The 72,089-nt window shown below is 27.2% G+C and overlaps 3 protein-coding genes and 1 long non-coding RNA gene across 5 annotated transcripts; 1 reads left to right on the top strand and 3 right to left on the bottom strand.

The window, feature by feature from the left end:
* Positions 1 to 1,050: 1,050 nt before the first annotated feature.
* LOC136081514 (uncharacterized) lies at positions 1,051 to 1,713 on the bottom strand. Its single transcript, XM_065798836.1, has one exon. The coding sequence runs from the start codon at positions 1,711 to 1,713 to the stop codon at positions 1,051 to 1,053; it is 663 nt and encodes a 220-aa protein (XP_065654908.1).
* Positions 1,714 to 32,253: 30,540 nt separating this feature from the next.
* On the bottom strand, positions 32,254 to 35,723 carry LOC124814346 (uncharacterized). The gene is made up of 5 exons (XM_065800498.1): positions 35,076 to 35,723; positions 34,704 to 34,925; positions 34,150 to 34,238; positions 33,832 to 33,945; positions 32,254 to 33,704 (listed from the first exon to the last, which is right to left on the bottom strand). Exons 1-5 carry the CDS (start codon positions 35,616 to 35,618, stop codon positions 33,329 to 33,331), a joined length of 1,344 nt encoding a protein of 447 aa, XP_065656570.1. The 5' UTR covers positions 35,619 to 35,723; the 3' UTR covers positions 32,254 to 33,328.
* A 2,575-nt stretch (positions 35,724 to 38,298) lies between these two features.
* Positions 38,299 to 46,717, bottom strand: LOC100199170 (ski oncogene). 2 transcript variants are annotated; one of them, XM_065800497.1, is made up of 5 exons: positions 46,363 to 46,569; positions 44,602 to 46,105; positions 40,553 to 40,863; positions 40,358 to 40,475; positions 38,299 to 38,827 (listed from the first exon to the last, which is right to left on the bottom strand). In XM_065800497.1, exons 2-4 carry the CDS (start codon positions 46,093 to 46,095, stop codon positions 40,361 to 40,363), a joined length of 1,920 nt encoding a protein of 639 aa, XP_065656569.1. In that variant the 5' UTR covers positions 46,096 to 46,105; positions 46,363 to 46,569; the 3' UTR covers positions 38,299 to 38,827; positions 40,358 to 40,360. The 2 variants fall into 2 exon arrangements, with proteins under 2 accessions (XP_065656569.1, XP_065656568.1); XM_065800496.1 differs by having other exon boundaries at positions 44,602 to 46,717.
* A 16,405-nt stretch (positions 46,718 to 63,122) lies between these two features.
* Positions 63,123 to 65,965, top strand: LOC136081986 (uncharacterized). The gene is made up of 2 exons (XR_010639318.1): positions 63,123 to 63,296; positions 63,501 to 65,965. It is a non-coding gene; the product is annotated as an uncharacterized LOC136081986 (long non-coding RNA).
* The last annotated feature ends 6,124 nt before the right edge of the window (positions 65,966 to 72,089 follow it).

Here is a 72,089-nt window from a genome sequence, read left to right as displayed (position 1 = left end):
GAATTCAAGGCGCTTTCAACAATATATAGCATTTCTTATGGTATTATATATATATATATATATATATATATATATATATATATATATATATATATATATATATATATATATATATATATATAAATATATATATATATATATATATATAAAATACCATAAGAAATGCTATATATTGTTGAAAGCGCCTTGAATTCTATAGTCTATAGTAATACTTTCTACGCTAATACTTTCTGGAAGCACTGTATATATATATATATATATATATATATATATATATATATATATATATATATATATATATATATATATATATATATATATATATATATATATATATATATATATATATATATATATATATATATATATATATATATATATATATATATATATATATATATATATATATATATATATATATATATATATATATATATATATATACAGTGCTTCCAGAAAGTATTAGCGCACTCATATTTTATTTACCTAAGGGAACTTCAAATGAGTGTAATTCGAAAGCAATAAAAGGCTTATTGATAATTTTTTTTTAACTTATTCATAAAATAAAGCAGAAATACTAATTGTCAAATATATAAAGGATATTTCTTTATTATTATCTTGAACTTAATTAGAACACAACAAGAGTGATAAAAACAATATTAAAAAAGTGTGCAAAAGTATTAGCGCACTTACAGTTTTTCAAAGATGGTAAGAAAGTTTAATATTTTATGTGACCACCTTTGTTTTTAAGGATGCTAAGACTCTGCGCGGCATAGAATCTATAAGTTTTCTGATTAGTTCTTGTGGCAGGGTATTCCACAACTCTTGCATCTGCGTTTTGAACTGCACCAAGTTAGTGGGCTTGCTTTTTTGTTATTTGCAGTCCATCCAACTCCAAAGATTTTCAATAGGATTTATTTTCAATAGGAAACCATTTTTTTTCCATGTATTGCTTTATTGAGCGTGCTGTGTGGCAAGGAGCGTTATCTTGTTGAAATTGCCAGGTGGAGTTTGCCTTGAAAACGTCCATTGATGGCTTTAAATAACCTTCTAATATCTCTCTATATCAATGTATATTATCAGTGTAAAGATGCGCCAGTCCATTGCTAGATCCAGCAATGCAGCCCCAAATGCTAATTGAACCTCCTCCTCTTTGAACTCTTGACATAAAAAAACGAGGATTATATTTTTCGTTTTGTATCTCCTCACGACAACCCTTTTCTTGCGATTAAAAAGTTCAAATTTTGACTTGTCCGAGAAAATTACCTTTCTCCATTGCTCTACAGTCCATGCAGCTCTTTCTTTGCACCATTTTCTTTGCTTGTGACGGTCTTTGATACTTAATAGTGGCTTCTTTGTTGCAAGGTATGATTTGAGAAGTTTTTTCTTCAAAAGCTTGCTAATTGTTGATCGGCTTACTTGATGTGCACCCAACGCTGTATTCAGGTCTGAGGCAATTTCGGCTATGTTTATGTTTGGGTTGCGTCTAGCAAGCATAATTGCTTTATTTTCGTCCCTTTCTGACATTTTTTTGGGACGACCAGAGCGACTTTTGTCTTCGACTGTTCCAAACTCATTATAGTTTTTGAGCGTTGTTCTAACGCTGCATTCACTGATTTCAAGTTGACGTCCGATTTCTTGATTGCTTAGACCACTTTTGTTCAGGCCAACAACTTGCCACATTGTTTCAATTGTTATGCTCCTTAAACCCATTTTTTTTTTTTGCAGTTTTGAAGTATTAACTAACTGTATTTCAAATGATATTTCCGCCACTTCAATTTATTGTTCTTACATTTTTTATTGACTATTATTAATCAGCAGAGAGTTTTTAACAAAAATTAACCAAAAAAGTTTTTCTCAAATGAATTAAACGAGTGTGCTAATACATTTTAAATGAGTGCGCTAATACTTTTGCACACTTTATTTCAGACATTTTTCCGAGTAATCATTAAACTTCTAATTAACTCATAAAATAAACAAGCAGGTTGACAATATTTGACATTATAATTAAATTTAATTGGCTTTACCTTTCATTTAAAAAAAAAACTAGTTCAAAATTAAAATTACTTTACAATTTATACTGATTTAAAGTTGTCTATAATAAAATAATTACGAGTGTGCTAATACTTTCTTGAAGCACTGTATATATATATATATATATATATATATATATATATATATATATATATATATATATATATATATATATATATATATATATATATATATATATATATATATATATATATATATATATATATATATATATATATATATATATATATATATATATATATATATATATATATATATATATATTATATATATATATATATATATATATATATATAGATATATCGCAATTCATGTGACTTTTTTTTAAACATAAAATAAACCTTTTATTATCTAAATAATGGCATTTTAAATAAAACTTTGTTGTTGTTTGAAAGGTTTTGGTTCAAAGCTTCAGCATTTATCAATCATTTTAGTCGGTTGCTTGGTTTTTTTACTATTTTTGTTCCTAAAAATTATGCTTTAATGTTTTAATTTTTAAACATTAAAATTTATTTTTATTGTTTTGAACACAGACGCGCCTAGTTATATTTGCAGTATTTTATATTTTATAAAGTTTCCAAATAAATATTTACATAATAACTTTTTTATCATATTAGGATTAATCAACTTGATTACATCTCAACATGTTGTCTAAAAATATGTTGTCTAAAAGATTATTTGTCTGTCTGCCATGTTACTTGCTCTAAAATGTCGCAAGATTAATCAGGAATTTTGATTATGTACAACTTATACAAAATAAACCAGATAAGTTGAAATGCTTTAAATTCCTCAGAATAAGATAATTAAAAAAATTGAACTCAAATAGGGAAAAAAGTGAACGCAACTAAAGAGCGTACAATTACAATTAACGAACGAACAAAAGCGATCAACGAACGATTAGGTGCTAATAAGTGACAGTTAACATAATTGTGCTTTTATGACTCTCTTGCAGCGTTACCACTCAAGTTTTTGAGAAGATTTCCCCTCCCAAAACCACCAGAAATACCCAGATTATGTAAGCAGCATTAAGTTATCGTGAAAATGATTTTTTTTCTCTGGTCTTTGACTGTGATGACGTGGATAAAGGCGGCACTGTTAGCTCTAAGCCAAAAATATTATTAACTAAAAGTATACTACTAAATTAACTGCTACTTTACAACTAAATTAATTCACTAAACAACTAAAGAAACTTTATTACAACTACTTACCATTTGATTTAACTTTTATACTCAGAAATTTTAAAAAGTTTTAAATTGTATTATAACTGTCACTTATAAGCGACTCCGCATCCATATTGACAACATCAACTTCTGCTTTGAAGTTGCACAAAATATCAAATTTCTTCCGGTTATTTGATATCCCAGCCAGAATGCAGGAGAATACTCGTCGTAGACGAATGTGTGACCAAAACAGTTTTTATAAGCTGCCAGATCTCGCCATTGATCAGAAAGTTAATCCAAGTAGTCTTCTGCAACAATATTTGGGAAATTTACTGCTAATGTGATGATGGAAGGTTTATTGCTCAAAAGAGACTGCTTCGGATCCAACAGAGGCATCTGTGCCAGAACACTAGTTTGTTTTAATGGAATCCTGCATTTTATTTGAACGCAAAGTTCAATAAGGAATGACAATGTCTTTGCGAAACTGGACTTCTTTTTCTTCTAATGGTTGTTGGCGGATAAACTAGACTTCACTTCGTCTACCTAACTCAATGGTATTAAGTTTTTTGTGGCTGGTTACTTTTTTTTTTTTTTTTTTTTTGTAGTTATTTTAGGTGCTCCCAGAAGTCCTTACGGTCTTATCACAGAGCACCGCGGGAGAACATTTAACAAGAAGTTCACGCCTCCTTCCGTACCAATGTCGCTTGTTTGGCTAGACCTGGCATCGAACCTTGGACCTCTGGGTGCTGAGCCAGAATACTAACCACTGCGCCACGGCTGCTCTACTTCTGAAGGATCAATGTTGGAAAGAGTAAGATGCTGCAATACTTCTTGTTTAAGAAAACGAAAGTTTTACGAAACGAAACAAAACGAAAATGATTAAGAAAGAAACGGTACTCACTAATTACACTGCTGTACAACATGTGAAAACAGAAATTCTGAGATTGGAATTCAATGTTCATGGCATTTTCCTAGTATGTAGCCAACAAAGAGAAACGTGTGCTTTGTGCCAACACTGTTCATTGTCTGTAAGATTTGACCGGCACCATCAACTTTATCTACTGAAGTTTGGGATTGAAAATACAACTGATCCCATTGTACAGTATTCTCTCAATGACCACTTCTCAGGACAGCCAACGTGCTTCAAATATTATTAAACTATTGATTAAAGATGATTGCGCAAACTGACAATCAATATAAATGTTAATTTTATCAACAAAAACTTTAAAAACGAAATATACCTGGACTTGGCAATATTTTGCAAAAAAAAAAAAAAAAACGTAGACAGCAATAAAAAGACCAAGATCTTGTGAAAAAAACCCAGATATGGCAATACTGCTCCCTTGTTGTCTTATACTTAAATGGCTGCAATCAGGTAATGGTTCAAGCAAAGGTTTGGCAATAAGATTAACAATCAGAATAAGCTCCTCTCATTAACAATCTTCAAATTTCATCTCTACAAATTTCTTTTTTTCATTTATATTAATGTTCCTTATTATGCCACAAATTTAATGAAAATGTTTCCTAATGACCTAAACTTTTTTTCAGCCTAGTATTAACATCATAACACTATTTCATTACATGAACACGGATCTAATTAAAATTTCAAAACGGTTCAAGAAAAAACTAAATTTCATCATTTTATCCAAAATTAAAAAAAAAAATCTTTTGCAAAATGATATGCTTCTAATATATATTATATATTCAAATAAAACAATCAAAAGTTATACTTTTCCTTGGTGTTCTTATTGATGAAAATCTCACATAAAAAATCAAGTTGAACCCTTGCGCAAAGATTTAAATAATATTAAAGTATTATATACATCGAAAAATTTTGTTAATTAAAATTTATCACTAACTTATGCAATGCTATTAAAAACATGAAAATATAACATGGGTTATTGCTTAGAAAAGTCCATTAGGTTCTCTTTATTGAAAGAAAACCATTTAGCAGGTCTAATAAACTTTGAAGATCGTTATACTCATGTCAAACCTTTTGTATTCATCTTAAATATTCTTAATTTATATCAACATGTTTTTGATGTACTTTTGTTTTATGTTCAAATGTAAGACTAACTTAAACTCTTTCTTTTCAAAATTTATGTTAATTTTTATTAATTTATATTAATAATTTATATGTAATAAACATGAAAAACAAATATAACCTCAGAATATTATTTATCAACATGTTGGAAGATTTTTGAAATAAAACAATTTCAACTTTAAAAGATCATAATTTTCTAAAACTATTTTCAAAGAAAAAGCTCAATATAATATAAAATTATTATTTCGAGCTTTTTCTTTGAAAATAGTTTTTAGAAATTTTTTTTTTTCTAAATTTGGAATTTTTCTATTTCAAAAATAAACTGAAAAATATTGTTTTCCTAATAAATGATATATTCGAGTTCTTTTGATTTCTATCCTGTCTTATGAGTGTATGAGAGATACCTAATTATAGTTTTTTTGTATTTTTAAACGGTATTTCTTTATTTATTTTGAAATACTTGATTGTTATTATTATCAATAATAAATTTTACAATGATAGCTATAAGCATAAAATTATTCATTTTAATAATTTAATGGTTTATATATAATGTAATTTATTAGGATGGTGTCACTCACACAGAAGTCTGATCAACGGAGTGACACCAATTTTTAAATGTAATATAAGTAATATTAAGCACAAAGACATAAATTCAAACATAGAACGTAAATATCTAGATTAAAGCGCTAGAACATACAATAAACATGTAGGAATCATAATTTTCAGATTATAATAATAAAAAAAGAAAAAAAATATACAAACAAAAAAGTACTAATGATAATTGTAGTAATAACGAAAAGAAAATTAAAAGAATATTTTAATAGTAAAGATAATAATGTCTAAAAGTTAGAATAAAACGTTTTTCAGAACTTTTTTAAATTGATTTTGTTTAAGATGAAGAAAAAATAAATATCTTATGAATAAATTAAAAATTAGTTAGTACTTAGCTGTGCTTTATGTTTGTATATATTAAATATATAGTTTATTTAGCAGGAAAATATTTACATAAAAACTCATTTTGTTTCGCTGGAAAGTTAAAACCGTTACATATCATTTAATATTATCTTCATTTATAAAATTTGACTCCCGCAAACCTACTTACTTTGAACGTTTTTGAGATATTTTTACTTGCTTTTCCTTCCCTATTGAAATTATTTGAAATCAAACAAAATGAATATAGGGGCTAAGGTTGACTCTTGCATAATTCAAGTTCAAAATAATATTTAAACAAAAGGACTTTGTTTAATATTAATTAAATTGTCATTCAAAGTTACCCCACAAATGAGGTAACTTTGAATACGCTTTTTGTAAAAGCAAAACCTATTCAAAAACCCATTATTTTTTTTTAAAATTTAATAAAAACGACAGTCTAGTTTCACATGAGTTTATTATTGCTAAAATAATATAATTTTATTTCAAAACAAACACCAATTTGGTTTTTTATTTTGTTTTAATAGGTGTGTTTTAAGAGGACTAGAATAACAAGAGTCTCATTTACATCAGTTTCACTTACATCACTTTCATTTACATCAATTTCATTTACATCAGTTTCATTTACAGACAATGTAAATGAAACATCTTTACATCTCGCCAAAAAATCCTTAAAAGAAATGACTCAAAAAGAAAAAAGATTTTTTTTGACTTTTTCTGAGTCAAAAGACATCAATACGACACAATTCTTTGACATCAACACAACACAATTCTTTGACATCAACACGATACAGTTGTTAATGTACAATAACTACTGCTTGGCGACTACTGTTATAATGTTTTTATTAGAATTAAAATGGTGCATGAATGGTGCGTATTATGATATCATGGTGCACCATCTGGCAAACTATTGAGGATAATAGTTACATCTAATGGGTAAATCTTAAAATCCCAAATTTTACCCAATAAATGGTTAAAATTTTTTTCAAAACCACTAAGCTACTAAGTTTCTGATTACCTTTTGATCTGACAAATATAACTATTATAAGTAAATATAGTTAGAACAAAGGAAATTTATTTTTTGTAATTGTCTGCGCTTTTTTTAGAACAAAAGGTTTTCAATTGATCAAGTATTTTCCTTCAATTTCTTTTATGAGGTCCATAAAATTCAACATCAAGAGTTTGCAATAAATGGATAGCACTCTTTTCTTTAGTTAGTTTAAGTACCTTTTCAATAAAATGGTTCCTAGAATTAACAAAAGTAAATAGTTAATAACTTTCCTACTAATCGGAACTTTAGTTCCTGTAATTTGACATACAAACAAAAACAAACCATTCAAAAAAGCAAATAGAATCCCTTTGCCCTGACTTTGATTGTATTGTACATTAGGTGGTCCACTTTCGGTTCTTGTTGTCCATAAATGATCAGCTTTATTCATAACATAATCAGAGACAATATGACCAGACATTTTGTACTATTGCTAATTTTTGCTTATTTGTAAAAACTATAGATTTTCCATGTTTTTTCAGATTAAGTTTTTAAACCTTATTTGCAAAGTGGCAACTTGCACCCAGTGAACATCTAATAATTTGTTGTATATGTATAAATAGTAAACCACTATTGACATCATAAAATTTAAAAATTGGAACTCAGTATAATTTATGTATCTACTTTTTTTGTATTAATACCATGTATCAATTTTTTTTTCGTATAAATGTGGGATTGTACTGCTATGAAATACTAAACAAAAACAAATTTAAAGATGAATAATAGTACTTTCAACAAATTTAATTCAACACAATATTGAATGTACACACACATACTTTATGACATATTTTTATATAAGATTTAAAATTTATTAGCGTTCTTTAAAAAAAAAAGTATATACACACAAACACACACAAACATGTGCGCGCGGGTGTGTGTATGAATTACTGTTTATAGACATGATATATTAATTTTTAATTATAATAATATTATATGTAATACATGTATGATAAATTTATGTTGTGGGGTTACTTTGAACGTTGTTCAAAGTTCAAAGTCCGTATGCGAAAAAATGTATGCAACAAAATATGTCATGCTATAGCCATGGAACATAATTATAGTAGACTAATAAACTTCTTTAGATTTTACTTGTTTATTAAAGGTATAAGCAAAAATTTTGTAACTTAGACAAAAAGACAGCGCTAGCTAAAGCAGTGTACAACCTGATTAACTTTTTTGTGAAAAATTTCCGAAATATTTAATTCATTTTTTAAGGAACAACAACCAATAAACAATGTAAAACTTTAAATAATTAAAATATAAACTATTTTTAATACTTTGATGTTTATGGTTTGAACAGTTTCATATAAATTCTTGTCATAATTTCAACTTGAAAAAAAAGGTGTTCAAAAGTTGTCCATTTATAACAGAAGTACTGTGGAAAAGTATCAATGCTCTAGGAAATAATCTTAAGGTGCCAAAAAACCTTGGAAAATTGAGTGGGTTCCTAATGTTATAAAAAAAATTTTTTCAAAATTATTGGGTCATGTTGGGTCTCAAATGAAGAGAATTTCTATGAAAGTTTCAAAAATAATAATAATTTTATAAAAAAAAAAAATAAAAAAAAAGTTTTTAGGCAAAAATGTAAATTTTTTAATTTTAGTTAAAAGATCTCATTTTTTATGCAGAAAAATTAAAAGTAATTTTTTTTGTAAAACAATTATTATTTTCGAAATTATTATATAGTTTCGCTTTATTTAAGACCCAACATGACATACTTTTGAAAAAAATTTTGTTCATAAAGTTAGGGACCCATTAAATTTTCGAAGAAGTTTACAATTGATCAAGTATTTTCCTCCAATATTTTTTAGGAGGTCTACAAAATGCAACATAAGGAGGTTGCAATAATTGAGTTGATTTACCAGTTTTTTACTGAAAAGATTGCTTAGATTAAAACTAATACGAACTTAAGTTCCTGCAATTTGACAAAAAAAACAATAACAAACCAGTCAAAAAAGAAAATAGAATTAAATAGTTCCAAATTTGATTGTATAGTTTATTAAGTGGGCCTCATTTGGTTCTTGTTGCCCATAAATGGTCAGCTTGATAAACATAACCAGTGACAATTTGACCAGAGGCACTAAACATGATTGACAAAACATAAGATGGTGTATAATTGCTAATTTTTGTATATATGTAAAAACTATGAATTTTTCATGTGTTTTCAGATAAGGTTTTTAAACCTTATTATACAAAGTGACAATTTGTATCCAGTGAACATTTAATAATCTTTTGTATAGTTTACCACTATTGTTAACATAAGATTTGAAAACTGGCACTCGGTATAATTTATATAGTGCTTTGTATCATTTTATTTGAGGATAGTACTGATATGAAATACTAAACAAAAATAAATTTAAATATGAATTCAATACTTTAAACAAATTTAATTCAACACAATATTGAATGTACGCACAAATATTATATGATATATTTTTTATATAAGATTTTAATGTATATATACATAAAATATATGTATATATACAAGGGCGCCCAAAACATTTTTTAGTCTTTGATACAGATAACTTCCAGACATGGAGCAAACTCCAAACATTTATATGTTTATATTTATGTCAAATAAGGATGCTTTACAAAAAATTGCAATGATTGGAGCTTGGGAACTAAAAAGCCCAATGAAATTTAGCCCCCCCCTGCCCCAAACGTGAGAGCAACAAGTTGATGAAATATTTTTTGTATTATTTTCAACTAGACTTATATTCATCGATAAATTTTAAGTTTCATAGTATTTCTCTCAGAGTTCAAAAATTATGACAATATAAAATTTGCAACCTCCTCAAATTGAGGGGGTTTAGACTTTATATGATCATAATTTTTGAACGCTAAAATATTTTACTGTGAAATTTAAAAGCCAAAAAATGCTTTAGGCATCCCTGTATGTATATATATATATATATATATATATATATATATATATATATATATATATATATATATATATATATATATATATATATATATATATATATATATGTATATATATATATATATATATATATATATGTATATATATATATATATATATATATACATTTTATATATATATAAATATATACATGTATATATATATATACATATATATATGTTTATATATATATATATATATATGTTTATATATATATATATATATATATACATTTTATATATATTCATTATTATACATATGCATTACTATATATATATACATTATTATATATAACACATGTATGATAAAGGAAATTTTTAAATTGCTTTATGTTTCTGACAACTTATGAAGTGGGGTTACTTTGAACTTCATTCAAAGTTACCCCGTATGGTAAAAAATGTATATATGAAAGTATGTTGTGCTATAGCAATGGAACATAACTATAGCAGGATAACATACATCTATAGGTTTTACATGCTTATCAAATTGATAAACAAAAGTTATGTAACTTAGACAATATGCTACACTAGCTGAGGCAGTGTATAAAGTATTCTTGCTAATTTTTTTGAGAAAAATATCCGAAATATTTATTCATTTTTTAAGAAGCAATAGCAACTAATAAGCAATGTAAAAATTTAAATAATCAAGATATAAACTATTTTTATTATTTTGATATTTAAGCTTTGAACAGTTTCATATAATCCAGCCGGCACCAACACGTCTTTTAGACGTCTTTTAGCATCTAAAATGTTAACACCTTTCAGACGTCTAAATTCAGATAACTATTAGACATCTTACAATAGCCATCTTTGAGACGAACTCAAATTTCTTGTTTCAAAGGTGTTTCAGTATTTGTCATCTCAAAGATGACTACTATTAGATGTCTTATAGTTATCTGAATTTAGACGTCTTAAACGTGTTAACATTTTAGATTATAAAAAGACATGTTTGTGCTGGCTTAGAAGTTTTAGTTACAACTTAAAAAAAAAAGCTTTTTATTCAAAGTTACCCTGCTATTTATAGTAACCCCGGTTTACGGTACTCAAAACTTTTGAGAATTCAAGAACGTGTTATTAAGTGTTAACATATACTTAATAAAGTACTTTGTTAACATATCAGCACGAATAAAATTGTAATTCTGAGAAAAAATAACGTCAGTGTATTTTTCTTAGAATTACGTTATTGCAACGTTGTAACTGCGATGAAAAATAACGTTAGTGTAAACAACGTTCATCCATCGTTAGATATAGTTAGTCGCCGTCGCCCAACCTAACCTAACATAAATCCAACCTTAAATCAATGGGCGTGTATGTGTAAAATGGCTACTGCTAATACTATTTATTTAGCTCACAAATGAAAAACTTGTAAAAACTTGTACAAACAAGAGAATGCCTCTCTTTTACAAGCTGTGTATTGTCAAGTCCAGTATTGTGGAGCTGTTGGCTCCACAATACTGGACTTTGTTAAGAGTAAAAAAAAGTATGAGTATAAATATGTTAAGTTAAGAAAAAAACTCGCAAAAGAAAAATTCATAAAAAAGTTTATTATTTATATTTTTGAAGATGCCCTTGAATTTTTTAAGGGCATCTTCAAAGTGCCCTTTTTATTTAAGGGCATTTTCACCGTCGCACCGCTGTCAGACATACACAAACATTTTTCAAAAACTCTTCTATAGCATAGATACAATTATATTGTTAATTTATAGTGTAAAAAAAAAATAGTCCTAAATAAAAACAAGTATTTTTAATTTCAAATTCTTCCAGTTTCACCACTCTGAGTAAAAATCAAATGAATAGGGTGTAAAGGGCTCTACAAATTTCTTCAGCCGTTGGTTTGTCATCATTTTATCAGTGTTTTCTTCTACTTCTTTTTCTTCATCCTCAATTAACTAACAATAATATATTGAACAATTTTCTCATCTGCCATGTTACTCTTCCTATAACTAAAGTATCATTGTCAAATGATATAATACGAGCAAAAATACATTTTGGGAGATTTTAATCTAGATCTTTAAAAAATAAAACTTAATAATAATACCAAACGCTTTTTTAAATAACCTCTTTGAGTACAACTTAATACCTTTAATAAATAAGCCGACATAATACCTGTGTAACTCGATAAACCGCAACCCTTATCAATAACATCTTTACAAACAACCCTATAAAGTACAACATTCAAGGTGGAATTCTGACATAGGGTAGATTAGGGTATTATGAGCACCTTAAGCAAAAATTGAATTATTTTCAAAAATAATTATGGATTCAAAATTTTTGCGAATAAACAATTTTTAAGGATCACTACTCATGATCCACACAGATATTTGGGCATCTGAAATTGTTTCTTAAAAACACAGAGGTTTTAAAAAAGTAGCGAAAGTTCTAATTTTACCCAAGACCACTTGGTAATATGAGCACTTTAAATAAACTTAAAAAATTAACATTAATTAAGTAAAAAAATATCATCCTGACAATTAGAACAAATTTGTGGAATATAATGATGATTCGTTATTAAAAAAACTTTTTTTATTCATAAAAAACATTTTTATTAATCATTAAAAGATTAAATTTTATACCGCTTCTCATTGAAACAGTACTACATTGTTTTACGCAACAACAAAAAAAATTGTTATTTTTTCAATTTTATTTGCTCAATCCTTTAAACGTTAAATTTAAAAATTTTTTGAATATAAATTACAGAAAGATATTTAGTATTGTTAAAACTTTAAAAATTTCTGCTATGTTTTGTTTTTATTTAAAAAACAATTAAAACCACTGCAATGTCTCTAACTAAGTAATTTTAATCGAAAAAACTAGGTAATGAGCATGCTCATTAGGGTGGGACATAAAATACTAAAATCAATTAAAAAAATACTATAATGATTTTTCTGGTTCCTTTTGATACATGTATTAAAATGATATAATTTTTTTTAAGGAAACTCCTATGGTTGGTCCTAGCAGTCCAAAATCACGAATAGTTTTTGTAAATAATGAGGGGGGCATGGTCACTTACAAATATTTTAAAGATATTTAAGGGTTATTTTTTTAACATAATGTATCTGATTTTAGATTATGTTTTGTTTTATTGCAAAAGATGATGGATATGGTTATTTAAATACATGCTGTGTATATTTAGGATGTATGGGAGGGAGGCGTAAAGATTAAGTTAAAAAAAATCCGTATTGCAGTATTACCATTACAGAAATCTTATGCTAAGAGCTGATTTTACAAACATTTTTTCAGTTAGTATAGCTTCATGTCCTCATGGTGATTTCTTTACTGCACAATGCGCCGAAACAGGCGGCTGCCCCCAAAATTGTTTACCATGCGTCCTTTACGAAGTGAAGAAACTTTGGGAAAAAGCAGGAATTCCTTTAATTAATACTGACAAGCATATCAAGTTTTTATTATATTAAAATGGTTTTATATTTTTAGTTTAATTCAATTTCAAATTAGTTTTATATAAGTAACAACTATAAAGCCAAAAAATTTTATATATTTATAATAAATTACATTAATTTTAATGCATTCTTCTACTTTTGTTTTAGAAACAAGATTGTTGGCTTAGAAAAGAAGAGAAAAGATTTAAACAAACACAGGATCCGTTTAAGTACAAACAGTGATGTCATAGAGCCGGAACGGGCCGTTCCGGTACTTTTATTTTCTACATGACACCACTACATGACACCACTACATGACACCACTGAATACAAATTTAGTAAAAAGAGTAAATTTAAGTAAAAAATAAAATTTTGATTAGATTATTTAATTAAAATTTCGTTACTAATAATATTAAACAGGTAAAACATCCAGTCGATGTATGTAGACACATACATCGACTGACTTAAATAGGTAGAACATGCAGAGAGTCTAAATACACTAACTGACAGTTTTAGTTTGAGCAATCAGTGAATTTAAAGTAAAAACCTTTTTCATGTTTTTTAAGTTTTTCTAGTCTTCTCCATTAGTTTTTTAAAAAAACAAAATGTTGACACTTTATGATTGAAAAAAAAGTTTACAGATTATTCAACAATTAACTGTTAATTTATTTTATTTACTTTAGTCTGTAATTACCGTCATTTAAATAAAAATGCTGATCTTTTAAATTGCATCCTTTTGCTTTTTTAGTATTTGAAACAATAATATGTTAAGAATAACTAGATGTCTAAATTCTGCATTTTATTTTTTGAAACAAAAATCGGCCACAACGTTCCTTTTAACGCAGCACAATAATAGTTTATACATGATACAATTGTTTACACTAATTACAATATACATTATATATATATATATATATATATATATATATATATATATATATATATATATATATATATATATATATATATATATATTATATATATATATATATATATATATATATATATATATATATATATATATATATATATATATCACAGTGCGCTAAATTGACTGCCAGGTTTTATGTCCGCCCACTCTGTATTTTTTTGTTCCCTTTTATAATACCTACCAATTATTTGTAAAAATAAAAATTTTAATTCACATCTATCAAAGGGTGTCTTAAAAAATTTTATATGCACCCAGACCCCTAAAAGGGTGGGGTTAGTGAGTGCTAGAAAATAAACTTTTGACTTCTTTTTTGTAGTTTGATTACATATGTAAATAATATAACCTTAGTTAAGTTTTTTAAATATTGTTGAGAGTTTATTAAAAAACATTTTCTAGTACAACCACGACACAAACATAAATCTAAATTTTTTGTAATATTTGTAACTTTTCTTGCTCAGCAAATTTACCAACACCTCAAGATTGGTGGATACAAAATGGAATTACATGATTCATCATTATGTGGATTTTCCAAGATAAAGGCAACTTTAGGTTTATGCAAGACCTTGGCAACATAAAGGTTTCTGCAAGACCTTGTATGTGACAAAAATAATTTTTGAATGTTTTAAAAATCTCAATAATAATTTCCTGTAACTTATATCCAAAGCATGAATGTACAACTGCCCGAAAATTTTAAGCACTGTGTTATTGGAATGAACTGCGGTGGGGTATCCTGCTCCAACAAGTCTAGCTTCTCCAATATACGCGTGAAGTTAGTTACTTTAAATAATTTTAAAAAAAATGCACAGATTAATATTCATCTACCTTCAAGTAATAAGAATATCCTACCTTGAAACCCATGTTTCAAAATAGAATTTCTGGAGTACAAAGATCCAAAGTTTTGCCAAACCTCTAAAAGTAAATCTCCTAACACATTTACACCACTCTTTAAAAGATGGAAGCTTTAGTGGAGGGATTTGATGTTGAATTTCAACACCTGGATCAACATTAAGATAAATAAGCCTAAAAATATCAAAGCATAAAATAATGTTGGCTGGTTGATAAAATAATGTTAATTGGTAATAAAATAATGTCGATTGTTATTATTTAACATATACCTTTAGTGAATAACATTACTACGGTATTTCATTTCTTTTATATTTCCTCCATTTACCTCAAAATCAAAGTACTGCTGATCTTTAATTATTAAAGATGTTAATATTTAAATAAATCCCTCGATTTAGATAAATTATGAAATATATATTATTACTAAGGCTTCTAAATGGCTTTCCAGCATTTATTTCCACTACATAGCAAATTCCAAATAACTGAAGCAATTAAGAACTTATTGAAATAAAAAATGTTTTTTTTGTCAATTTTTTTGTTTTGTTAAAATTTACTATCAAATCAATACAAAAAAAAAATCATGTTTTATTTAAATAACATGCAAAGAAAGAAAGTCTCTCAAGATTTAGTATCTTAATAATCTTAATGACATTGTTGTAATTTTCTGGTATATTTGTTACAATGGCCCAAAATTGAACTTTTTGAACTCTGAAATCCAGATATTTGCAATTTTGATTGATCTTTGAAAGCGAATGTCTCTTTTTTATCAATATGAAAGACATTAACACATATCTTCATAAACCCATCTCCAGAATCCATTGACACTTGCACTAAAGATTTTATAAAGATCAAGTTCTCTGTTACTAACTATCAGCTTAACAAAATCAGATGTGTCTTTCACAATAACAACATCTTTCTCAACCAAATCAACTAATTTGTAAAACACCATAACAGAATCATCATCATAATAAAACATCATAATAGAATCATCATCTTAATAGAATCATCGTCATAATAAAATCATCGTCATAATAGAATCATCGTCATAATAGAATCATCGTCATAATAGAATCCCCGTCATAATAGAATCATCGTCATAATAGAATCATTGTCATAATAGAATCATCATCATAATAGAATCATCGTCATAATAGAATCATCGTCATAATAGAATCATCGTCATAATAGAATCATCGTCATAATAGAATCATCGTCATAATAGAATCATCGTCATAATAGAATCATCGTCATAATAGAATCATCGTCATAATAGAATCATCGTCACAATAGAATCATCATTATAATAGAATCATCACCATAATAGAACATCATAGTTGGTTTCCAGATTTTTTTCGTAGGTCTTTCAGTCTTCCAAGTATATTTTTCTCAAAACAGCTTTTTCTCACGTCTCTCAGCTTGGAGCAAAATAATTTGGTTCCATTTTCGATCAGATCAATTACAATTTGTAACTGCATAATAGTTTCAAAAGATACAAATGCCATGGTTCTGCAAAGAGTTTTATTATCTGATACACCAACTTGAACCGTTAGTTTGTTTCCACCAGTTGAAAGCATCATTTTTTGCCTTCTAAGAATATTCTCCTCTTTCATTTTATGTTTAAGAATATGAATTACCATTACCTCCCAATGCACGATTAACTAGGTTTTTAACTTTTTCCTCTATTCTGCATGGATGAAAATATTTCTTGTATTAAATAAAATTAAATTTCATAAATTTATTATTATTTTTTTAAGTATTTTTTAAACAACTCAAATTTAAATATACCAACAAAAGCAAAACAGTGATAGCATATCGGAAAAGTTTCTTTTAAAATTAAGAATATTTTTGATTGGTTCAGGAGTTGAACTTGCTCCTGCTTTGAATTTTTACCAATCATTCTAAAGTGTATAATAATCAACAAAACCTTTATAAACATAAATCTTATAAGTTATTTGATATATTTTGAGCAATAAAATATTTTTTTTTCTGTTTAACTTGAAGTAGCCATATTTCTGGAGTTTTATTTCTTTGTGCTTGTAGGTATAAATTTATTTTACAATTGACGCAAACATGGTTCAACGCATCATTTAATTCAAACCCAATATATAAATATACAGTCATGGACAAAAGTTTGCCACCACTGCGATTTCAGCATATTTTTAATGTATTCTACTCTGAATTGCTTTTGGTATAATTTAGTGCTACAATTTTGTACCAATTTGTGCTAATTGTCAATTAGAGTCTAAAATTGATGTTTACATGTTTATTTTCAGATATAACTGAAATATTTTGAAACATTTTATATTACGGAGACCTTATTTGAAGCAGTACTAGTTAAAATGGTTGGCGGTAAAGAACTGACATCTGAAAAGCGAGCTCAGGTCGTTATTTTGTACAAAGAGAACATTTTTATAAGACAGATAGCCAAAAAGCTCGGCATTTCACATTCCACTGTTGTAGCTATTGTAAAGAGAAATCAAGAGCTGAAAAGTTTTAAATCCCGTTTACGCGCTGGGCGCCCGAAGGTTACAAGCAACCGTATGGATAATGCTATAATAAAGGCAGCAAAAAAATCACCAAGAGCATCCTCAAGTGCCATTAGAGGCAAACTGCCTGGATCACCATCCAAGAAACCAAACAGTACAGGACAATACGCAGACGATTATTTGATGCAAGCTTGAAATCTTACCGACCAGCACGGAAACCGAAGCTTTCACCAAAGAATATTCGCGATCGCGTAGCGTTGTGTCAGAAGTACAGGCAGTGGACACCAGCCCAGTGAAAACAAGTGATATTTTTAGATGAGACAACATTCACGCAATTCTACTCATTTTGTAGACATGTCAGACGCCCACCAAATCAGAGGTATAATCCAAAGTACATTATACCAACAGTCAAACAGGCTCCAAAAGTTATGGTTTGGGGAGCAGTCTCTGGTAGTGGTCGTGCCGGCATTTGGATTATGCCTAAAAATACAACGATCAATGGTGCTGTTTACTTGAGTATACTGATGGATAATCTGCCACCATTTGTACCAATACATGGCATCACTAATTTCCAGCATGATGGCGCACCTTGTCATGGTACCAAGGCTGTTAAGGACTGGCTGCGTTCTAAAAACATCCCACTACTGGAACCTTGGCCAGGCAACAGTCCAGATCTCAATATTATTGAGAATGTTTGGACTGTAATGAAGCAGAAGATTGCTGCACATAGGCCAAGTTCTGAACCTCATCAACTGGATTAAACGCGTGTGGGTGCAGGAGATTACGACGGACTATTGCAAGAAACTGTGTGAATCGTGCCAGGACGTATTGAAAATATTCTCAAAAATAAAGGATTTCATTGTAAATACTAAAATATGAATAGACATGCTGTTTAACCTGTATAGTGTGAATAAACATTTGAAATATATGTACTGATTTATAATTTACTACTTGTTTTTCAAAATTTTGTGTATTTTTTGTAAAAAATTGCAGTGGTCGCAAACTTTTGTCGATGACTGTATACACACACACACACACACACACACACACACACACACACACACACACACACACACACACACACACACACACACAAACACACACATATATATATATATTTAACAAATAATGATTCAATACTACTTGTTATTGGAATTAACTTGCATTTGCTTTTATTACACCAGCATACAGTTCATAAACTTTTGTGAGGATTATCCATATTGTTTTACTTTTGTTATTTAAAGTTACGTATACATAAACTTAGCTTTGTATATGTAAATATATATATATATATATATATATATATATATATATATATATATATATATATATATATATATATATATATATATATATATATATTTATATATATATATAAATTAGTAAAAAACACTTATCTAACTTTTATCTTCGACTAGAAGTTTCACCATTGCTGGATCATCAGGAAGAGTTCTTTTTTACTAATTTATTATGGCTCTGTTCTTTAAGAACATTGAGCACTCTATTTGTAAAATACACTAACATAATTTACATATTTACATATATATATATATATATATATATATATATATATATATATATATATATATATATATATATATATATATATATATATATATATATATATATATATATATATATATATATATATATTTAATATTTTGATAGATTTTGTCAGGAAACAAAGTATCGTTTAAAATAGTTCATAGACATCTTGATTCTAAAGATATTTTAACCAACAAAAGCTTAAACTTTCAAACCAAAAGCAAAAATAAAATTAGGTTTAAATATTTGTTGGGTACCAAAAAATGTTTTATAACACTATTACCAATATATTCAATTAGATAACAAAAGTTATAAAATTTCTATTATTTGGGTTTTGGTATTTATTTTATTTGCAGAAAAAATATTAGGTAGGTATCAAAAAAATTCAGAATGGGCGGACATAAAACCTGGCGGTCAATTTACCACATTTTGATATATATAAAACAATGTGTATACTCATCGTTGATTCACAAATCCAAAACCGATTTTCAAATTTGCTATATATCTTTTAAAAACTATATTATATCAAAGCTTTAATGTATATATATATATATATATATATATATATATATATATATATATATATATATATATATATATATATATATATATATATATATATATATATATATATATATATAAATATGTATATATATATATATATATTTTTAAACGATTTTAAAATGTATTCTACAAAATAGATTGCTCAATGTTCTTAAAAGAACAGAGCAATTATAAATTAGTAGAAAATCACTTAACAAAAAAAATTTTGTCAAGTCATTTTCTACTAATTTATATATATATGTATATATATATATATATATATATATATATATATATATATATATATATATATATATATATATATATATATATATATATATATTTATATTTATATTTATAAATTTTGTGCCACGTTTTTCAAACTTTTTTTAAGTAGCGCCAGAGAAACGTTTTTAAGTGATATTTTATTTTAGAAACGTATATAAACTTTTGAAAAATAGAAAAGTGGAGTGTAATGAATAACCAAATAAATTATGTTGGCTCAAAAGTGCTATAATTATACTAGTCTATAAAAAAATAACAAAATACATAAAGTATATATAGTATAATACACTTGTGACTAGTTTAGACCAAAGGCATTGTTATTTGCTTATCTCCTAATATAATCATATTAGTGTTATTATAAAAATTCTAATAATATTTTTATTGTATTTAGTATTATAAAACATTGTAATCATTCAATCTAATAAATATCTATTATTAGTAATAATGTATTAGTAACACATTTGTTTAAAAATGTTTTGCATTATTATACATTATTACTAATAGTTTATTAGTAATAAGGTAAAAATTATTAATTATCCACAATTTAATGGTAAATTATGATATAATTTATGGTCCGTTTTAATTATAATTTACAATTGTAATGCTGTGTGATAATAAAAACAAGTTATTAAATTGTATTGACTCTATTAATTTTAATAATAGTATTATTAGCAATAATATTATTAATTATAATATAGTAATAATATTCTTAAAGTTATTAAATTAATACTTATGTAGTTTTTCTACCTTCAACATAGAAAGTGAAAGCCTGCACTTCAGCATCATGGCTACATAATATATATATTTATAATCTATAATATATGTATATATATATATATATATATATATATATATATATATATATATATATATATATATATATATATATATATATATTTATATATATATATATATATATATGTATATATATATATATATATGTATATATATATATATATATATATATATATATATATATATATATATATATATATATATATATATATATATTATATATATATGTATATATATATATATATATATATATATATATATATATATATATATATATATATATATATGTATATATGTATATATATATATATATGTATATATATATATATATATGTATATATATAAGAATCGAGGGGCACTTGAAATACAGTACCACCAATGTGCCCCTCAACAAAATGGTATCAATTTAGGTGAGGGACAATATTTGTCGACAAAATTTTGGACACCATTTTTGGCGTCCTTACTTCAGAAATAGATGAAACCATCGTATTGACATAAAATAGAACTGCCGTTTTAAAAATAAGATATAAACAAAAAAAAAAAAAATGAAATTAATGTCAGAGACAGGTAACTTTTTATGAAAAAAGAACTCTTTTTTTTTATCCATTTATTTAATCATAAAACCAAAAATTACAAATTTAATTATAATTTACAAAGTTAGGTTCGTTGTCACTCATATAGTTAAAACTAGTTAATGGAGTGACACCTTAGTATAATAAACAAACAAAATAAAAAAATATTAAGACTAGGAAATTATAATGAAAATAAACTACATTAATACATGTAATAAAAAAAGAAGTAATAGTAACAATAGAAAAATATAAAAGAGCAAAATAAAGACAAATTTAAATTAAAAAAATGTATATATATAAATTTAATACATACACTACTACATACAACATTAAAGCCTATATTACACATTTTATTGATTAGTTAAACAAAAGTAAATATAAGATATATATATATGTATATATATATGGGCTCTCCAAAACGTCATTGGTGATTGCAGTGCATTCCTGAGGAGGGGGATCACCATTATTCACTACTTAATTCTGATTCGTTACCATGGCACCAACATTTTTTTACCTTTTTTTTTACCTATTTTTTTACCTATTTTTTTACCTCTTGTACCCATATTTTTACGCTTTAGATTGTAATGATTGTAATGATTGCTACACAACAATTCTCCTTTAACAAATATAAAAATTTTGTAAAATTCTATTTGTGCAATAACTAACAATTGCAAGACTAAACACCTTGGAGACTAATTCTGCATGAAGGAATTCTATTACAAATCTATTTAAAAGTCGTAACACTAAAATAAAAAGGTCCCCCAAGTGTAAATCTGGCGCTCCTGATAGGCGTTATATCATATTTAATTTGTTTGGCGTAATCGAATTTGTTATTTTTCCAAATAACAATAGAAAGTTTGCATCAAAAATATTGTTTGTTTATGCGACACAATGGTCGCAAAAAGTGACCAACGGAGCCGTCCAGTTACGTAGACCTGAAAGATGTGAAAATAAAAACAGATTGTAGATGGTGTCATTGAATAAAAAATAAAAATCATAAGAAAATATAAAATGTGTGGCAAGACTTTTGTGAAGTAGAAAAACGAAGAATAGACGATAAGGGGGTATGGGGAGGAACAACTAACGCTCTAGTCACTCTGAGTGTTGAACATATGCAACAAAGAACAAATATTTGATATACTGATTTTAGAGACTGTTGATGTCTACAGGTGTGATGGTGTAGTGCATTAGTATGTACCGTTTGGTCGTCTCGTATGGTCTCGTTATGTTTTCGTTCACTTTCAAATCGGGTGAATAGAAAGCTAAACACACTTACTCCTTGCGCTCATGGGCTAGCACATCAGAGCCAGACGTAAGACCTACAGAATGGATTTCAATTGATCGAATGCACACATTAGTCACCATAGGCCACAAGCCATCGCTCTTAGTCAAAAGAGCTACTGCCCCGTGCTGGTGTGGAATAATGTGCTATGGAGTGAGATTTTAGATCCGAACACATAGTCAGCGAGCGCTGATCCGACGTGCATTGTGGAGCTTCCGAATGAACGTGTGCGTGAGTGTTAGCGTAGCCATTAGGTTATTGAGCGCCATAACCACATCCAGCGGGATAGCCTAATGTCCGTTTTGTCGTTGTAGTGTACATTGGAAAAAGTCGGGGCTCACCAGCCACAAAGAATAAATTTGTTTGTTTATGCGATACAATGATTGCAAAAAGTGACCAACGGAGCCGTCCGGTTACGTAGACCTGGGAGATGTGAATATAAAAGTCGATTGTAGATGATGTCATTGGGTAAGAATCATGAATGAATGTACAGACTATTTTTTAAAAGTTTCCATCAGCAGTTGTATGTCGTGGACGACCGAAATTAAAAGTTAAAAGAAATGCAATTGGCTTGCGCATTTCGCAAAACAATCATTGTGTTCCATATCCAATGAAGTTAATTCCAGAAAAATTTGAAAGTAAGATTTAAGTAAAAAAAAATTCAGGGTTCTCAAGATCCTTAACGGTAAACACAATGTTTACATTGTGTTTACCGTTAAGGATCTTGAGAACCCTGAGAATCCGAAGAATACCGTTAAGGATTCTCAGGGTTCTCAAGAACCCTGAGAACCCTAAGAATACCGTTAAGGATCTTGAGAACCGTTATATCTTATAACGCCATTTAATCTAAATGTGTAACATACAAATTGTATATTACACATTTTATTGATTAGTTAAACAAAAGTAAATATAAGATATAGAAAAGCAACAACAACTAAATTGACAGAGAAAAATGCAAAAAAATAAACGCATTCAACATTTTTTATATACATCATATATTTTATATACACGGCATATAAACAATGTACAAAGTTAATAAAAATTGTTCTTTTTCTTTTCTTTCCTTAAGATAAAAAGTAGTAGAAAAAATTTTAGTTCTTTTTTATTATTTTTCATTTTCGAAGACATTTTTCTTCTAACTTTGTTTTTATTTGTTTTGGTTTTTTTCTTGTTTTTATTTTTATTTATTGAAAACCTCTATTCTTGTTTATACACTTATTTCTTTTCCAAAATGTTTTTGATTTTTTTTTCTTCTTCATAAAACTTTTTTTTTTTTACTTTTTACCGTTAAACAAACGTTTTCACTTCCTCCATTTTCAAATGTCTTTGTATGTTGCCCAAAACTGAAAAGGACTTTCATTTGCACTACAATATTTCTAAACTCTTAGAAATTTTTGTGATTACTGCAAATAAAATTTTGTGATTACTGCAAATAAAATTACGCAAAGCTACAGATATGCGGTCTAAAATAATTTTATTAATATAAACATAAATATAAATATTATAATATAAATATATTTAATATAAATGTAAATATAAATATATAAACATATTTATTGGCTTTAGTACATACATCCATTATCTTATAGCCTGCTTCTACAAGAAAGTGCTGCTACATTGACTGTGGGAAGCAATCTTTTTTCTTTTATTATTTCAATTAAATTCTAATGTTTAAGAACTCTCCACTAACGAGAGCGCAACAAGCGAAAAAATAAAATTATTTTAGAGCGCTAAACTGTAGCTTTACCTAAAATTACATTGAATTTCTTAAGAACTTTGTATTTTTTACCTAGGTTTACCCATAGTTTTTCATTGCCCTGTAGGACAATGATTTTTTGATTTAATTTACACAGTCTGTGTCACATGTCTTAAATAAACTAAAAAATAAATTCAAGCATTTTGGCCTAAAAGGTTATAATTCCGACCGGAACCAGATTGACCTAAAAGTCACAAATTCAGGCCGGAGTTCCGGAATTCCAGTACATCCCTATTAAAAACAGATGCTGTAAAAGTAGGTTTTTGGTAAACTGAGAATAGATTATCTTCAGAATGCATTTGAGCAGATTCATAAGCTCTAGATTTGTAAAATGAATTTAGTTATTATTTTAATTATAACTTTTTTTTTTAGTTGAAAGTATTGTAAACCAATTGCTATGTATGTGATTTTTTTAGCTCTATTATTTGAAGATATTTGACTAGCCAGCAACTGTAACATAGTCAATTAAGGTAATTAACTGCTTGGTAAGCTGGTAGTAGTTGACTAAACCTGTCTGTATTTGCTTAATACTTATTTACAGGAACTGTTGAAAAGTTAGTTAATTCACTATTGCCAATAGTAATTGGTGTCTTCAGCAACTGTATTGTCAATCATTGGGACTATACTCAATGCAATTACTAATTTTGTTTTTTAATTGAATAAAAAAATAACAATTGGAAGTAATAAATAAAAATTATTTTAGCATAACGTATATTGCAACATTCTTTGATTTTAGTTTAAAGAAATATTTATTTTTGAACAGTTAAGATGGGAGAGCAGCCCCCACTCTGGTTGTACCAAGCTACATGAGGTATCATAATTGCATTTCAACTTTGTTTTAGTAACCTTGGCGCACGGTAAAAGCAATTTTGATGTGATACTTATGTATCGTTGAGAAATTTTCATTTGACTTTATTGATGTTGAAAATTTTGTTGCTGTTCTTTTAGTTGCACAATAAAAGCAATTTAAAAAATTATTTTTAAGGGGTTATGTCATAGGCGGAGAGGAAGGACCATACATCCCTCCCTCTATATTTCAATCTATGCACCATTGGTATATTTTGTAATCAAGTAGGATATAAATTTAATTTTTATAGTTATTATAATTGTTTTTATTTTAAAAAATGTTTATACCAATGATTTTTTTTATACTAGTGTGTATTGAACCATCACCACCAAAGGCCGGTGCGGTAGAGGTGTGAGGGGGGGGGGGGATTTGACAACCATTGGGTGTCACCCTTACACACTTACACACACCTTCATCGACACCCCACTATGGTGGGGTGTCGATGGTGGTGTGTATGACACCCCACCATCAATGATTTTTTCGTTCACTTAGTCGGCAAATTTGACCCTTTTAGAAAAGCCAGTCGACAAATGTAGATCCTTTAGACAAGTTAGTCGGTAAATTTTGACAGTCAGTCGGCAAATGCCAGTCGGCAAAATTTGAAAAACAAGGACCTCTTTTTTTTTGTTGGCAAAAGTTGTAATGGCACTTAACGTTACGCCTACTTGCGCCGGCCCTGTCTCCAACACATTCAACATAACGATAAGATACACTTCTAATATTTCCTTGGGATGTAACATAAAATAATAGCAACATTTTGTATAAAAAACCTACCAGAAAGTTAGAGGGGGTTTAGTGCCCCCTCTAACTTTCTGAAAGCGCACGTTGACTAGTGACAAACGCAAACAGCGGTGTATTATTATTTATGTTAAAACACTTTTGAAAAAAAAAATTTTGATTTTTTTTTATTATTTTGATTTGAAATTAGATAATTATGTAAAATATGCATTGTTTTGTTAAACATTTAAATATCATACTTATTTAAATCTGTATGATTTTAAAATTTAACATTTAACTTAAATTTTAGGTTTAGTTACCAAACCTAAGATTTGAGGTGAATGTTAAATTTTAAAATCATACACATTTAAATCAGTTTGATTTTAAAATGTTTAACAAAAACAATGCATATTTTACCTAATTATTAAATTTCAAGCAAAATAAAAAAACAATAACATCAAAATTTTCAGATATCTGTGTGTCGATTTATTATTAGTTACACTAAATTGAACGAATTTTACACTAAGTACTTTTTTTCTTTTGATAAATAGCGTAATGACCCCTCTTCCCTTCCATAATAGCCGACTTTTGCTTCATTTTTTCTTATACCGATATACGACAGTTAGACTGCTAGTTATTCTTAATATATCATTGATTTGTAAATGGTGGCCAACAAAGCGTGCAGTTTATAAAAATAGTTTTAACGATGCAACGCAACGACATCAATATATTCAAGGGCGTATTTAAGGAGGGAGAGGGGCGAAGGAAGTATTCGCCCCCTCCCCCTTCCCACCGCTCGTAATTTTTTCCAAATAATACATTAATTAATAATTAATTTAAAAAATTGTCCATTTGATAAAGATCGTAAACCGTAATGATATCATACTTAATAGGAATTTTATGCCTGCACTGTGGTTACACTGATTTTGTTGCGGTGATAATATTCATAGTTTTTGCACGGTATAGAAGATAATCTTCTATACCGTATAATACGGTAGTAATATACGGTATAGAATTACTGGAATTATGATATTTATAAGAAGTACGGTAATTATAGAAAAAGGTATAGAATTACTACAGGTCTCTATAACTACAGAACCGTATTAGCGGTTTTTGTTTACATCCCGAGTGAACAGAGCTAGTACCATATAATCAGTGGTATTACCAATTAACTTTAATTATGTATTAAACCATGATATAAAGTAGGTAGTGAGAATATAATATAATATAAAGTTGGTAGTGACAAAACTTTATTGTATTTTGCATTTTGTTTTGAGTTTATATGTACCTAATTTTAATAAAATCTTAACTATTAATGATAATATGAGTAAACGCACAAAATTTATTATCAAAATGGTTGGACAAACGCCCGAAAAATAAAATTACTAATGATATTTCTCCGAATTCGAGTAAATCAAATGTCAATATCGAAAACCTATCAAATTCTCCAGATCTATCTCAGTGTCTGCAAGCAACTAAAGAACAGACAACCACCTATTGTAAGTACATTAATGAATGTGTGTAATGAATTTATGGTTACTTTGTACTAAAAAAAGAAACTGTATCAAATTCAAATAAAATTATTGATACTATGAAGTATAAATTAGCCTAAAACGTATTTTTGTAGATTGAAAACGTAGTTATGATCGAGAATAGGCCAAAATCTATTAATGGGTTTGGCTTTGCTGCATGTTCAAAGGCATATTATTATATCCATTGATGATACAATCAACAAATTTTTTAAAATGAAAAAGAGAAATATAGACTTTGTTATTTAATTATTATTTTTAGTTAGTATAGAAAAAAAATTAGTTCCTCTTCCCCCCCCCCTTCTCCCAATTGTCACTCAAATACGCCCTTAAATATATTTTAAAGCGTGTGTATGTTGACTACTTTGCTTAATAACTTTAATAGAAATTTTAAACCAAATAAATTATTTAGCCTAAAATATTATTAGAATTATGAAACATTAGTTTTACATTTTTTATTATACAATACTTATAAATTATGTCTGCGATTGTCTGACTGTTTAGACAATCATAGACAATGATCAAATAACTGTCTAACTTGTTTAACTGCATTAATTTGTCTATATCTCTTCACACTGTTGCTAAAAAATGGGCAAAATTAACTTGTGCTGAAAAATACAAAGAACTATGAAATGCCTTCAAGTCACCGTAGTTTGAAATGTGAGGATAAGTTTGAAATGAAATTTCTGATGAAATAGTTAGGATTTGAGTTTTAGTATTTTTAAGGAGTAATATTTCACTCTGCATATAATGATTTTTATTTTCATTCACTAGCATTAAACAAAAGTATTTTTAGATTTGCGAGATAAACTGTGTTTAAAATAAGTAAAAATTGGTATAAATTTTATTATATTTACAATAAAACAAAGATAAATATAACAAATGACCAAATCCATGACCAATACAATAATTAATAGCCAAAAATTATTAAAATAAACTAAAAGTTATGAATTTATATTTGCATAATTAATCTCTTGCTTCATGGCCGTAGACATTTTTTTTAAGTTGGGGCGGGGAGAGGGAGGCTATAAAGAAGAGGGGTGCATACAGTTTGTCTCTATAAAACTTTTTAAGATTTGCTGTAATACCCATACCTTATCTATAGAGCAATGTAGCATGTTTTTAGGGGTTCCAAAAATTTACTTTTAAGTGTTTTGTAAGTATTCGTAGCTGTATTGCTCACGTTATAACTCTTTTTACGTGAAAAAGAGAATACACTCTCAACATACGGAGATTCAAACGTTTACATGAGAGACCTGTGCATCTAGCGCCCCATGCATGGATATGTTGTACATGGGTTGCACATTGCTTATATATTATAAATACGATAAAAAAAAAATTGAATAGTATTTAGAACATTTCTATATAAGTTAAATTACTCAACGGATTGGTGGCCTTCAAATATAATATTTTCAAATGCGTACGTGATACGGAAAGTTAAAGAAAATAAGAAACGGTAACCAAAGTTTGGTTTTGAAAAACAAGTTTTATTCAGTATAAGACCTTTATTATACATTATAGCATACTCAAGATTTATTTTTAAAATTGTCCAAATACAGCTTTTCTGCATTCACTTCAGTTTCTTTTCTGTCTTGCAGTTTTAAATAGTTAATTATATCAAACAAAATCGAATGCAAAAGCATCACGAACATAATTGACAAGATAAGATAAGAAATTTCATACAATAATCTTTTAACATTCAAAAGTTATGATCATATAAAATTTGTTACCCCTCAAATTGTGGGGGTAACAAATTGTGGGGGATTTAAACTTTATATGGACATAATTTTTAAATGCTGATAGATTATCCAATGAAATTTAAAATTTATGGATAAAAATAACTTTAGTTGAAAATAGTAAAAAAAATATTTTATCAATTTGTTGCTATCAGGTTTGGGGCGATAGAGGTCAAAAGTTTAGGGTTTTTTAGATCCCATGTTCCAATCATAGCAATTTTTTACATAATTATTTAACATAATTATAAACATATAAATGTTTAGAGTTTGTTTCATGTGTGAAAGTTAGTTATCTCAAATACCAAAAAATGCTTAGCACAAAAATATTTATCATAAAATGTATATATATACAGCTGGGGCAAGAAGAGGACAAACTCAGTCTTATCACCAAGCCCCTTTAAAATATAAATATAAATAAAAAATTTTAACTCCTTATATTTATCTAGGTAATTAATTATGTAGAAACAATTTTTAGCAGGTATTGGATAGCTGTTATTATGAGGCGAATTGAACAATCTTAAATATTTTACTAGACTTTAATTGATACTTTTTAGGTGCAACACTTGTTTTAACTAATCAACGTGCAGTAATAGTGCAGTATCACAAGGATTGTTTTTCTAGTAGAAAAATCGAAAAAAATGAAAAATTTTCAAGTCAACTGTTAATAATATTATCAAACATTTCAAAAGAACTGGTCATCTTAATTCTAAAAATTATTTGGAAGGCTAAGAATTACAACAAAACGTGATGATTTGAGTATGAAATGACTTGCAATGAAAGATCTTTCAATATTATCAGCAGAAATTAAGAAACAGTTACCATTTTATGTAAGTGAAAGATCAATAAGACGTAGATTTTTTTTTGAATTTAAATTGCTTTACCAAATTGCAGCCAAGAAACCGTTATTAAATGACAAGCAGTGTGCAAAAAGAATAGCAGTGTGCAAAAAGAATAGCATTTTGCAAAAAGTATAAGAACTGGACTTCTAGATAGTGAGTAAAGTCCTATTCAGCGATGAAACCATTATTATGCCATTTGTTATCTGGCATCATTATGTTTGTCGTCCTGTCGGAGAACGATACAATCCTCGTTACACAACTCCTACTGAGAAACCCTCTCAAAAGTTGATGGTTTGAGGGTGTTTTTCCGCTTTTGGACGAGGTGTATAGTATTATGTACCTCAAGGCACAAGTATGATTACAGTCAAATATCTGGAAATATTGGAAAGCAAGGTTTAAAATACAATGCAAATACATTGATGTACCACATTACAACAAGATGGTGCACGGCGCCATACTGCAAAGACAGTTCAACGCTGGTTCGTCAAAAAAGGTAGATTACCAAAGAACTATGTCAAAAACAATTCTATGCTAAATCGTACGAAATTGGTGCTTAAAACAATATATATTTAACTTAATAATTATATTTTAATTTATAATTATAAGTTTATAAATTTTTGCATTTTTTTAGACTCTAGGTATAAATAAAAATTGTTTTTTTCATATTTTCGGTATATTTTTTAAGCCGCCCAAAGTAAATTGGCCACGACTGTACGTACTTATATAAATGAATGAACATATACACGTTCACATAGACATATGGTACATATATGAATAAATACATACATACACTCATATCCATATACACAATCAAAAATAGTTTATTTCCTCTTTTTTTTTTTCTTTTTTATATTGTTATTTAATTTACAACTTTAATATAAACTTACAAATAATCGTAATATAATAACAACAAATGTTTAGCATGATATATATTTTTAAAGATTTAGTCTTAAAAAAACAGATTACTCAATTTTATTCAGAGGCCCTCGTCTATAGACAATATAAATAGTTTTTAATGAAAATATCAAAGCATAAATACTGTTTAAATATATTTTTAAAAGAATGTATTGAGGATACATTCTTTTAAAAATATATTTAAACAGTATTTGCTTGACTTTACAGCCACAAAACAATTTTCCTATTTTAAAACAAAAAATCTTGGTATATTTTTTAATCTATTTATTCTTTACGACGTTGCAATGTTGAAATTAGCTAATCAGTAGGGTGGGGTGATTTTCATACTTTTTTGGAAATTCAACTTTAATAACCCGGGAGTAAGTTCAACGAGGTAAAATATGAGCTCATGAAAAATTTTAGCTATCCAAAATAAAAAATGGCAAGCTTAATCGACTTTGAAAAAATGCGAAAAAACGCAATTTTTCTTAATTTTCACGTTTTTTTTCAATTTATGAAATCATTTTTAATCACAATTAATAAAAATAGCAAAACCATTTAAAAGTTTATTTTTTCAAATAAATTTATTCATAATGAAATGGTCAAATAAATTAATAATAAATTATAAAAATTTTATTTAATATAATGGTATATAAGCAATATACTCATTAAAACATTTAATTTATTTTTAGCAAGTTTTTATACCTCATTTTAACGCACATCTATTAATATAAAATGCAATCAACTTTTAAACAGCAAACTTAAAAATACTTAACTGTATATACAAAGTTTACTTATGTAAGTTATTTTTAGTTTTTTAAAGTACAATTAGTGGTAATAAAAATAGTCATGGATACCATCACCAAAATCCAAACACGTTTTTAAGTTGTTTTTTTAATTGTTCTTTACATTATAAACACTTTATATACATTATAAACACTTAAATTCATGAATATAAGATTTCAATTGCCAAAGGGACGAGCATATGCAAAATATTTCTAAAATAAATATCTTGCAAATGTGAGTCGAACACTTTACCACTACCCTACTACTGCATTGGTCCTAAATCCTAAATACACTTTTATATTCCTCGCAATCAAAAAAGTAAAAGCAAGTACATTCATATAAAGATGTTTTATTAACATCAAATGCATAACAAAATTATTTATTAAAAAAACACAAAGTCGTTTTTAGTTTCAAAATGTGGTCGAATTTCCCTGGATTTTAGTTTGGTCAAAATATATTTATGACGAGCTTCCCTGCCATATACTTGGTGACTAGCCTCTGTAACTAATTTGACAGCGCGTTCTATGCTCTGCGCATGAGAAGGAAATTCAGGTAAGTTCGGAACTTCTTTAGTTGCAATTAGTGCATCGATTTGGTCATCCTTCAACCATATTGTTGATGCCGGTTCACTGCTTTTCTTAAAGTCAATTAATTCTGTCCAAGAAGTTGCTTGAAAGTTTATGTCAACATTAGCAATATTTGTAACACAGCATTCTTTATCTTTACTTGTCCTGAGTTTTTTAATGACTAGTAACGCCTGTTCCCTTATGTTAGAATCTTCATCTCTAAGCATACAATATAAAAAGTTCTCAGGCAATAGACAATATGAATTTTTTTTTAATTTTTTTAAAACAAATATTCTGTATTTCCTCATCTTGCTTTCTTATCTGTTCTGTCATTTTAAAGAATATACTCGGAGAATCCATAAATTTAGAAGACCTTTTGATAAGAAACCAAATGTATGCATACACTTGTACAATAAAATTCACAAGCCTTACATGCTCTAGACTTGGTGCTTCAGTGCGAGTATACAAAGCCATGATTCGAATTGCTAAAGTCAACCATCTTGTGTTGTTTAGTGGACCAATTTTTCTTCTAAAAAATATGGGATTAACAAATCCTTTAGAAATTCCAAGACAATATTCAAATAATAGTCTTTGATCGTGACTTAAATCATTAATTACTTCAATGGAAATATTTAGTATCTCCACTGGAGTATCAATTTTGGTAAACTTCACTTGTGGGTTAAGATGGAAATCTATAGAAACTTGCTTTCCAATAGGTCCTGAAAATTTATTTGGACACTTTGAACTGCCATCAACTATTTTAAATACTTTTCGAAATGGAAGTTCATTGTGATGCAAAGTACATCCGATAAGGTGTATTTTTCTTTCTAATTTCTTTTCTTAACATGCAACAACTCCAGTTTTGAAACCTGTGTTGACATTTGTATTATCAAGAAGAAGAGCTTGTACTGAATTTAAACTATCATACTCTTTCAGAACATTATATACAACTTCACTTTGAAGTAAACCAGTTGCACCATTTGATGGAAGATTTTTATGAGAGAGATATGAACCATTTTTAAAACTATTTTCATTAGTAAAAGTTAAATGATGTTCTTTTTCAGTAACTCTCGACAAGCGAGTTTCTCCATTTTCAATGACATCCTTAAACTGAAGAACATTTTTATCATCTTTACCATCAACACCCAAACACACCAAGTTACTTAAAATATTATCATGTTGATCACCATATCTTGACATTATTTTCTTCTTCTCTCTATAAAACAACTCATAGTATTATATTTAGCAAAATACCATATTAAATGGTTTGTAAATAAGCATTTATATAAACTAATAAATAAAGAGATATATTTGTCTAACTTATATAATGAAATAGTTTTTACCTCTCAATTTTGCTTCGATCTACAACTTGATTCAAATCTCCATGTTTAATGATTCCATAATCTAGAAGTAGAGCATTCGCTAGTGCAGCTGCAGCACGAGATGAGACATCATACCTACAAATAAGAAACTATGAAATAAATAAACGAAACTGAAAAAGCAAAGTATATTATCTAAATGTGATCCCTTAACATTCTATATTAACCCTCTCCTCGCCTACTGGGGATGAGCAATGAACTTATGATTTTTTTTCATACTTTTAATATAGTATATCTAAGAAATTCTCATCTAAACTCAATATGTATGAAAATTTTATATACCTGACAGCCTCCATTGCAAATCTATCAAGTTTAATTAAATTATATTGAGAACTTTTTAATGGATTATATTCTTCCTCAGAATCATTTACCTGTAAAAATACTTAGTATTTAAAATATAAAAAAAACAACCATATATCTCAAGCAGCACATTTTGTAGGGCCAACATTTAAAAAGTGTTGAAATCGTTGAAACAAAGCTGTTTTAGCGTTGCCCCAGTGTGCTGTTTGCAATATACATATATATATATATATATATATATATATATATATATATATATATATATATATATATATATATATATATATATATATATATATATATATATATATAAATTAGATAAAACGCATTTAATTTTTTTCTTATATTCTATTATTATAGTCAGGAACCTTCCTGATAAACTTACAGATGGTGACACAATTTATTTAAGAAAAAAATTAGATAAGTGTTTTTACTAATTTGCTATTGCTCTGTTCTTTAAGAACATTGAGTACTCATTTGTAGGTTATTATAACATAATTTATATATATATATACAAATATACATATATATGTTACCAAAACATCTGGATCGGATGCTGAAACTTCAGATATGTGACCAGAATAAATCAATGAGTTATGAGCATAAGGCATTTTAACATGATCTATAAGCTCTACTTGACCTAACCTTTCCGGAGTAAATGTACCAGATTTTAAATTAGCCTTTCCTAGCTGATAAATACCTTTTGGACCAATCTTGTTTCTCTGGTCACGAATATATGCCCTGTCTTCAGAAGGGACCTTAAATATAATTTTTAAAAATAATCAACTACTTCAGTTTAATTGAAGTGAAATCAAAGTATAATAAAAAATTCTTAGTACAATAATTGCAGATTAAAACAACAAACATTCTAATATATACAATAATATATAAAAAATTTAATCAAATACCTTTCTAGTTTTACAAAGACACAAGATGTGCTCTACTTGGCAATTGATGATGCTACACTTAACATCCCTGTCATTACATAAAACAGTCGCTAATTCACAAGTACATGATGATATATCAAAGAGTTTATCTAAAATCATATCTTGATACTCCTTACTTTTAGATTTACAACGTCCTCGGTTTATAGATTTTACTCTTTCAAAAAGATTTCTTAATTTTCTTAAGATTGAATTTCTCTGAAGAAGAGGTAGACGTGGGTTTACTTTATTCCACAAAGTACTAAGAGAATTTTCAACCTCTTCTAGTAGATTCTGTTTGGAAATATTTTGGTTATTGCTTTCAGTAAAATAAAAAAACTGAATTACTTGACGAAATGTTGGAAGATCAGCTGAAGGCATTTCTGATGGGAGGCCTCCGTATTTTAAACTATTTTCCAAACGAGTTTTCCTGGATTTGCTCTTAGGCATTTTTTCTATAAATTGTTTTGCTATTAATAAATTATAATTTAAAAATCTAAAAACAACAAAACAATGCGCAAAGCGCATGCCCACTTTGAAAAAAAATCAAAAAATGGCGGTTTTCCTCGAAAATAGATTAAGTCTAAATAAATGTACATTTTTGTGAACCAGCCATTTTCCAGGCATTATTAGCAAGTACATGTTATACATTTTATTATTTTTTTTGATAATCTATTTACTCCAGGGTTACTATAGTTCTGATTCCAAAATCACTCCACCCTACTAATCAGTCAATGTTTCAGATGATTTACCATCAAAATATTAAAAATCCAGCAGTTTTACATAAAAACCATCTCAGAGTTCAACGAACTCAATAAAAAAATATACTTGTAGATATATATGAAGGCCTTTAAAAAAGTACATAAAATTAAAGAATTAAAAGTTTTCATTCTTTATTTTTATGTATTTTTGTTTTCAGCTTTCATATATATCTACAAGTATATTTTCCTATTGAGTTCGTTGAATTCTGCACATAACCTTGTTCTATTTTTACAAAATGTTGTTTTATTGTCACAGCTCTTGCTACTGAGAGTTTTGTTAATAACTGGCCTTAACGTAAGGCAAAAATTTAAGTTTTTGGTCTTGAAAATCTTTGCGTTAGCCTTGGCCTTAAAACTCTTAATCTTGGCCTTGACCTTGTAACGTGTGGCCTTGGCCTTGCTACTTTTGGCATTGTTAAAAACTCTGGTCAAACTTCATGTCATTTAAAAATGATATTGAAGTATTGTTAGGATTAGTTATTATGTTGTAATTAAAAGAAAATAATATAAATAACTATATCTTATTAGATTATTTTGTTCAAAACTTGTAGGCTAAATTTAACTTAATAAAATAATTCAAAGAAAATATATAGACAAGTTAAAATATTGTTGTTAAAAAAAAAAATCTTTGAAAGAATTTAATTCATTGACATTATTATAAACTTTTGCTTGAGTTTTTGTTTAAAAAGAGAGAGTTGAACAATTTTTCAGTTTATTTGGTAGCTAACTAATGCATTTTAAGTTTCTCATAATTGCAATTTGAAAATCTTGAAGGATAAATGTTATTCAACACAATATTGAAAAGTGTATTAAATATTATAGCAGTTTTTTTATTATGAAGTTTGTACTTAGAAATAAGAATTTGATAATGGTTTAACTGAAAAACATAGGATATGTGATTTTTTTTATTAGTTCTTTCGAATGTGAGAAATGACCTGCGCTCGAAATAATTCTTATTGTATGTTTTACCAATAAAAGTGCCAAAACATTTAAAACTATTACTTAACATTTTTGGTTTTTGCAACAGCAAATTTTGGTTGAAAAAAATTTTACTAATAATTTTGAAGTACAGTCAGATGTTTTGAAGCTCGTATCATGCATTTGCGTGTGAAAAGCAAATGTGGTCTTCTAGGCTGCAATAAATAATTCACCTTCATTGATGAACTAAATCACAATAGATGAAGAACATGTGGAAGCTGAGAGTCCAAAGCTTGGGCTCGGCACAATTTGAATGATTTTTAATGACTGCTAGTCCACCATGTTCATCTGAAAAATCTGTTAACACTTTGTCGTCCTCATTATTAAATTTGTTTTACTAATTTTTTTGAAGTTCATTCGTAAAACTGCAACTGTTTTTTGGTATTTAAATCAAAACACAAATAAATATTTTTACAAGGTAAAAGTACAAATACAGATACAAGATTTTGAAAAACGATCAAAAAAGTAAAGTTTCAAAAAAAAAAAATTTTAAGGGTATTTGTTCTACAAAAATAGAAAAGAACGTTTATAACATTGAGAAAAAATCTAAGCCCATTTTAGATGCTCGTTACAAAAAAAAAAATAAAACAGTTTAACTAAAATTTCAAACAACAAAAATATTTACAATATGAATGTAAATATTTACAATACGCAAGAGTAATATGTATGTAAAAAGGTTTTAGAATAGTATACTATTCTACACGTTTAAATCTATTCCGTGTAGGTTTAAATTTAAAATGGATTCTTTACACTGTTTAGCAAATATACTTTTACACCTTTAAATCTCAGTTTTCTCAACTTAGACCAATAATTCAGCCTTAAAATAGCAAAAAAAACACTTGATTTTGTTAAACTCTTGCGACTGGGTATAAGTTAGCGTTTGCTGTAAATTGTATTTTTATCTACCCAAGATTCCTCTTCTCCAAGTTTTCTGAACAGTATATAGTCAGTTTCTACAAAGCTTACAGACATACTATTTTCTAATTTAAAATAAGCTCTTTTTTATTGTTTTTGTATTTATTGTTTTATTATATTTAAGACAAATACTCTTGAATAAAAAAGGTTTTATTTGAGTGACGTGAATTAGGCGAATTGGCCCGTAACGACACCGAGTTTTAAGTAGGAGTCATAAAAAAAAAATTATTTAGTTGGAAGCTTTTTAGATTTGTTATCAAGTAAAAGTGTTGTTGAAAATTTAGTAAAACATGTAATTTATAAACAATCTTCAAAACTATGATTCATTTTAAAAGTACTTTTTTTTCACATCGAGCAAAGTAAAGTTATTTCTGTATCAGTTTTTATATTACTTACCTGTTTTCAGTAAATTTTGATACAAGAATGTTTAAAAATTAATTTGATAACCAAGTTATAAGAATATTGGAAAAAAAAGAATAATAACTTTTTTCATATAAATTTATAACGAATTACATACAGAGTTACATATGGCTATATACACCAAATAACAGAAGTTTGTTTTTAGAATAAATTATTTACAGAAGGTAACATGGTAAACTTGTAAAAATTAAAAAAAAATTATCCACCTGAAAAATAAAAACTTTCTTGTACTCAAAAATATCTTAAGATAATGTTTAATACTATGAAAATAAACATCAGTTTATGAGAAAAAAATTTTCAATCATAAAATGGTAAATGCTTGCTCAGCAAAAATATAATCATAAAAAAACACAATAAATAACACAATATATTTTATCAGCAAGACTTCTTAAGCCAGGATTATTTAAGCTGAATTATCTAACAAAATGAATATTTTTGGCTTAAAATACAATTCATTCTTAAAACCTGACTAGATTTCACACAGGTAACTATACAACAGTTGAGAAGCACAACATTTGCAACTATGCAACACTAAAGAAGCATAACATTTTAGGTTATAAAAACCTTTTTATTATCTAAGGATTACACTAAGATGGAACTTTTTATTTATAAGGTTATCAAACCAACATCATTAAGGAGATGAGCGAATTGTTGGTAATAAATCTAAAAAAACAAAAAACATATATATATATATATTATATATATATATATATATATCTATATATATATATATATATATATATATATATATATATATATATATATATATATATATATATATATATATATATATATATATATATATATATATATATATATATATATATATATATATATATATATATATATATATATATATATATATATATATATATATATTAGGGTGGTACTAAAAACAACTTATTTTAAAAATGTCAGCTGACAACCCCTAAATGTATTTTATATAATAAAATAATACTGGATTTAAAAAATTTTTGAATAAAAAATATTTTTACGGGTGCCACAAGGCCCTTATACATCAAACAGGTTCCTAATATTATAAAAAAAAAAGTTTTTCAAAAGTATGTCATGTTGGGTCTCAAAAGAAGCAAAATTTTATAAAAATTTCAAAAATAACAATTATTTTTTAAAAAAATTGTTATTTTATAGTTTATTGCAAAAAAAAATGACCTTTTAAACTAAAAATGAAAAAAGTTTATTTTTTTAATTATAATTTCAAAAAAATCTTAAATAATAGTTATTTTATAAAATAATTGTTATTTTTAGAATTTTTATAAAATTTTGCTTCTTTTGAGACCCAACATGATATACTTTTGAAAAACTTTTTTTTTTATATTAGGAACCTGTTTGATGTATAAGGGCCTTGTGGCACCCGTAAAAATATTTTTTATTCAAAAATTTTTTAAATCCAGTATTATTTTATTATATAAAACACATTTAGGGGTTGTCAGCTGACATTTTTAAAATAAGTTGTTTTTACCACCACCATAACATATATATATATATATATATATATATATATATATATATATATATATATATATATATATATATATATATATATATATATATATAAATATATATATACGTTGATATATACACACACACACACACACACACACACACACACACACACACACACACACACACACACAGCTAACTAAAAACATAAACAAAAATAACAACAACAAAAAAATAAATAATGCACTAATAATAATATAAAAATACAATAATAATATGATATATACAAAAGCATCCTAACACTTATTACATATCAAGTATGTGTTAGGGTGCTTTTGTATATATCGTGTTATTATAAATTTATTATTTTATATATCTTTTTAATATATTATTATTTTATTTCTTTATATAATAACATTTATTATTATTATAAAAATAAAGAAAGAAAGAAAAATATACTATTGTTATTATATATCAGGAAGTAAAAGAAATAAAATAAGACAAAATAATCCAGCTCTATAAAACGCTTTTATAGAGCTTCATTCTAATACAAAAAAAAAAAAAAAACAATTATTTTTATGGGGGCTGTACAAAAACACAGTAAAACATAAAACTTATTTTATATAAATACTTATTTACAAAATTAGCAAAATACTTACAAAACTTACAAAATACTTACAAATTTACAAAATTAGCAAAAACCTTAGTAAACATTTAAAGTTTTTTATTTACCTTTTAGTCATCCACATCAATGTCACTATTTTCCTCACTCACAGCTGTATTTATTTGGGTTGAAGTTGTAGTTCTAGGATAATCAATTTTACGTGACTTTGGAGCAGGGCTAAGTGAACTAAATGATATTAAACAAATCTTCAAAACTAGTAAAAATCTTTAAAATTTAAAAAACTCATTTTGATTATATTTTACCTATTTGCCATTGATGAATCACAACAACTAGATGCTCTTTTAAATGTGTTGTATTCTGTGTATTTATCTTCGCAGCTTGAAAAACTTTGGGCCATTAAAGGAAATGGCATCCACGATTGGTTTTTTTTTTTATTTAACTGCCAAGATAATTGCTTATGCAAATTTTCTCGATCAACAAGTATTTGTTCAAGTTTCATTTTCAGAAGTATATTTTCCTTTTGTATTGTTTCTATATCATCCGCCTTGTTTACCTTATTTTTAGAAACCTCATGATTAAGTTCCCACCTCATTTGATTGAACAGAGTTATTTCCTACATATAAATAATTTCTTTTAATTGAATAAACAATTTTTTGTGAATAAACATAATAAAACATACTACGACATGTATATAAGATTGTATATTTATAACTTAGATTAAAACATCTAATTTATAGATATACTTTGATATAGTCTACTGAATGTAGAGTAAAGCAAAGTGTAGACATAAAGTTATGCATAAATAAATTCAATCAAAAACCAAAAATAATCATAACTTTTTTGTTTTGTGATAAAATATAATAAAAAACTATAAAATATTATATATATATATATATATATATATATATATATATATATATATATATATATATATATATATATATATATATATATATATATATATATATATATATATATATATATATATATATATATCTATATATAGAAAAATAAGTATCCAACCAAAACATTTTATTATGAAAAATAAACTTTGACAAGTTATTTCAGAAATTTAATGATTATTCTGAAAGAAAATTTAATCAAGATTTCAATAAGCAAAAAAAATTATAATAATTATATTCAATTACTAAAAAATCAACTATACATTCAAACAATGCAATTTTTTAACATTAGATAAGTATCCAAATAATATTTCAAAGATAAGTGTTTTTCAAAGTTTTTTTTTTTTACTTTTTAATATCGAGTTGGACTGTCTTATGCTTTTATGACTTCTGCAAATTAAAATGGCATTGATTCAACTAATTTCTTTGTTGTATCTGGATCAATATGAGTCCAAGCTTTTTGGAGCACAATCTTTAGCTCTTCTTTTCTTTTTAGACATCATGTGCCACATCTTTGATCCAGAATAGCCCAGAGGTGTTCAATTTGGATGAGTTGTGGATTGTGAGCCAACCATTCAAGTTAGTTAAACTGCTTCTAGATAAAAACTCTTTTACTTTCTTTGACGTATGCTTAGGGTGGTTGCCTTGTTGGGAGATAAAATTCTTTCACAACCACAGTTTTTTAGTTAAGACCAGAAGATTTTTATCGAGAATGTTAACATAACCTTCAAAGTCCATAATTCCATCAACAAACTCAAGTTTTTCCTGTTCCATTCCAAGCCATCAATCCCCAGACTATAACATTGCCTCCAGTAAGTTTTACTGTTCCTAAAATGCAACTGAGTGTGAATGTTTAACCTTTTTTTTTTACAACATTTTGATAATTTGTTGATTAATTTTTTTACAACATTTTGATAATTTGTTGATCTTGGCTGATTATGCACATATCTGAATGCTTTGAAATTTTTGATCAGATCACTGATGGTTCTTAATGCCATTCCAGTCGCTTTATTTATCAATCTAAATGTTTCAGCTTGAACAAGTTAATGACCATTCCTTGATTTTAACAAGTTGTTAAATTTTAGCAACACAAGCTAATTAACATAGATTTATTTTTTGCAAATTAAAATTGTGATTAAATTTGCTTTAAGAATAAGTATTAGAGTATTCATCAAAAACATATTTACTTTTTCGAAATAATCGGATAAAATTTATTTTTCAAAATAAAATGTTTGTTTGGATACTTATTTCTCTGACTGTATATATAACCCTCAGTTGATCTTGCAGCAACTCTCTTGCAAGTTCTCCCTATATCAGTTGACATATGCATTGAAGCACCCACAGCTACCTTTTTTAATATGACATCAGTTTGCCAATCTAAATATGCTCTTATAACTATGTATGTATGTGTGTGTGTGTGTGTGTGTATATAAATATATATATATATATATATATATATATATATATATATATATATATATATATATATATATATATATATATATATTAAGGTGACAAAAAAATATTTTATAATAATAATTATAATATATAAAAATAAATATGTTAGATTTAACAGCATAAAAAATGAAGTATATATATATATACATATATACATATATACATATATATATATATATATATATATATATATATATATATATATATATATATATATATATATATATATATATATATATGTATGTATGTATACACAGCCCTCAGAATTAGGGCCAACATTCGGCAATGCTTACCTTAAAGTATTTAAGATCGGTAAAAAATTGCCTTATTCATTTTTCCTAATTCCGAAGAAGATATATACATATATATACAATTTACTCCTGAATTTTAAGGTCTATAGAGTATTAATACATTCTACTTTAACTTATTCTTACACATTACTAATCTTAATTATCTACATGTAGACACTTCTATATGAATACATATGGAGTTCTATATGGAGAAAATTATTTACATGTAGACACTTCTATATGAATATATATGAGGTGATATATGGAGAAAATTAAAAAATAATTGAGATTCATTTTTAATTCTTATGATACAATATCTTTATTTCACTGTGCCAAAATAAATAAATTAATAATTCATAAGTAATAACAAACAAGTAACATGAACAACATTTAAACTATATTTTCATAAATCGCCATATTAAAAACTAGTAATTAATTCAAAGCATGCTTAGGAGTCATGATTTAACATAACTCATTTGCAAAATTAGCTAGGTAAGTTTTAGGCAAGTAGTATCTACCTGCCCAAAAGCTTCTTGTAAGAATTTAAATATATGGAATACTTTATTATCATGTATACATAAATAAGCCAAGGACATCCTTAGAAGACAATATGCAATATAATACAAAAACCAGAAAAAAGATTTTCCCAGTTTTTATATTATATTGAAAGGAAACAAGACGATAAAAAAAGACAAATTAATCTCTTTCGAAAATTACTTTAAAAGTATTTTTAAAAAGTGAAGAAAAATACAACATTTTACTTAGTTTGTAGAAAATATTTAAAGATAATATTAGAAGAGATCAATCAACTAAACAAATGTAAATGTATAGTTATGCAATATGGTAAAAACAACATAAAATTCAATTACACAGTAAATGGATCAGAAATCAACAATTAGACAAATAAGTGTGATCTTGGTGTAAATTTTGATACATTACTGAAATAGACGAAACACATACTAGCAAGTTCATCATAAGCAAATAAAATAATGGGGATGATCAAAAAACACTTTTGTCCATCTAGATCAGCATCTTGTCAAGCAATTATACACAACTTTCAATAGATCTCTGATTAAATTTGCAGCACCAATTTGGTTAACAAACTTAATACTTGACATTAAAATAACATAAAAAAAGTAAAACACAGAATGACTTGAATAGTAAAGAACATAAGAAGTCTGCAGTACCAAGACTGTTTACAGACACTCGATTAAACAACATAGTCAAGAATAAGACAAAGATCTTATTCAATTATTTAAGATTTTCATTGAGATTAAAACAGTAGAACAAATCATTACTCTCAAAATCAAGCAGAGGTCACAAAAAATACAGCAGAGAACAAACCAAGTTTATACAGAGACATAAATTCATTATAAAGAGAACAGCAAATTTACACATTGATATTGGAAGAGTCATCAAGTCAACTAATGTAAACAGTTTTAAGTACAAATTAGACAAATATTTAGCATCAAAAGAATAAACTTAGAGCTAATTTTTGTTTCAATTTTTGATTCTTTGCATCAGTAAATTATTGTATATTATCAAAACTTATCAGAGTGAGTTTCTAATTCACTTGTTGTTACGCAGCTACTGTTTAACTACAACTACTACTAAATTCAAAAGTTGATCACATCAACTGCATTAGCATGATAAAGACAAATTAGACATTAATAAAAATATATATTGGTAATTAAAACTTACTTTTTGACGTTCTCTGTGCAAAGTTTCAATCTCTTGCTCAATTTGATCTTTTTCTTTTTTAATTTCTGCAATCTTTTTTTTGCTTTTTAGTTTGACTGATTGCAACTCATTTTCAAGATGGTGGTTCATTATAAGTGCTTCTTGGAGCCTTTTATCTTGTGAAATGTTCAGCTGTTTAAACTCATTAGATAAGTGATGACCTAAATCCTTGACATTAACAGTGTCTGTAGAAATATACTTTTCTAATACTTTTTTTATCATTAACTTAAAGGTTTTTTCTTGGTTTTGAATATTTTCAAAGTTTGGTTCAATTTTAGGTTTTATATCTTCATTAACTTTATCGGAAATGTCACAAAATTTAGAATTGGATTCAACAGCATTTTTGCAATGAACACAATCCATATAAACTGAAGACTGAAACCGACAACCTTTCGAATCATTAACTTTTGTTAAACATGGGTTATCAACATTTGAATGATTTGGTGTTTTTAAAATTGTGTATTTGTTGTTTTGAGAGCTTTCAAGTAGGTGCTCTTGTCTGTTTTTTAATGACCATGGTTGAAATGCAGAAGTATTATTTTTTGGTAGATAAGAACTTGGAATAATTTCTAAAGGTAATGTAACGTCTCTATCTTGTTTATCCTTGTTTCCTGGGTATTTTGCCATGATTTGATCATTTCCAACATATTGTGCACTCTTAACTATTTTTGTATTATTAAATTTCAACTTTATATCGTTCCATGTTTTTATCAAATCGGGAGTAACTTGATCTTCTACCAGCATTATATATGATCTCCATCGAACTGTATCAAACCCCCAATGACAAGTGTGCACATTGTCAAACGAACTATGGCTATGAGTCGTAAAACTCGGTGGAGAAAAAAGTCCTTTACACGAATCACATTTAATACATAGTGATTGTGGCTTAACATAACGTTCTGCATCAAATACACCACTACAACCACCGAAACACTCATGGTAAATTTGAAAGGAGGATGGGCTACAATTGTTCCTATCTTTTGGTGCTAAATGATTTTGCAAGGCTCCTATTAACCTGTAAGAATCACTTTTTGTTATCAAATTACTTGATGACGATGTCCAGGGTAGAACACCATTATACTTTAGTTCATCTAACTGTTTCATTGAACATTTTGATGTAAATATTAGCAGTTTGTCCCTTTTTTCAAATATTTCCTGAACATTTATGTCCTTTAATACAGTATGAACTATTTCAGAAAAACACAAGCGCTTTTCTCCTCCAACTAAAAAGCATGCTACAGTATAACCTTCCAGGTATGTTGTTCTAAATTGAAACTCTAAGGGAATTTCTGAACTGGAAGTGTGCCTAACAGTTTTCTTTAATGCGATTTGTGGAAGATCATCTTTTAACGCAACAGGCCCATGAATAGAATTTCGAGCTGTTTCAGTATATCTTTGAAGTATTAAATGAAGTAATGGGTTGGGATGGACTTTTTCTAACGTTTTTGAATCCATAATTTTTTAACTGAAAAAAAAATTAATCTTAACGTCTTTCTTTTTCACTGATTCGTTCAAAAACCATAACATAAGAAACAAAATTTCTTCTTTAAGACACTCGTATTGTCTCTAGTCATCAGACACCTAGTATTGTCTATAACTAACAGACAAATTGGCGACTTTAATTAAGCGTCGGGATAAAAAGGTTAAACAAAATATTAATCTGATATCTGCACAATTTGATAACAACACTAATTTTTTTTCAGTTTTTTTTTAGATACTTACTTTAACTCAACGAAACTTCCAATTTAATGTTCATTCCAACGCACTTAAAACGCCGAAGCTATATCTATAGATTTCCGTCTCAAACAAATTTTCTACGGTGTGCTTGTCTGGATCCGATATTGATGTTTGAGTTTAAACAAAACTTTATTATTTTAGGGGGTTTCAACTTGTGTTTAGAATATTTATATGTTGGAAAATTAAAACTTAAATACCAAAAATAATTATTTTAAATTAATTATAAATAAATTTGAAAAATTTGATATTTTTATACAGCAATAATAGTTTCGCTTTTATTTATTTGAAAGATTTTGCATATATATTTTTAATGTTTAACCCTCAATTTTATTTTAGTGATAACGTGACTAAGGAAGCGTAAAACATTCTATTGTAAAGCGCAATCATAGTTTGTTTTGATTGGTTCCCGACGACATTTTAATAAGGTACACCGATAATCCCTTTTTTGTGCAGTTTAACCAGGTGATAAATTAGGCGCCGCGTTGTGTAAAAAATTAAAAACGATACTTGAATGGCTTGCTTAAACCAAATAAATTCTTGAAAACAAAACTAAAAATAGACCGCAGAAATAAGAAAAAAAAATGGTTTTATAAAAAAATGCTTATTAAACTTGTGATGTGGAATAAGTTATTTATAATGCGGTCAAAGAGTCATTTAAAAAACGGTATTAACGAAGCACATTTCTTGACGGCTAGACATAGATGAGCTTAGTTTTCTTGAAGAATTGAACTCATGGTCTAGACTTGCTGGTAACTGGTACCACGCTTAAACAAATTTATTTATTTAATATTTTTTAATATCTCCGAAAAATAATTCACTGCACATATGCGGCAAGCTTTAAATTAGTATTGTGTAATTTACGGCAAGTTCAGTGATAATAAAACTATATTTAGAATGAACTAAGTATTTTTCGAGAGTATTTTGCAACTTAATAAAAAATGCAATAAAATTTGACAAATTTCTTTATAATAAATTTTTAAACTCTTTAGTAATATAAAAATCGTTTGACGTTTTCTAACGAGACCTTCAATTACAAGCTTGACGTCATTCTATTAGAAAAAAAGTTTTTAAGATATTTGCGGTTTATAATTTGAGACACACTTATAAATTAGACGGGTTAAATTTACTGAGAAAAACGTTTTATCTATTAAAAATGCGTTAGGATTTAAAAATAAAGTCGTGTGTTCAAATTTTTTAAATAATTGATATGTGCTTCTTTTTGACTTCCATACAAGTAGAATTGCGGTTTATATGGACGTTTCTAGAGTAAAAGTAAAGTAAACGAAATTTTTGAGTCACCAAACTTTCAGCACAAACAACAGTGGTTTAGCAGATGGCTCAAAAATTTGCGTCAGTTTGCAAACCACTTAAGATTTTTCATTCCGAAGATGATTTGTCTTTTAATTGCTTTTAAAAACTATAGAAACGATGAAACGATATAAACGATCGATAAAAGTATAGATTAAATAAATATCAATTCTATTCGCCAGCGAAAAATCGTCTTTAGATCGTTTTTAATAAAAAAAAATTACTAATATTTTATAAAACTTTCAAGTAGTCCCCCTACTCGTTTATTCATAGAAAGGCTTAAAAACTTTTTTTTAACTTATTTAATAATGCATTTTTAATCAGGTTAATTTTAAATAGTAAATTTAGATTAATTAGATTAATGTTATGTTGTTTAATTAAATTTATGTTATAGTAAAAGAAACGTAATAATACGTTGACTTGTAGTCTCGTTGCAAACATAATTTACGCAAATGTTGCAGATCTTTAGATCTTAAGGGGCTGTCTAAAATATAAATTTGCTAATTAATAAAGCAAAATATTATTCGACGCGTTTTTAAATACAAAATAATTCATAATTATAATTAATATAAACAAAATAATTCATAATTAATAATAATAATAAACAAAATAATTCATAATTAATAATAAATACAAAATAAAATATATTAATTCTACGCAAAAGATGTACGGTAAAGTTTTTTGCACGGTTCTTTTTGGTGAAATTTTTTTTAGCTCCTTGTTTCTTTGAATAAAAAAAACAAACTTAAAAATCTGTTTTCAAATTAAAGCAAAAAAAACATTTATTATTAGCTGCCAAACAAACGCCTAACCCAAGACCAGTAGACGTATGCAAGGCCAATGCATGGTAGTAAACGTAAGTGGCAGAATAAGTACACCCCATCCATCAACTTGAGTAAGCTGTAATACTGTAATAACTCATTTTTAAAAGTTACGGAGCTATGTCGATGAGCCAGGCCCTCTAAAAAGACGTAAAAAAAAGTTGAATGAATAAGCAGATTTTGCAGACCAGTTATTTTTATATTTGTCGTTACTGAGATTAAATGAGACAAAAAAAATTAAAATACTAAACATAAACAATGTTTCTTATTTGATGGCTCCAGTTTGCTTGACCTTTCATACGCTTATGACGCGTTTTGTTTTGATCGCGTTTTATCGATCAAGTAAATTCCAAACAAATTTTATTTGAGATTAAGGTTTTAAATTCCAATGATCATAAAGCATTTCTTTTAAGTGAAAAAGTAAAAGCGAATACTTTTATTTCGTAACTAATCTAGCCGCTTGATTACGTATAAAAACATAGTGGTTTCTATTAGCGTTCCATAACTATAATCTTTAGATACTGTATGCTAATAGAAACCACAACTTTTTTTGCAATTCAGCTAATAGTTTTAGCTTAAAATTATAATAAAAAAGAACTTGAAAGATTTTAGTAGCTAAAATAATTTTTAAAACAATATAAAGACAATAACAATAACCGTATTAATTGTAAAGTAAATTGTTCTAAAAAGTTTTAGGGAATAAAAAAGAATAAAGTTTAAAATTTTATTATAAATAGTCCGCCTGTCCAAGCCAAAATCGGTTGCCGGCTAAAAAACCCGTGTCGTCGGTCCTGCGAAAAGAACATCGTTTTTCATCGCAATTCCAAAAATGATTTTATTGTTATTTATTAATTTTTCATCGCAATTCCCAAAGGGATTTTAATTCTTTGAACTTTGGTAAATGAATATATACAATTTGTTTAAGAGTTAACCCTTGCTAATTCCAAAGGAGGCGTTCCTTGCAACATAAAGAGATGCTTTATTAAATTTCGTTTTTTCGTTATTTTGTATTTACCTGGTCGAAAAAAGACCGTTTTCTTAAAAAGTTAAAAAATGGCGAATCCTCTCGTCATCGGCTAGTTTATTCAAACCATAAAAATGTTGATTTTCTTTTTATTGTTGATTGTTCCTAGATCTTATAATCGAGCTTACAATTTAAGGACATAGCAATTAAAAAAACATGTCTAAGATTCTAACTAATAATAAATTGTCCATGAAACACATTCGTTCCGTCGGCGTTTACTTTAAGCTGGAAAACATGTTAAAGAAACAAGAGACAATTAACAAGGAAACACAAAAATTTGTTTAAAAAAAGACGCACTGGAACAATGTTTTAAAAAGAATCGTTTCAATTGTGCAGTTTTTTGCAGAACGGAATTTGGCACTTGTAACATTGTGGATTGATTGTTTCATCCAAACATTGAAAATATTTTGCGATTGGTTGAACTATTAGGAATGTGCAATTCATGCCTTGAAGATCACTTATGGCGTATATAAAGAAATGAAATTCATGCTAATTACTTGGGCAAAACAATTCAAAATGAAGTAATTAATCTGATCTGTCTTACAAAAAATGATAAATATGGCTTAAAGTTCGAAGTATCATTGCATCATTTTAGACTGCACACCTGATGCTGGTCACTAAGAGCAAATAACTTTAGTTTTGAGAATATGCAATACTTGGAGTAGATCAGTAGAAATCAATGAAGATTTTGTCGGATTCCTCTTAAAGAGTGACGCGAGGACAGAAATCGACCCCCGTCTCTAACACATTATGCTGGTCAATAAGAGCTAATGCCTTTGGTTTTGAGATTTAAATTCAATGAAATGTTGTCAAGATTCGAATATTTTGCTCACAGATACATTTGATTCAGATATTGATCCAAAGTATTAATGCAATAAATTGCAAAATTTTCTAACATTTTTCCAGATTTCAACTTTTCTTGATGCTTTTACGTTTTGTTTATGATCATGGTGAATACTGTTATTCCAAATGTCGCTATATTTCTTCGTATAGCTTTGACAATTTCGATCACTGCTGCATCAGGTGAAAGAAGTTTTTTCAAGTTAAAATTAATCAAAATCAATTTAAGAAATAATGTAAGAACGCCCTGGCAGTATGGCAATCCTATCTGTTGAACAAGCTATTGTCCTGTTTTTGTATTATTCACAATTAATTCAAGACTTTTCTGCCATCAAAGCAGAAAAAGTTAGTTTTTCTTGAACATTTATGAAATCTGTATAAATGTCAATCTTTCCGGTGTGAATAACTCAACTTCTTGGACAATTTATAACTTTTTTGTTCCATTTCTAAAATTTTTTGCCTTCAGCTCAGCAAAGGACAATGCTCCGTGCAGCAACCTTACTCTCGCTTTTTTTCCTTGATCGACTTTTTGTGTTTGGTTCTTAGCTTATTTTTTATTTTTTTAATTGGGCCTCTAAGTTCACTTTGCCAATGGCCTCCAATTACTTAAAATCGGCTCTGTATATACACTCCGATGCGCCAATCCGTATACGGATTTACATATATATATATATATATATATATATATATATATATATATATATATATATATATATATATATATATATATATATATATATATATATATCCTTATCTCGTAGTAGAAAGGAACTATTAATGTAAAAAAGTCTTTTTTAACAACAATTTTGCTACCTCGACAATTAAGTTACATTTTATTGTCGTCGAAAAGTTAAAACAATTTAATTAATGCAGAAGTACATTAAGTTTTATCGTTTTTTAAAAAACCACAATAATGGCCAAAAAGCTTTTTTTAATTAATAGTGTAAAACCGGGTCAAACCGCACACTTATAAATAAAAATTAAATAACTTTTTTTATTTTAGTCTTTTATTTGTTTTTGTTTTTTTATTAGATAGTTAATAAAAAAACTACATAAGATAATAAAAGTGTAATAAAATATATGTTAAAAAAATAATAATAAAATTATCGAAAATATAATAAGTAAAGAAAAAAAATTGTGCGGCTTTAGGCGACATTCTGTTAAACCGCACACTTGAGAAAACATTGAATTTTTTAAGTTTTAACTTTTTTTAATTACTTTTTTAACACAACTTATATTTGAGAAACCATATTAAAGTTTTTACATTTTTTGCAACAAAAATATTTAGCTCCAACTACATATTTCTTTGGTAAACATGTTTCTTTGCACAACCGTTCCCGACACATCGAATTCTCGCATTGCAACATTTCTATGTGTAACTACACATTTTACATTTTGCAACTTTTAATCGTTTGGCTGCTGGTACTTGCTCTTCGTTATTGTTTTGCTGAGATTGCTCAGCATTGTTATGCTTAGGCATTTAAGTACTTGGTATAGAGAGTCTACGCGTTCCTTTAAGTTTAGCAACTTTCACGGCTTCCTTTGTTGCTTTTTCTTCATCTTTTTGTTTGAGGAACTGGATCACGTTTTCTTCGGTAATACATCTGAGCAAGATGGTGTGAGTGCTGCGGAGGCTGCTGAAGTTGATGAAGGTGTATTTAACGTTTGTGTGATTGCTAATGCCTCATTATTTATGTTGTTTTTATTAAATGGAAATAAGCCAGTGTATTGGAAACCAGCGATTGCATGCAAGCGTGTAAAACAATTACCACTTTCGTACAGCAGTTTGATCAACGGTGGAAAATTTTGCTTATCTTAATTTTTACATTTTAAATCTTTATAACACTTTGTAAGAATGTTTTTCCATGTTTTTTGACATGGCAATAAATGGTTGTAAAATATGTGAAGAATGCTTTGGTAGACAAATCAAGATTATATTGTGTTTTTTGCATAGCAAAACCGCTTCCAAAGTTATGTGAGTTGTATGCCTATCTAATACAAAAATATGAATACCACCAATTTGTTCAGTTTCGGGTATAAATACCTCTTTCAGCCATTCAATAAACGTATCGTGCTTCATCCAACCTGATTTGAAAATTGAATATTTGGTGTATATGATTATAATAACAAATAAAATAGTTATTTGTTGATATTATCATATAATTCATTTTTAATTAAACCGGAATTAACACTAAGTTAGTTAGATAAAGATAGGCGTTTATTCACTTGCAAAAAACTAAACTAAGTGATTAACGAGTGTGCGGTTTTTTCAGAAAAAAGACTTTTTTTTTACTTTTTTGAATTTTTATTCAACTTTTTGTTCTAGCTGCATAAAAATTATACTTTCAGAATTAAAATTAAATTTCCAACAAGATAGCGCTAAAATTATTTTTATATCAGTTTCGGTTCAAGCGCTATTTTGTTTGCAACGATAAAAAACATAGAAAAATTTTGACTCCCCGTTAAAGTTGTATATAAAAAAAAAAATGGAGTTGAATTGGCATATATTTTTATCAATTTGAATAGAGGAGAGAGTTCTGTATTTAAATCTTCTTTTTTTTTTATTATAGCCATATCCGTTCAGTTTTTATTTGAGAATTTCGATCAGTGTGCGGAATGATATGGTGTGTGGTTTAACCCGGTTTTACTAGTGCTTTTGTTTTGTTTTTCAAAAACATTTGAGGTTGGGCAAGCAGTCTATCAGTTAAGAAAAAAACAAACAATTATTTAAGCTTTTACACTTTTTTTAGTCTAGTTTGATAGCGCTCTCTTTAAAACTACAGTTTATGGAAGAAACTTTTCGACTACCGAGCAAGACTGTATATATATACATATGTGGATGTATGTCAGTTTGAATATATTTGAAATAGTACAATTAATAATATAAAATTATGACTAAAGTATTAACTTTGAATTACTAAATTTGTTTTGTAAAATTGTTTAAATTTTCAGCTTTAACAACTCGCTATCAGTTTTTCAATGAAATGCAGGGCCGACAATACCGGGGGGCAACAGACGCATTTCTCCCCCCCCCCCCCTCCCACTCTTTTTTCTTAATGACCTCTTTTTTTATTCTTTAAGAAGAAAAAAAGGTCTTTTAGAAAAAAAAGGGAATTTTTTTAAAAATTAACACTTTTGCCCTTCCATTTCAAAACCCGTGCTGTTTGTATTTGTGGTAAAAACAAAATTGAGGTAAAAACTAATTGTGGTAGAAACAAAAAAAACTTTTAAGGTGGTAGAATACAGTTAATGTGATTAAGTCAGTTATAGATTTTTAACTTATTCAAAATTTTTCTTTCTTTCTTTTGATGTATGTATTAAACTGTTTATTTTTAAAAATGTAATAGAGTCTACCTTAGTAATGGTATTTATTTTAGCACTAACATAGCAACTACAATTATATATTTTGTTTGTTAAATCTTGAATTGTATTTGCAAGCAAATTTATTTTTTGTCTATCATGCTTTTGATTGTTCGTTCATCTACTTAGCGTTTTAAAGGTTTAAAATCTAATCATCGATTTTATTACAATATGTTACTATCTAGAAATTACAGCTTTGTAGCTAGCGATATTATTACAATATATCGATAGCTACAGATCGTAAGGTATGAAGCTTATTAAAATCTAATGACAAATCTAAAGCTAGGCTACATATTGCAGCTTTTTAGCGAGCAATCTTATTATGATATATCGATAGCTACATACTTAGCTTTGTTACTTGCAACTACATAATTGCAAATCTATTATTATTATGTGACTATAACCACCTATTATTACTATAATCTATTATTATTATGTGACTATATCACTATAGGGTGGAATGCAAGAAGCAAACTTAAAATTTGAAGTCATACTTCAAGTCTGAAATTTAACTTGAGCAAATGCAAAGAGCGAACTTGAACTCAAGTCTAACTTGAAAACCGGCCGTTTTCAAGTTAGACTTACTTAAAAGCCTACTTGAAAAAGCTAAAATCTTTTCCGAATGCATTAAGCGAACTTGAAATTTCAGGTTAAACTTCAAAACTGAAGTCTGACTAAAGTGTAACGCAGAAAAAATTTTGAAATGAGTTCGTTCTTGAAAAATCTGATTTCAGGTTTTTTGATGTTCGGTACAACCAGTCTTAAAAGCAAACTTGAAATAAAAAAACCAATCGCCATGATCATTTTGTAAATATGTGTCAAAAAGTTTTGAAAATTTTGTGTTAATCTACTCATTTCATGAGTGAATTACTTATGAATGATTATTTTTATATTCTATAAATACATTTCACCAGTGCAACAGCTGTCTATTGTATGTCGGTTTTATGCTACTGGTTCATTTCAGATGAGAAAGTATTTATATTATCACTATAATTATATTGTCATAACTAACTATCATAATATTTATACCAAATTAAATATATGCATATATATATATATACATATATATATATATATATATATATATATATATATATATATATATATATATATATATATATATATATATATAATATATATATATATATATATATATATATATATATATATATATATATATATATATATATATATATATATATAAATTAGTAGAAACACTTATGTAATATTTTCTTAGATAAACTGTTTCTTTTTCTGTTAGTTCATCAGGAAGGAAATGATGATGAACCTACAAACGGAGAAACAGCTCGTCAAAGATAAATGTTTTACTTAATATTGCACTGTTCTTTAAGAACATTGAGCACTCTTTTTGTAGATTACACTGACCAGTGGCGGATCTAGCACTTTTTGATCTTTGAGATAGCTAACTTCCAGACATGGAGCTTACTCCAAACATTTATATGCTTATACTTATGTCAAATAATGAGAGTTTGCAAAAAATTGCGATGATTGGAGGCTGGGAACAAAAAAACCCCAAAATTTTTGCTACACCTGCCCCAAACGTGAGAGCAACAAGTTGATAAAATATTTTTTGTACTATTCTCAACTAGGCTTATATTCATTGATAATTTTTAAGTTTCATAGTATTATCTTTCAGCGTTCAAAAATTATGACCATATAAAGTTTAAACCCTCCTCAATTAGAGGGGATTGTAATTTTTATATGGTCATAATTTTTGTATTAACCAACTGGAATATTTTATTTCCGCATAAAAACGCGAATCAAAAATTTAATTTATTAGTTTCTAATAATTGTACAGTTAGCAAGTATTTTATACCAAGGTTAATTAGAAAGAAAAAGTATGATCCACATATTAAAAACCTAATCCGAGCGAAAAAATCCGCCTGGTATATCAACTGCTCAACTAAATGGAAGAATAATAAACTTCTAAAAAACTGCTATTTTTTTAATCGTTCGGTAGAAGCTAAAATATTTAAAGCAAAAAAGAGCACATAAAAAGAAATAATATTAACATCCCTCTGAATTATTTCCACCGTTAAAAATGTGATACTAACCTGAATGAGCTTATAATGACAACTTTTATTTTTCTATTTCAAACATTATTAACTTACCAATCTAAACCCCTGTAAATTTTTTTTTTTTTCATTTACAAAAATCTTTCATAATTTCTTTAATTATGGATTACTACTCACTTTCTAGAATTTAGTAAATTTTAGTTCTTTAAAAATTACGCGTGAATAATCTAATAAAGGCTTTTGATATTATTTCATCTTCTATAACATTTCGCCAGTTTATTGATGTAATTTTGATATGGCCAAAGCGTTGATTTTCTACCTTAAAACAGACTTATGTTAAAACTACGATATTTTGAAATAAATGAGAAACAAAATAAAAAAGTATAATAAATCAATCCCTAAAAAGCTCTACTAAAATAATTTAGTCATTATTTCATGTAAGGCCAGGCGGAGCACACATTTTTGAACAGTTGTCTCAAAGTCCTTACAAATTCTTGGTATGCAAAAACACATTCACTTTCATTGATGAAAATATGGCTCTCAAGTTATATAAAGTGTTTATTATACCACACCATAAATATATAGTCTCTATTTGGGCTTCTTATTTAAAAACTGATAAAACCTTGGTACACTCAAAAATATCTTTCCTTATTTTGCGGTATATATATGCGGTATATATATGCGGTTATATGCGGTAGTGGTGTAGTGGTAAAGCGCTCGCTTCATAAGCGAGAGGTTCCGAGTTCGATCCCCACCACGTCCCTGGTAGTACCGCGCTCAACTTGTTTCTCCGCGCAGCGGCCTTGTTCGTCAAGGTTCGTGTTTCGGAGCTATAGAGTTGAGAGAGGGTTATAACCACTAATAAGTAGCCTCCTCATCTGTAGTGGCCTTCGGCCTTGAGGAGGTGAATAACAAAAAAAAAAAAAAAAAAAAAAAAAAAAATTAAAGGAAAACTTAGAGAAATAATCCTCTAAAATCAGGACTGGTAAAGATTTCCTTGTAATAAGGAAATTGAATTTTAAGGAAATGTCTTTCCCTAAAAATCTTCTCTTTTTTAAAAGGAAAAACTAAGGAAATAAACCCTTAAATTTAAAGTATTTAAAGTATCCTTTGAAATAAGGAAAAAAAATTTTAAGGTAAACTCTTTCTTTAAAACGCGTTTCCTAAAAACAAGCAAATCGATAGTTTTTCTTTATATAATTAAAATTTCATCAATGTATATAATGTAGTTTGATGATTTTACGTAACATTAATAGAGGGAATTATTTTTTTACTTCTTTACTAGAAGTAATAAGAACGAGCAGGGTCAAACTGGCATTTAGCGGCCCGGGGGGAGACATAGATGCAAGGCTGCATTTGTGCATTTCTTTATAATAAAAATACTTTATAAATAAACCTACTGTAATACTTTCGCAAAATTTAAGTTGTGAGTTACCAGAAAATAAAGAATATTGTTAAAGAGAAAGAAATGGTTGATTAAAGACCTAAAAAACGGTAAATTGTATGAATTTGGAAAGTATGAAGATTAGGGTGCCCTACATTTAACCTGACCAAAAAAATTCAAATGCACCCTATCTCAATCATCCTTATCTGGTCCCAGGACACACCAAAAAAATTTTTAGTCAAGGGGTTCCAGTACAAGGTACTTTCATATGCGAGGTGCCATGAAATTATTCGCCCCCCTCCCTTTCGGTACCCCTAATTTATGAATTGAATAGTAGAAAATTGTCTATTATGCATTTATTTTTGTTCGAAAAAAAAAATCTTTCATTTAAGAGTTAATACTTGTACAAACTTGTCATTTGCAACAATTAAAGACAAATAAAGTCAAAAATTACATTAAAACTGCAAAAAATCACTTTTTTTCATGTCTTTTCCAACCTCTTTTCGATTTATTTACATGGAATCTTCTAAAAGTCCTTTGTCATGACTTTCAGCCACAAATGAAGATGTCTTTGTCGTTCATTAAAACTAGTTGCAGCTTCTGAAATTTTTTATACAAAAATTGAAATACTATGTCTTGGATGAACAAAGTCAGATTCAAATATGTTGTTTTCGCAATACTTTGTCATTGTTTTAGCGGCATTAATGCTCTATTCAAATAATTGCTTTTATGTAAAATATTATAAGACCCTTTCATTTTATACTTTTCAGATTATATCAAATTTATTAAAACATATAATGGCCAAAGATGATGATGAATTTCCTCGTAAATCTCCAAGGACAGTAAATCTCCAATTGTCAGAGTACTGTAAGAGAGAAAAATGAGGAGAGCTCCTTGATAAGTACACGTTGCAGAAGTCCTCCTCCTATATGATATAGCTCTCCTAGGACTAACAGGGATTGTCAACCAGGAACCGCAGGTACATCCTTTGACATAAGTTTGAGAACTAATAGGTGTAAAAGAACAATCTTCATACTTCAGCATCCATTACATATGTTTGCACCAAACAGGTTATACTTTATGATTTAATTAAAATAAAGACTTGGAAAATCTTTTTTTAGGTGAAAAACTTTTAAAACAAATATGTAAAGACTTTTATATATGTTTAGACTACCCACACTGGGAGAAGTTTGTCGTCGAATATATTAGCTCAGGTCAGGTAAGCATAATCAAAACGCAAAACTATCCTGTGCACAAAAGACAATGTCAAGATCTATGCTTTGCATTGGATGGGAGTGTACGAAAAGTAACAGGGGAGAATTTACTTGAGTATGCATTCTGAGAGAACTGTTAGGTATTTGGGACAAGGATGGGTTTGATTCAAGATTTTGAGCTACAAGAAACTGTGTAGTCTTAGAACCCCTATGGAAATAAACAAGACGAAAGAAGATCAATATAAAACAAAAACAGAGAGTTTTATAAAAGAAGCAAACTGTGTTTTTTCTGTTTATAAAACAGGCATCATAAAACTTATAAGAGATGACAAAAATAGAGACAAGCAAGCAAAGGCAGAAGATATTGGGTTCCTGAAGAGAGCATTCAAAGGTGAAACGGTTAAGTTTGACACTGAAAAAGATAAACCTTATCAAGAAAAAATGATATATGGGGAAAAACGAATGTTAGATATGATAGAAAGTATGCGTAGAGAAGAACAACATAAAAAAGAAAAACGAGAAATTGTTTCCTTAAAACACTCTACAAAAGTAACAGGTGCGGATCCAGGAAATTATTTGGGTACATCTGATTTTTTTAAACAACCTTTGACCCCCTCCTCCTCCTTTAAGAGTGGATGGGGAGGGATTTCAAAAATCAACCAATCAGCCCTAGTTACACAATATATATATATATATATATATATATATATATATATATATATATATATATATATATATATATATATATATATATATATATATATATATATATATATATATATATATATATATATATATATATATATATATATATATATATATATATATATATATATAGTTAATTATATATACATTGTGTAATATAATATTATATAATAAATATAAGTTAATCTATTTAGAGCCTTAAAAATATGTAAGGATATCACTTAAGCACTTTACGATTGCAAAACTTTATACATTACTTACAAATTTATTATTAAAAAATTATATTTACACATTATCATTATTAAAATAAATTACACATTGCAAAATTTTATATTTATATTGTAACAAATATATTATAAAGTAACACAAATTACAATAAAAATTTTTTATGTGGTAATATGCAATTTTAAATTAAATAAAGAGATATTTAGAGATGCAATCTTAATGCCCCATTTTGTTAAAACAAGTAAATTTTAAAATCTTCATTTTATTAAATCTTGCTGAAAGATACATGAAACCAAAAAAAAATCAATTCAAAAAACAAAAGCATTTTTCAATATAATAATTGCAACATAATATTTTATGTCTAAAGAATAATAACACCTAATTGGTGTTGTTGGTGTCACAAACAGCAAAATTTCAATAGTTGCTTTATGCCAAACAATGTTTTTTAAGGAACATGGCTACAAGAACAGTCGGGTTTTTTTTATTACTGACATTAAAAGCTTTTTGTACTGTTTTTATATATCAAGTTAAAAAAAAAAATTTTTTCTTATTGTTTTATATATTTCATATTTATTATATATATATATATATATATATATATATATATATATATATATATATATATATATATATATATATATATATATATATATATATATATATATATATATTTATACATACATGGATTTTTATTGTTATTTTTTTGTAATTATGTATTTAAAATTGTTACATTTTGTTCTAAACAAAATGACACATTGTACAAATGCGTCATTTTGTTTTAAACAAAATGACACATTTGTACAATGATGTCAGAAGTATAAATTATTGTTTAAAAGCTAAAACAATTTAATTACGATTATAAGTAGCAAACTTATCAATGTTTTCTTTTTTTATCTATTAAAAACTCTGTACAAATATTCATCAAAGCCAAGTCATTTAGGTGGTGGTCCTGTACCATTGTGCTTCATATATAACTTTTCAGGCGCCACGGTGAATAAATTGTCCACTCGCATTCGCATGAAGTTAATGGAAAGGTAGCAAGTAAACTTTTAATGCTTTCACAAGCAGGAAAATTTATCACGTTTTTTTAAGAAAAATAAATACTTTACAAGAGTCGACAAGACTCGTATCTTTACAAGAAAATATATTTTTCTGTAATATACTTTCAAAGAGATTAATTTTGTTTCGTCATTTTGTAGCACGATGTTTTCAACTATATAATTAAGAGACATTTTAGACTAACACTTTTAACATCTACATTTCGACATTTTAAATATAAGGGTGTAAGGGACTTGTAACAGTATTTTTTTATAAATAAAATCAAAAATATAAAAATTAAATATTGAAAACTAAACTAAATAAAAAGATAAATCATAGAAAAAAATAATGTTGGGGAAGTCCATTTTTGTATTTTGTCATTTATTAATTATTTAAATTTCATATCCTGATTATCGCAAAACAAAGAATTTTGACCAAGATTTAATTTAAGGTGTACTTTAGCAACGTTTTTAAATTCGCTATAAGTAAAAAAATTAATACCTTGCTTTTTTGAAATAAAAAACAAAAGTTTAAAAACGTTTTCGGCCGTCTCGAACGGGGGATGTAGGGGTGTCCCCCCCCCCCCCCTCAAAGCTGTTGTAGATGCATTTGAGCTGGCACATTTGTACATTTTAGCATTTCAGGTGTCTCTAGTTGGCAAAAAGCACATACACCCCCCCCCCCACGAGAGACCACTTTGGGACGGCCCTGTACACAAGCTCAAAAGACAAGTTAACTCGGTAAATATCAACTGTTGTTTCACAAAAGAAATATACTGAAGAGTTAAGCATTTTATTGCTTTATCTTTTATTGCAACTTAAGCATTTTATCGCTTTTTCAAAAAAATGCGCGACTCTTAAATTGATAAATTTGATTATACAAATTTTAATTGATTATAACAATTTGGTGAATATTTTTGGAAATTTCTCATGAAAACTTCTCGTAAAATTTCCGGAAATTTTCAACCCTAGCAGGCTAAACAAAGTAGTAAATTGAATTGATGAACAAATAATGAAAATGAATTAAACAAAGAAATCATTAATCATCTTTTAGGGTTTTAGTAAGTATTGATTTATAAAGATATATATAATCAAATAAATAAAAGATTTTAAAGATTATAGAATTTACATAAATGACACTGTAACTCATGAGAATTAAAACTGAAATTACGTAGAACTTCAGTCTATAACAGCGAAAAAATTTAAAAAGGCATAAAAACAATATACAAGATCTGAGATTTGAGGTTAAAATTTAAAATATTAATCAATGCGGTTCTTAAACTGATTTACGTTTACATTTCTTGTGTTAGTACATTCCAGTCATTAACAACTCTATTAGTAAAAAAATTTCGTCTGATTGTGTTAAACTAGTAGATATTTTGTGTTTTTATTGACTCATTATGCATTTTTAATTTATGACCTCTTGCTCGACCGTTAGTATTGAATTATTCAATTCGGTTATGCAAACTTATTTCGTCAATTCATTTTACTAAATTGAACATTTAATAGATCAATAAATTCTTTTTAATTATAATTTTCATAGTATAGAAAACTTAATAAACTCATTAAATGAATTTTTTGTTTAGTTTATTAACAGACAATTATACTCTTTCAGTTTTTTTTTACGAACCTTGATTTGAGGTACGAAAGATAAGGCATAAGTACGTTGCTAGACTAATTTAAAAAAATTATATTTTGCCGGTCAACCTTGTATACCTAGGGAGTTAGTCACGTGACTTTTATCGCGGAATAAAAACTTGGGTTGTTTTTGAAAAACTTCGTTCAAAAATAACTAGAAATTATTTTATGCGAGTGTCGAAGAATAAAAACCCACCCATCAAAATTAGTTGTATATATACAAGGCCGTAGAGAACTTTTTTTAATGTTTGACCTAAGCGACTTTGAAACATGAAGAAAACTCCATATTTAAGTATGTTCATATATATGAGAAATAAGGATGCTATGCAAAAAATTGCGGCGATTGGAGACTGGGAACAACAAAAACCCTAAAATGAGTGCAATGAGTCAAATTTGTTTTGTTTTTTTCAATCTTAAACTTAATTTATATTCATCGACGAATTTCAAATTTGATTTAATAATCTCTTATTGTTCGGCTTTTTTGAACAAAAACGACAGTTTTCTCCTGAATTGAAAAAGTTATTCTCTTTTAAATTATTCAATTTTGAGTAAATATCAGTAAATTTAAATAACTCATCCATCATCACATTAAAATTAGTTCTGCAGCTATTTATATGTTATAAACATGAGTTGTTTTTTTTTTTTTTTGTCAGGTTTATATAGGGTGGGTTTTTTGTTTTTTGTAAGATGATTTGTAGAATTTCGTTTTATTTACATTAGTAAGCGTTGTCAAAACTTTATGCAAATTTCTTCGTTACTCTACTACTCTCTCTTGCATATGGAAATAAAATCTGTTATTTTTATTGATATTGATATAGTATGATTTTAGTTGATATTTATAGCCAGGCCCATCCCGAAACGGTCTTCCATAGGGGGTGTTGTATGTATTTTTTGCCAACTGACAATTTTTGCAATATTTGCAATTTGCCAACGATAGTTCAAAACTTGCTCAATATGCCAACGTAAATGCTTATATGACAGCTGTGGGGGAGAGGGGACACCCCCTTTCCCAAAGCTGTCATACAAGAATTTGTTTTTAAATAATTGAAGTTTAAAAAATTATAGTAAAAACGCTAATATCGCCATCTTTTTTATAACGTCTTTAAATCGGGGTTTTTTTAGAAATCAATCGTTAAGAATTTTTTTTTATGACGAAACCCGGTTTTTATTTTCGTCATTACTGAAATTTATTTAAATTCAGTTGAATATTTTAATAAGTATATATTTTTTTTTAATAAAAAATCTTTGAGACAGCTTTTTAGATGTACATAAATCGACTGATAAATAGGGATTGGCGCAATTAAATGTATTATTTCGTAACTTACCAGTAAGTTTCATTTAAAAACATTGTTTTTAAACATTGTTTGAAAACGTTGTTTTTAAAACATTGTTTTTAAAACGTAATTGTATTGTTTTGATAAATAAATAACCTTTCAGCTCACTAAATTTATTGATTTCAATTGAGGTATGATGTTAAGATTGATTTAAATTTATAATTTTTCTTTACTTGATTTATAAAAAAATTATTTAGATAAAATGCTTAATGAAGAAATTTATGATTGGTATTTAACGTTAAAGGATAACTCTTACAATGCAGTATATTGTAGATTTTGCGTTGGTTTTAACGTTCAGCTTCTCTGCTTTGAAAAACAATTAGCCACAAAGATAGCTAGATTAGTTGATAATGTCAAAAGTTAAAGAAACAACGCAAAAATAAAAAGTTGGATTTGTTATTAGATGAAACCTTTATTCCACCTGCGGCCAATATTCCTAATAATACATCAAATAGTTCTGAAGTTCCTAAAGAAATAATCCTTATCAGTAAAAACAAAGTGCTCAAAAAAAGAAAATAAAAATTTAAAAAGGAAACTTAAATCAATGATGGAATAAAAATTGGATTATTTTAAACATCTAAAGGATTTTGAAGATATGTCAGACAATCTGCAAATACTTATTTAAAAAAACTCTCTAATCAAAAGTGAGCTAAACCATGTTAAAAAATTTTATTGTGAAAAAGAAGAAAAGAAGAAGAAGAAAGAAAAAAGAAGAAGAAAGGAAAAAGAAGAAAGGCTTGAACTGAGAATAAATTAGAGTTAGTTAAATCCAAAAAAAAAAAATCATTGAATGTTAGAAATTTGAATAAAAAAGTAAAATACCGTGAAGCTTAGTTGGAAATAAGAAAGACTGAAATTATTTCCTTAAAAAAAGAAACAAATTATCAAATAAACAATTAAAAAAAAACTAAAACTAAAAAAAGAGATAGTAGTTATTAAATCTTGAAAGTTCTGATATAAACATGAAGTTCTGATATAAACATGAAGTTCTGATATAAACATTACTGAATTAAAAAAAAAGAAACTAGATTTGCAAAAAAAAGTAAGTAATTTAAAAATTACTATACAAAATAAAAACAGCTACATTAATGAAAACAATATGAGAGTCTTGTAAGTTTAGAAGAAGAAGTTGCAGCATTATATACTAAGACAAATATTTTGAAAGAAGAGAACAAAGAACTTCATAAATTGGTTTCTTTGTTTGATGATGAGGAAATAATAACTTTCGAAGATAGTAGATACTGCGATGAACCATCCATGAAATTGCTTTCAATGAATGTAAGTATGAATAGTGTCAAAGTTGTCATTAAATTAATACTAAACAAACTAGCAAAAAAGAGTGTATTTAGACTGTCATCAGCTGCTAAAGCAGGAAGCTGTATTCTTTTGATTTGTCAGAAGTGATTGATGGTGATGCAGCTATTATCTTATAGAGCTTTACCAACATAGTAGACAATATTTGTGACGTTGTAAGCAACTCTGCTATGGAAAAAGAACTCAAGTTAACAACATCAATTAAATCAACAATGTTTGACCTCGGTCCAGTTAATCCTCTATTTAACTCGCAATTAAAAACATTAGGAAAAATGTTTGCCAATTGCAATCAATAACTGGGATTTACTTTCTTCAGATGTCAAAGATAATATGAAAGATATGAGTAATTTTTTCTGCAAACTCCATTTGCTTGCTAATTTTGCATCTGAAACTGATAATGTTTTAAATTCTTTTAAAAAAATTTTGTAACAAGATAATTATGAGAGTGTTTTTGCTTTTTTTTATTAAAGAAAGTGGCAATGCTACGTTAGTTCGTACCACATTTATGGCATTTCATTCAAGGGGTAGTAAGGAAGCTGGCGTTGCTTCATATTTTAATTCTTTTTTTTTTCCTCTTGTAATGAAAAATTATTTTTTGTTTCATTTATTGGAAAAACTTTCAATATTTTTTATTATAATGCTGCTGTCCGATATTATCACAAGGATTCAATAATAGAATTTCTTAATGCGTGGCCGAATCCAAATTATCTATTAAAAGCTATAAAAGAAAATATCACAAATCTTGTATTTATTGCTGAAGTTCGTGCATTAGGAGTCAATGACAAACTACTTACAGGTCCTTTGTGGCAAATTATCAAACCAATTGATAGCATTTTGCAATTGAACCCTGCCTACTTCGTTTGAAAATAGACTTTTAACTCTTTGTAAGAATGCTTCTTCTTTATTATTTGCAAATGGAAAAATTTTGGAAGATACTAATCTTCTTCATCAAGATATGGTTTACTGCAAACTGTTTGAAGACATTCAAAATGATGAGCTTGGTTCTTTGACTGTACAGTCACTTGAAGTTATTTTTCATGCTATTCTTGTTATTTTGGAACATCAGTGTTCTATTCAGTTACCTGGTGGAAAATATTGGAATCCATCTGATTCGGTTGCTGAAACAGCTTCTAATGTCCCTAACAAAGCATAAGAAAGTGACATTTTGAATTTAATGATACGTACAAAACTAAATGCAAATGTTCAAACTACCCAGGCTTTGACAATATGGTCTCAGAATCGAACATTAGAATGGCTTAATAGCAAAACAGATGAAGAGAGAAAAGAATTACTTGATTATTCAAGAACCAAACTATCTATGATGAAATACAAGTATAATGAAAGAAAAGAAGCTATTAAAAAAAGTAAAGCTATCCATCTTAGAGCAAATCAAGAAAAAAAAAAATATAGAAGAAATTAAACTACACCCAAAAAAAGTTGCAGCTTGTAATAACTTAACAAATTTAAATGTAAAAGCATGGACTTCAATGCAAGAAGCATAAGAATCGGTTTATAATATGGAAGAATCATTAAAATCAAAAGGACTCATTGCTCAACTTAATTTCTATCGTGTCACCTTAGGTGTTGAATGTTATAAAAAACTTTTTTGTAAAACAAAGGTAGAACAAAGAAATTTGTCTCTTGGGAGGAATGAGAGTTTTATAATTGTCATTCAAGCAAGTTTAATACCAAACAAACAATTTTTATGTAATTTGAGTAATAGTTTAAATCCTCATATTTTACGTGATGGAGCTAATGAAAACAAAAAAAAAAAGAATTAATAGAAAAAATTCAGGATGCAAGATTAAACAAATTAATAGAGCAACAAGAAAACATTCCTTATTAAGATTTATTAACAATCCATCCGATTTTGTAGGTATTTGTATTCAACATTGTGCTAAAGAAAAAAATTCTCTTGAAGTATCTTGTGAATGTGCTCAAATAGTACGAACTGATCAAATAAATAGGAAGCGAACCAAGTACCATGTTAAATAAGAACCTGATTAACTATGGTCATTTCCATTATTAATTGATTTTGAAAAAAGAAATCTTATTCTTTGTAGCTGGGATTATGAGGTAATTTTATCAATATTAAATAAAATCAAATAAAGTCAAGAAATGCTTCATTAATCTGTTTACTGCCTTCAAATACAATGGAATTTTTATTTTTAACTGTTATGAATCATACTTTATGTGTTTATATGTTTAATTTTGTTTTATTTAAATATATTTTTAAAAATTATATATCAGTATTTTTATATGTTATGTTTAACCGTTAATTATAAAAATAATAAATTAAAATAACGCTTAAATAAATTAAAAAAGAAAGCTTAGGCAAAATTACATTTACTTATATATGAACTGCCTATCAAGTAAAGGAAAAAATCCAGAAATGGAGGGGTAACCTTAGTCACAATTACATTTACTTTTACATGAACTGCCTATCAAGAAAAAGAAAGAATCCAGATATGGAGGCCTAATCTTAGGCAAAATTACATTTATTTTTACATGAACTGCCTATCAAGAAAAAGAAAGAATTCCGAAAAGGAGGGCTAACCTAGGCAACATGACAGATTACTAATTGAGTGCAAAGTCCTATGCCTTATCTTCTCGTTGGTGCACTTCGTTAAGTAAGTTAGACTATTTTGTCTAACGGAACAGCCAAAGCAAATATTTGATAACATTTTTTGATGACTTTTTTAACAGAAGATTACTCTTATTTTAACAGTATTCTGAAATTTGTCTTTTAGATGAAAACTTTCTTTTTAGTAAATTTACCGATACGGTATTATTATCGATACGGTAATATCGATATCGATACGATACGGTGTCTGCAAAATTGTGAATAGTTTTTTGGTTTGCGACGCGTTTCGACAAATTTGGGTACGGTAATTTACGGTAAGACAAAGCGATAAATCTTTTCCAACTTAAAAAAAATATATACATAAAAGTATTATTTATATTGTATCATTATATCTATATTATATTGTAATATAGATATTACTTAAATTACGAAGAAATCTTTAACTAAAAAATATTTTTAATTTTTTAAAACGAAATATTAGATTTACCTATATTTCCCGTCTATTTTAATGTTATCGTCCTGTTTTATTTAAATCAACGTTTTTCACTTATAGATTGATTAAAGAAAGTTTAAATAAAAGTTATTTTAAAATAATATTTTTCCTCTACGTTTTGTTACGCTTAAAAGATTAGAAATTTTAAACATATTTTACTGTTAAATGACCACTTAATGGTCCGTGTACGTTATCCAACCCCCCTCCCCCCTCAACAACAAAAAAATTTATGTATATATATCTTATAAAATAATTTCGATTTACGATTAAATTTCAATAAAATTTTATTATAAATTTGTCAACGCAGCTATTTACGCGGCAAAAACGCAGCTATTTACGCGGCAAAAACGCAGCTATTTACGCGGCAAATTAACGCAGCTATTTACGCGGCAAAAACGCAGCTATTTACGCGGCAAAAGAAAAAAAGATATAAAAGTTTTTTTTCTAAACTTCGGTGCAAAAAATTTAACGAGACACTTCAAAATATTTCGTAAAAAGTCGATGTATTGAAAATATCAAATTATTATCCGATGTATTAAAATAAGATAAAAATTATTATTGCTATAAAAATTGTCTAAATTGCCTAGTATACCTCATTTAATCAAATATTATGGGGAGGTTCTTATTTCACGCGGAGGTTCTAATAGCCGGGAGTCTACTCCCGGCTATTAGAACCTCCGCCTGGAATAAGAACTTCGAGTATTAGAAATTTCTTTATTCATTACTTTTTTACAGAACATGGGTATAAAGAGGTGTAGACATTTGGAATAAGATGCTATGTAAGTATTTTACTTGCAAAAATTAAAACAAAAATTTGTTACAATGTTTTCAAATGCAGCGTCGACCTAGTCAACATACGCATGGCTTAAAGAATGCTGATCTTTAGGGATATTTCACCAGCATGTAATTGATAAGTTGCATAAAAATAAATGAGTGATAAAAAAGCTTTAAATGCCCTGATAACTCCCTAGCCTATAAGTTTTAGAGGTTGTATTGGGTGATGAAACAATAATATTATTTTATATATTTTAACATACTTTATTTAACATACATATTTAACATATTTTAACGGATTTAACAGTTATGTGGTTTCATGTGTTTTGAAACAACTGGAAACCTGTCATAAAAAAATCTTAGAAAACATAAACGGAGTTACGAAACAAAATCGATTATTATGCAGTGACTGTTGTTAATAATGAGAACTTAATTAGACATTGAACCTATGGAAAAAAAAAGTAAAAAACAAAACAAAAATGCAATAACAATTTTTTACTTTTTTAAAATTGATTCTATTTTAAATTTGTTATGTTTAAGTTACAAGAAAGGCTGTAAACTTTGGAGACTACACAGATATGAAAATTTCATGTCTACTAAAATTCAATGAGAAACGAAAAATGATAAACATATTGCAAGAACTTGTTAGTAAAGTGTAAAACATTTTTATTAAATAAAAGTACAAATTTTTCTAATTTTATGCGTTTTTACATTAGGCTTAATCTTTTGCAAAAACTTCGAATAGTTGACGGGTTTTTTGTCAAAATCACCTCCAATAAACAAAATTTTGAATAACTGCAGGTTCGAATAACTTAATGATATTTACATGGGTTTGTTTAGAGTTGTAACTGTTACTGTTACTGTTGTAATTGTAATTATAAGAGAGGTAATTAAAACATTATTTACTGTTATTGTATTACTGTGATGAAAAGCATTTACGATAACTATTGTATTATTTTTGTTCTGTGATGTAAAACTTTTACAATAACTTTTGTATTGATTGCTGGGATGATAGACAATTACAATAGCTATTGTATTGTTTTGATGAAAAACAATTACAATAACTATTGTGGTGTATTACTATTTCATAAGTTCAATAGCTATTGTATTTTAAAGTATTTTGATTCTTCTTCCACGTATTCATTATTATTTGCGCTCTAAAAATCAAAGGACGCCCTTGACGCTTGAATTTAAAAGTCATTTATAAATTTAAATTTTATTTATTTTGAGAAGTGAAGTGAAGCCAGGAAAGCCAAAGAAAAATACATACAACATATAATTAACAAATATTAAGTTTATGGCTGCTCGTGGCACCCGTTTCTAGCAACCATTTACATATAAAATTTTTTGTTTATTTTGAGTTCAATATTATAACTGTTTAAAAAATAAGTTATTTAGAATTAACATTATTGATAATAATAATATCAAAATCATACAACTATAAAATTTATTATATGTTTGTAATTAAATAATTATTTACTATGCGAAGTAAAAATTTTGATTTTTTTAAAATTTTGTCTAAACTGATATAATTTTATTTATGCCCCAAGAAGTCCTTACGGTCTTATCACAGAGCACAGCGGATGAGCATTTATTTGGAAGTTCACGCTTTCTTCCTAACCGATGTCACGAAAATTGCCCAGAGGTGGGGTTTGAACCACGGATCCTTTGTTTCTGAGGCAAGTGTGCTACCACTTCTCACGGCAAATCTGATTATCAAATCACTTATCACCTATCAGACTGTACTGTTAAATTTTGTAAGGAGGTCATTTTTGAAAAATGAGTCAGTTTAGAATACCAAATAAACCTTGTTCTTGATTTATGTTGCAAAATTCTTGTATAACTTCGCAACTAGACCTAAAAGTCCAGCTACTTTATAGAATACATACAGCCATAAAAGCCTCAGGGAAACAAAAAACTAAGTTATACTTGAGTTATATTTGAGCAATAATCGAAACAATTGGATAGGTGCATAGTGCAAAAGCTAATATATAAGTGGAAGAAATGGTATTAATTGATCATGTATACATGTCTGTCCCCAGCAGTAAAAGAGGAACAAGTCGCATCAAACTCACTTTTAAAAAGCTATTTAAAGTTTGCAACTAGGACAAGTGGTATTCAGTAAATAAAATAGAAATAGAACCAATAATTATATACTAGTTGTTCCCTATCACATGACTCAGAGACTGGACTAATTATAAAGTTTATAAATTTTGACATTACAACAATTTATTTTTATCACAATAAATTGTTATTGTATTATAAATTTGAATTACAATTCAATATTTGTTGTTATTGCAGTGGGACCTTTTTTTCAGATATTGTTATTGTATTATGAAGATTAATTGCAATACAATAAATATTGTTATTGTATTACAGTATTACAATACACAGGTACTGTTATTGTTTCTGAAAAAGTTTATGTAATAACAATAGTTATTGTTTCTGTTATTGTTTTTATTAAAATTTCAATAGTTTGTTAAGGAAATTCCAAGGGGAATGAAAATCGCTTCAAATAAACGGGAACTTCTATAAAGTGCCGATTTGAAAAACCGGGCGTTAACTCTATTGAAAACTGCACTCTACGACAACTTTTTCTAGTCAATAGTTGAATAGCATTTCTCAATATTTCATTTATTTACTCAAGTCATTTTAAATATTTTATAAATTGGTCATTTTTGCGTTAACAGCTGGGTTTAAAGTTCAAGATGCGTAACTTTTGAAATATTTTATCTCGTTGATTCCGAGTCCGGAATCAATGAGATAAAATATTTTATGGTTGCTTATGCTTTAAATATTTTAGTACATGTCTATCAACATAGTTTTTAAAAATTTAAATTAAATAAAAACCTTTCTAAAATTTTAACTGGAAAAACTATGTAAATGTAAACTGTGAAGAAAATGTTTAAAATATTTAACATTAGAACATTAAGTTGAATAACTAAAATAAAATTGATTTGAAGAGTTGACATCAATAAATTTTAAGTAACTTGAGCAAGGTTTAAACTATATTGTATGAACTTTAAATATATTGTATGAAGTTTAAAATATATTGTACAAAGTTTAAAATATATTGTATGAAATTTTATTGTAGTAAAACTATAAAATATAGTTATAACTAAAAATATGAATTTTAATTTTTATAATTTATATTAAGTATTTCGGAGTTGCCGGAAAAGCCGCCGCCAAACTTTGATGTTTTTTTTAAATCGATGGTGGTATAATGTGACGAGATGATTTTTAAGATGTTTTTATAAAATTTTAGATTGAATAATCATGGTTTTATTTTTCGTTATTTAAATATGCAAAATTATAAAAAAAAGTTAAAAAACGTTTACTGTTACTATTCAGTCTATGTAATATAGTTAATAACATATTGTTAATTGTTTTTGTTTATAATAATATTATTAATTGATATTTTTATTTTCATTGTGATAATCATAATATTATATTTTTTATTATCATGATATTATATATAATAATAATAATAATAATAATAATAATAATAATAATAATAATAATAATAATAATAATAATAATAATAATATACATAATTTTCATTTTTTTTTTTCATTACTCTTGACAAATTTTGATTTTTATGCGTTTTTGTTGATTTTAGTA

The sequence above is a fragment of the Hydra vulgaris genome, chromosome 06 (genome assembly GCF_038396675.1).
Source record: "Hydra vulgaris chromosome 06, alternate assembly HydraT2T_AEP".
NCBI classification, from domain to species: Eukaryota; Metazoa; Cnidaria; class Hydrozoa; order Anthoathecata; family Hydridae; genus Hydra; species Hydra vulgaris.
Note: the sequence above shows the minus strand (reverse complement) of the source record. Positions and strands in the feature narration are given on the sequence as shown.

Bases quoted from the DNA above. Each gene is read 5' to 3' on its own strand.
- LOC136081514 (XM_065798836.1), bottom strand. From the start codon at position 1,713: ATGGGTTTAAGGAGCATAACAATTGAAACAATGTGGCAAGTTGTTGGC.
- LOC124814346 (XM_065800498.1), bottom strand. From the start codon at position 35,618: ATGCGCTTTGCGCATTGTTTTGTTGTTTTTAGATTTTTAAATTATAAT. The intron at 34,926-35,075 runs GTATTTGATTAA...ATTATATTTAAG, and splicing joins GTCTTTGTAAAACTAGAAAG to GTCCCTTCTGAAGACAGGGC. The intron at 33,946-34,149 runs GTATATAAAATT...TCTTATTTGTAG, and splicing joins TTTGCAATGGAGGCTGTCAG to GTATGATGTCTCATCTCGTG.
- LOC100199170 (XM_065800496.1), bottom strand. From the start codon at position 46,095: ATGGATTCAAAAACGTTAGAAAAAGTCCATCCCAACCCATTACTTCAT. The intron at 40,864-44,601 runs GTAAGTTTTAAT...ATTTATATGTAG, and splicing joins TGCACAGAGAACGTCAAAAA to GAAATAACTCTGTTCAATCA. The intron at 40,476-40,552 runs GTAAAATATAAT...AATATCATTTAG, and splicing joins GATTCATCAATGGCAAATAG to TTCACTTAGCCCTGCTCCAA.